This window comes from Equus przewalskii, chromosome 6 (assembly GCF_037783145.1).
Source record: "Equus przewalskii isolate Varuska chromosome 6, EquPr2, whole genome shotgun sequence".
Taxonomy (NCBI): Eukaryota; Metazoa; Chordata; class Mammalia; order Perissodactyla; family Equidae; genus Equus; species Equus przewalskii.
In genome coordinates, this window is record NC_091836.1 from 20,050,509 (window position 1) to 20,122,597 (window position 72,089).

Sequence of the window (72,089 nt, forward strand, 5' to 3'; positions counted from 1 at the left end):
TTTGTCATGAATTGAGAAAATATAATTTTGTAGTGAGTACAAACCTATATATTCACTGCAATTCCCATTTTGATAAAACAGTATCTGTGTTATATATATAGAGAGAGAGAGAGAGAGAGAAAGAGAGAGAGAGAGAGAGAGAGAGAGAGAGATACATATATGAAAAAGCCGTGAAAGAAAATGTCTAGAATCTTAACAAGTTTGCTGAAGCTTTTGTAACCTCTCCTTATTTGTTTTCCAAGTGATGAACAGTGAAATTTCTTTTTGAAATTTTAAGAAATTTCAAAGCAACCAAGGGCTATGTGCTTACCTCTGAGCTTAGAAGATGGGAAAAAACAGGTTGTTCAATTTCCATTCTTCTCCATTTGGTTGGGCAGGAGAATCCCAAGTAATCACGTGAATTGCAGCAACATTAAATTGGGAAGGACTGACTGAACCTCTGAAGACAGAGGCCAGCCTGGGCCAGGGAAGGGGAGACTCAGAGGGGTTTACATGAGAAGGTAGAGATTCCGATTTAGGAATCAGAATTTTAGAGCTGGAAGGGAATCTGGAGATCGCCGAATTCCTTGCTCCTCAAGGTGTGGTCTGTGGGTCACTCAGGAGCTTGTGAGATGCAAAATCTCCAGTCTTACCCCAGACCTCCTAAATCGGAATCTGTATCTTAACAAGATTCCCAGGCGATTCTTTTGCACATTGTAGCTTCAGAAACAAATTATATTCCTGTGATTTTTTAAATGAGGAATCTGAGACTTTTAAGAGGTGAAATGATATGTTCAAGGTCACAGGGATTTTAGTGGCAGAGACAGAAACAGTTCTCTTGACCTCGTTCCGTTGTTTTCTCATCACATCTTGCCACCCCTGCTATGTGATCCAGCTATTCCCCCTATTTGGTATACATTATCCCATCCCTCCCGCAAGTCTTTTCTACTCTAGTAATTTTTAGAGGTATGATGTTTTATTTATTAAGTCTATATTGCTGAGACAAATTATTCTTGCTGTATGGCAGTGGGTAAATTCAAGGTCAGTTTCAATTGCCAGCATTGGAATTGAATTCCAACTCCTGGAAATGTCCATTGAGACTGGTCGTTAGCTCCTTATAAATTTACTGTCATCAGATCCAAGTGAAATCACGGTCCAAAGGAAACTGAAAGCCTCGGAATTTATGACCACAGACTCCACACAAACACCTTCCCCAACTGCTCTTCTCTTTGTTCTCTGTTCTACCTTGGTTCTGCTCCCATTCTCTCTCTCTTTCATCAAAGCTTTAATTATGGTCCTGGATTTTGATCACAGATTTATTAAATGTTTTAAGTATATGTCCCTTGAATGATGGCTTCTCAGTAATGAGGTGCATTCAGAAGGAGAATAGCAGGTCAAGCATGGGTGTAATTTGGAAGAGCTTGACATCAGCCATTGCATCTCTGACAGGGTTAATCACTGCTCTGGTTTTTCAAGCCCTGGACTTGCTGGACTGTGCCTGCCAAGGTCAGCTGGGGTGCCCCAAATTAATTTTAAAAACATATGACGGCTTGGAGTTCACTGAGTTGTCAGCTCACAATATTAAAAAAAAAATTACTCATTTGATTTCCCCTCAAATTATGAACCAAGATATAAATTACCTTGAAATGGCTAGAAAATAACACGGCATTATATTAGAATTAGGGATTGCTGCATTTACAGACCAAGGCAAATTCTTAGAGAGAATCTATCTTTTTGAAGACAACATGTAGGACATGTTGGAAGAATTGCTGAGTATTGAGTTACTCCTATTCAGTAAAGATTTAAGAGGTACCTCTTCTGTGTAAGACACCATTTTAGACGTTGTTGTTGGGGAGTCAAAAAATGACTCCCTGATGGAGTTAGAGTGTAAGTACAAGAAAAAGAAAGTCAACATGTATCCTTCCAGGCAGAATATCAGAATCATAAGAGAAGTTCACATTCTATGGGAATTCACACAGAGACCATGTGTGTGTGGGGATCAGAAAAGGCCAGAATGGTAGCTGAGACGGGCTTTTAAATATAGAATTTTTAAAACCTTTCTACTTTATTTTATTTATAAACTTAACAAATTACAAATATAACATATGGGTTTTCTAATTAGTTAAGTCATTCAGAGGTATATAAAGAAGACGTTAATTGTCCACACTTTCCACTCCCTAATCCCACTTCCCTCAACCCTCAAGTAATTACTGTTAACAGTGTGGTACATCCTTACTCACCTAGACATGTGTACGCATAGATGGCTGTCTAAAACTTTGCTTTGTTGTTGTTACATGTATATATATATTTTTACAAAATAAGATATTGTATGCATTATTCTGCAATGTTTTTTAGTTTAATAAAATCTTGAATATTTTCTCAGCTTAATGCATATTAACACAATTCATTCCTTTAATAGAAACACGGGGTTTTATAGAATGACTGCTCAAGAATTTGATCCACTGTTTCCATAATGATAGACATTCAGGCTGTTTCCAGGATTTTTTTATTACACAGTAGGTCAAATTTTGAGAAGAAGAGAGGAAATCAAAGAGTCAAAGAGGCAAGAAATGTAACTTTGGATTAAAGCACCATAGCCCCAATAATTTCTCTCCACAGTTATTTCATTGTTAGCAGCTGTTAGCAGGGGAGCCTCTTCTTGCTTCCCTCTGGTGTCTGGGCTCTTCAGTTATCACTGATGATACTCATAGGCTGTGCTATATTTCATGCTATACCAGACGTCCAATTATTTCCTCTTTTAATAATGCCTTCCCTGTTCCCACACCCTGTTCAGAACCTGCCCATTACTCTTTCTCAGAGAGCAGAGATCAATGAGGCAAGTCACCTGTCTTTACGGTCACCACTGATGGAATTGTGGTGAAGGTGTGATTCATGCTGGGATAATCCAATTCGTCTTCTGAGATTTTAGAATTGGGACCTAGAGACACGGTGAGGACTCTGTGAGGTGCTTGAACTGAGAAGTGATGTACAGATGAAGTGGGGGCACTTATATGAGCCAAGTACTTGCCCAAACAGAGAAGGTCAAATGTATGGAGAGGGCAAAGAATGAAGCAGATGTGTAGAGAGAGTGAGGGAAGAAAGAGAGAACAAGAGAGAGTCTTTCTTTACTTCCTATTGACTCTTCAATTCCTGGTACCAGTCCCTTATGAGGACTGACCATACTTTCTGATCTTAGGTTCTCCAAGACACCTCTGTCTCCTTCTAATAAGTTCTTTTTGTCTGGACAAGTTTGAGTGAGGATGATTCTTTTTTCTTTAACTTGCAACCAAGTGATTCCCAGCTAAGACTTTGGCCAGGGATGGGGTTAAGGAAAGATATTATTCTCCACCAAATTTAAGCTAAAGGAGAGCTAACAGAGCTATCCTACTGGGAGATGTGATAGTCCACTTTCTTCCAGTGTGGAAAGAGATATACAGCCAGCCCTGATGGCCTAGTGGTTAAAGTTCAGCTCTCCCTGCTTCGTCGGCCCAGGTTCGCTTCCCAGTCACGGAACCACACTACTCATCTGTCGGTTGCCATGCTGTGGCAGCAGCCCACACAGACGAACTAGAACGACTTACAACTAGGATGTACAACCATGCACTGGGGCTTTGGGGAGGAGGAAAAGAAAAAAAGGGAAGATTGCAAACAGATGTTAGCCCAGGGCAAATCTTTCTCTGAAAAAAAAAACTATTTAAAGAAAAAAAGAGAGAGATAGATTGTGTGATTTATTAATACAGGATGTTATGTAAATATTAGTGATTATCTGTTTTCAATAAATAAAGTATTTGGAAAAAACCCCTGAAAATGTTCCACTGAGTGACCTTATTTGAGGCTGTACCTCTGGTGGGAATTGAGCCATCAGTGGAATCCCGGTTCCCAGTCTGGTATCAGGGAAAAAATATGGACTTAGGAATCAGAGATGGCTGGCTTGGGTTCTGCCACATCCTAATCGTGTGACCCTGAAAACTGGAACCTCATTTTCTCTTCTGTAAACTGTAGACAATATATAAGGTTATTAGGGGGGTTAAATGAAATGACGTAGGTAATGTCTGACATCATACCTGGCATTTGATAAGCACTCAACAGTATTAATTCCATCCATCTCTCGCTCCTCCCTATGCCCATAACTCTTACTCCGAACACAATTAAGGAATCAACTTCCTTTGATCCCCATCTTCTCTAAGGTTGAAGCTGCTCTGACCTCCTCCTGGTGCCATGGAGCAAGGAACAGAGAGAAGCCCACAAGAGAACACGGCGCCCCAGTCAGAGTAAGACACTAGGGGAAAGTGACATAGTCCTGGAGGGGTGAGAGGAGAGGGGAAGGGCTGCAAGTGCAGCAAAAATCTTTATACATATTGCTGACATTAAAAGCTATCAGAAAAAACAATTTTAGAATTTACCATTGAGCTGTTATTACTGCAAAGACCAACTCCACCAAATAATTACAATGCCGGTGTTTGGAGACGCAGCCATAAATAATGTCATATAGTTGATCTCTGAGCTGTTTGTTCATTAGCTAATGGCTGTTCCCTAAGCAGTTTTCTAAGCTGACAGCTATAGCTACTTATAATTTAATGATGATTAAATACAGCGATGTTGAAATTATATAAATATATTATAAACATTGATCACTCCTCTCTCTGAAGAGCTTACAAGCCAGAATGAGTATATTAAAAGATACACACACACACACACACACACATATATTTGAGGGATAATAAAGGAAAGCAATTTTTAAAAATGAAGCCATGAGTAAAATTACTGATTAACATTAAACAATTAGAACGTTCTTAGGATCACTGTTCTTTGTGGAGAACAGATGAAGGACTTTTTCTTTTAATTTCAAGAATGTCCATTCTAAAAAGAACAAAAAGCCTTTGAAAGGACTGATTCTGGCTGGGTTTGTGTAGGTAGGAGGTAAAAATAGACGGGAGCCCTCTACCACACTCACATGTCCTGCTGGAATGAGTCATCCCTTAACAATACAGTTGATTGACTGAGGTTGATTCTTTTATTAATGCAGACAACAGTTTTGTATACCTAGTATGTACCAGGCACTGAGAATACAAGAATAAGAAGCCATAAAGCACCTTGCCCATAGAAGTGCTCAGGCTAGTGGCGAAGACAAACATATAGCCAGATAAATCTCACTAAAATTTTGAGTTATAATGGAAATATAACTAGGCTCTGAGGGAGTCTATGAGGCAGAGCTGCTCAGTCTGCTTAGGAGAATTGGAAGACTTCATAAAGATGGTATGAGAGCTAACCATATCCTTCTACATGTCTGGAATTTCATATACATATAGATGTAAGTGTAAATGTTTACATATATGTGTGCATATATACATTTATATCCACACACACACAACATATATGACCATGATGCCCTTTTCCTGCCTCCAGTGCATGTACTAATACATACGAGAAATAGAGTCCTTTGGGGGAGAAATGAAAATAAGAACCTCAAGTATATCTACAATTGGGGTTCAGACATAGATTGTTTGGGAAACCACATATGTGTGGGTGGATTCTCCTGGATCTTAAGTTTAAAAGTAATAATTGGATCCTGGAGAGAGGAGTCACCAGAAGGAAAGGAATCAGGAGTGACCAACCAGACTATGTGATAACCCCGAGGGTCAGAGGGAAGTGAGTGGTGGTTCTATGTGGCTGCCTGGAAATGTGTCCCAGTCTGGTTGTTCTGGAGACATGTGGGCACACTGGGGAGAAAAAATGACATGTGTTTGGACAGAACAAGCTACCCTCCTGAATTATTAACACTTTGAGGCTCAAGAGACCTTGATTTTGGACCCACTTAATTTTTTGTAACAGAGGGAGAGAGCTTTCTACTTCTCATTTCACACCACACACACACGCACGTGCATACACACAAGAGTGAGCTGTCATGGAACTGTGAAATGTCCAGGAAAGATCAGCAGAAAGTTTCACTGTAGGGCTCCTTTAAAATACAAGGTTCCCTACTTCATCCAACTAAAGCTTCATTTATTCAACTATCTGATAAGCAGGTCTCATGTTCCTATTATGTGCCAGTGACACACAGAGTTTAAAACCTGTTGGCCACTCACTCTTTCCCTCCTTGGTCTAAGCAAAGGGCCTTTCTGAAGTGAGGGACACATGGAGGCTACACTAGCACAGTTGGGTTCCTTCATCATTCAATGAGATGGGAGCAGTCTTGGAATGCAGAAGAAAATTATTCCTGTGGAGGAAGTTGAAATTATTGTAAGTGGAGCTGGCCACTGGAAGAGAACCACTCCTTCTCATGCAACTGGGGCAATAAGACAGTTGGACCAGGCAGGAATAGGAGGAACTCTGAGGAAAGGTGTGTATAGGGCTGGTATAAGGCAGTGGTTTAAAGCAACACTTCTGATGTCAGACAGCTTGGGTCTGAATTCCAGCCCTTACCACTTACCTTGGGCTAGTTATTTGACTTAGCCAGGCATCATCTCTAAAATGGGGATATCAATTGTTGTACTTAAAGTGTTTTATAAGTATAAAATGAATATAGGCCCCCAGTTATCAGGGCAAATGTTTTCAGGGCAAAGAAACACATTTTTAAATCTCTACCCCCAAGTTTTTAATATGCAAATTTTCAAATTTCTGAGTGTTGTGCTGTGTTACCCAGATCCCCCAGTCAGAACTGAAGGGTTTATTCTCCAAGCTGCTGGGTGTCGTCACCACTGCCTTGGTCAAGGTCATGCCCCCTTCCCAGGGCAGCCCACACTCAATGAGTATTTGATACCCAGAGTAGGGGCAGAGGGAATAACGACCTTGCTCCCTCACCCTAACAGGGACCAACTGGGATGGGCCATCCCAGCTCCAAACCTCCCACAGGATCAGCCTGGCTGAGTCCTTGCATTTGCAACACTGTCCAACTTCTTCCTCCGCCCAGTCCTGTGTCCTCTCCTTCCCCTCACAGTACGAATCCTGAGAACATTCCCTAATCAACCTCCTGAACGCTAATCTCCATCTCAGAGTCGGCTTCCTGGAGAACTCTACTGGCAGCAATAGAGGAGTTGAAAGAACAAAGTGATAAAACCACATAGGCCCTCCCCTTAGACTAACAATTTTTAACATTTTGCCAGAGCTCTTGCTTCCTTCTCTCGCAATCTCCCTCCTTCCCCTCCTTCTCTCTTAATGAACCATTTTACAAGTAAGTTGCAAAGAGCGTGACGCTTAACCCTTCAAAACTTGGGCATGTGTTTCCTAAGAATAAGGACATTTTCCTCAAAATCACAATGTCATCCGTTATCATACGTAAGGAAACTAACAATAATTCTCATATATCCAGTCATATGTGAATATATATATATTCTCCCAATTGTCCAAAAAATGTTTGTTAGCTTTTTATTTTTGAACCAGAATTCAATCAAATTTCATAAACTATGTTTGGTTGTTATGAGTTTTTACTCTATTTTAATCTAGAATTCTTTTTAATGACCTTGAGTTTTTGAAGAGTCAGGCAGTTTTCTTATAGAATGTCCCACACTCTGGATTTTTCTGATTGCTTCCCATGTGTCCTTTAACTTTTTCTTATTTCTCGTGTATTTCCTATAATCAAACACCTTCTGGAGGCTTGATTAAATTCGGAGCAAACATTTTTGACAAGCACACTTCCTGGTGCCGCTTTATATTTCGTGTTGCATCCATCAGTAGGCTTGTCTTCTCAGGCTGCCCTCCTGTAAATGACGCCACGTTCAATCCCTCAGTTAAGGTAGTAGTTACCACATCATTCTGTCATAAATGTCTATTTTCCTTTCTGTAATTAGTCATTAAAATGTGGATTGATACTTGGGAACTGGCCAAATATTTCACTCTCCAACAATCTTCTATTTTAATGTCAATGGTCTTTGCCTGAAACAATGCTCATGCTGAGAATTGTAAAATAGTAATTTTCTAATTCTATTATTCATTCCACTTCTATTAGCCAGCATCCTTCTGTAAAGGAGGGCTTTCTGCCCCATCCTATAACCCTCTTTCTCTCCTTTTCTTTGTGTCGAATACCACTATGGACACGTGGATTTTGTTTTTTTTAATTTGATTTGACCAACGTGGGCCCCTTCAAGCTGGTTTCTTCATCTTTTTTGGCGTGAACCCGTTAGTCTTGGAGCACTTCCCTGTTTTGGGTACAAGATTTCATAGGCTCATGTGTCACCTTGTGCTTTCACTTCTAGCCCTTGCATCAGTCTTTTTTTAAAATGAGCTTTGATTCCTTATAGCAGGAAATGATATTTAGAATCCAAGATCCAGGTACTAGGTATGTTCACTGCTTCTGACAAGAAAGCACTTTTAAAAAATGAAAACTTATTCAGAAGCCCAAAAGTCAAAGCACAAAGAAGCGCAGCTTTTAATTTGGATTTGGGAGCTCAGAGCCCAGCTGCCCCCCTAGGAGCTCAGTGAGAAGGGATGACCAGCAAGGGACACCTTCTGCTTCTTAAACTGTAACCCTTTTGTCAGGAAAGGTATCAATGTCCCATAAGCTAAAAATGGGGATTCCACTGCTGAGCTCCAGGGATCAGAGAAAGTTTGCTTTCCTCTGAAATAGGAAGCGTTTATGGTCATCAAAATTGATGAACGGCAACTTGAACAGGAAAGAGATTTCAATTAGGGTTTCTGAATCTAGAAAATTCTTCTGAATTTGAAAAAGTAAAAGACATCAACCGTTGAGTTTTTCCTTTGTTTTAATGTTGATTTTTCTTTCTTTGGCCAAGGCAGGGGTATTGGTGTTTAGATACGCAGAAAAAGAGCTCAATATTGACTTTTACCCACGAATTATATTTCTCCTCAAGATACAAAAGGGAATATATTGTAACAGTGAGAAGAATCTTGTTCTTTTTCCTGATAATTGGGTCTCCTCAAATATGAGAAATTATACTCTGTTCTCTTCTGACAAGGAGCAGGACATGAGTACTCCCATTATTGTTTTACTTAGAAGCATTGAGGCATATGAATAGACTTTTTATTAGAGACAATTAAGCTGTGAGGCTATTATGGAGAAAGAGAAAGGCAGGAGAGCACAGAGTGTGCAGAAATGGCTCCCTTTGCACCCTTTGAATATTTTTCAGTGACATTCTAGAAAGTGCCCAGAGTCATCTGTGGGAAGAACTTGTCACTATTTTAAAGGCTGCTTGAAATACATTGGCTTATTTTATCTAGAAGGAGGAGAAGATTAGACGGAGGCTAAGACTGGGATTGGTAAAGACACACAGTCACTCATACTAGCCAGGACTGGGGATGTTTGACCATTTTTATAGCTGGACAATGTTCACGTTTTGTCTGTGTCAGACATGATTATGGAGTGTTCTTGTTTTTGTCTTGGTCCATGCTAGCCACAGAGTGGCCTTGGATGCTGTTGACATTCTGTGAGATTATTTATACTCAGCAGAAGAACACCACGGCCCGGCTGGGAGACTCAGGCTCGTCTGGATGCCAGCGCTGAGTCTTCTTTCTCATCTGGGAGCACTGGCTCACGTTCACCCATTGTAGCACAGGCAGGACCCATTGGCTCATCTCCTGCTGCAGCATCCATAGTTCTACAGCTTGCATCTTGGATGGGAAAGGAGGTGAATGCCCGTGGCTGCTGCACACTTCTCTCTCTTTCTGCTTCTTTATGCATGAACCAAATATAACCACTCTACATCTCCCAAATTTATATGTCCTAAGTTCAAGTGAGCACCAGAAATTAGCAAGAGTCTCTGATTCCTAACTCTAAACTCCCTGGAGAGAGAACATGATCGACTTGTTTAGGTCAGGTGACTATGCCTGTGCAGTAACTTTTGACTAGGAAGCAAGGATTATGCAAGAGAAATATCATTCTCCAGGCCCACTCTGCGAAGGAGAGCAATCCTTAGAGAAGGAGGTGCTATGCTGGTCATTGCCTAGTGCAAGGACGATTTACCGGGGATCCATATTAGGGACCTCAACCATGGGGAAGAATAATAATGAAGCTAATACCTTGCATGGCTTTAGTGTTTTACAGAAGCGAAGCATTTTCATCATCTGTTATAACCCTTCCTAGCACCCTGTGAAATACGTATTATCTATTTCCACTTAAAAGGGAGGAAGGTGAGGGTCAGAGGAATTTAGGGATTTTCTGAAGCCTGTACAACCTGTTTATCTAGATTTGAGACTAGAACTTCATGATTCCCAGGATGGCTCTCTCTTCATTAAAAAAGTGAGACTGTTTTTCCCAGACTCTGGGGCACATTGGTAAGGGATCAGTGGGAATTTGCTCAAGGTGAAATAACCAGCAAAAGGCTAAGTTAGCTTTCAATCTCGTTTGTCTGATTCTAAGCCCAGTACAGAGGTAATGGAATACCAGCAGAAGGGGAGGTGTGGAAAAACCGTTTAAAGAATGGAACTGTTTTCACTCTAGATGGGGAAAGAGATGATGGAAAAGTGAAGGAGATGTAAGACTTAATGCAGCTTTTCTGATACCTGAGGGTTTTTCTACAGCACAGGAACCCTCACTGAGGACAGAGAAACCAACACATAAACTCACACTGAAGGCTTGGGGTATCCGCAGAGGGATGGTGAGGAAGAGCCCAAGGCTGGTGGGGGTCAGTTCAGTGTCACGGCATCTGTGCAATCTTCTCTCCTATCATCTAGTCTTTTACATAGAGATTAAAGGGACTCTCTTACTTAAGGGGGTAGGGAGAGTAAAGGAAGTATGGCTGAAATTCCCTCCAGGCTTCCAGCTCTATGATCTATGACTTTAATAAGCTCCACAATGCCAAGAGATTCTATAAAATTGTCTCTGGAGCTGCACTCTCTCCAGTTCCCAGTGGTGGCAGCAATTTTGCATTGAATTATTTTGCATTTTATAGATTTATTTATTTATTTTTATTAAATTGGGCTATTCTTGGGGGAAATGCCCCAATAACTCAGCACATCCTGCAGAGCCTGACACGGCAGCCATTAGCATGGTGAATGTCACTGTGGTTCACAATGTCATTATCAACGCTCTAACCAGATGCAGGCTTTGACTTGGGCCCGTGGAGGATTTTTAAACTGCCTGCGTCATGTCCCAGCGGGTGTTCAGAGGAAGGAGAAGCCAGTTTGGCGATCCCTACGCTGATGGCAGGTGGAATTCAAAAGTGCATCAAAGCATTTAGAGAAGTTTGGTACAAGAGCCCCCAGGAAGATGAGGACAAATTTAGTGTGCTCAGGGCATTTTTTTCCTTCTCTTTATGCTGCCATTAAGAAAAAGGGGGGGCGGGGGAATTCATTATTTTTTGGTTTCTCACTCTGGGAGCTGGAGCTGATTTTAGAGGATTAGTAAATTAATCAGTTCAGTTCTGGCCTTTGTCGCAGGGCACAGATGTTCTCTCACTGCAGGGGGAGAGCCTGTGGCTTGGTGGGTGGGAGGGACTCAGGAAGGGACGTATTCCAGCCCTCAGACAAAGACCCACAGCCCCGTCTGTTGTTTGAAAGTGTTAGGGGAGGGTTTCCCACACCCAGGGTGTCTCTGGGGACAGTCCTTGCTGGGAAGGAAGGCAAGCACACTCCAGAGAGTCTGTGGTCTGTGTCTGCAGAGTCCATGACACAGCGCATGGTTAATAAATGAATGGATGACTCCACCTAAACGATGCCCCTTCTTACCCTATGACGTTCTCGTGCAAAATGTTTAAACATGTTAAATTTGTCTCTGGCACACCATCCTCCTCAGCATTCCCCCAGTGGCCCACTCCCACTATGGGATCACCCAAGCCCAGCCTCCCACCCCTGCCCACTCACTTCTTCACATCTGCCGCCACAGCGTTGTTGCCCCCCTGCTCCCATTTCCTCCCAGTTCCAGTCATTCTTTGTAGTGCCACTTGAACTCCACAGTGGGCTCAGAGAGGTAGGAACACAAGCCCTATCCTGGAAGCTCAGTCTGCTGTGGTTTGCAGACCCTTCAGTTTGTTCTTCTCTCCTATCACCAGTCCATGCACTTAGTCCCAATGTTGGAAGTCAAAGGCTAATTTTCCATAGTGTGAGGAAACTTCACATCCTCACACTACTGCAGAACCTTGTGACTGCCAGGCTATGGTTCACTGCCATCCCAGGCAACCAAAGGAACTTTAATCCTACAAAGCTCCCATCTGGACGTTTGCCCAACCTCTTTCCACCCTGGCTCGAAACCAACAAACGTGATAACTTTGCTGCAGGTCTCCTGGCCCAATCGTTTCCGTGGTGCCACCTCTGACTGATCGAGGACTTAGGGACAGACCCTGAGAAGGAGCTAGATCTCAGGTGAGCACCTACACTCACAGTCATTCAAGGAGCAATCGTATTTATTTCTGGAATCCTTTTCCACAGCCCTCACGAGAGCTGCTTCATAAATAGAACTGCAATTTTTCTCTCAAAGGAATTTAAAATTAAACATCTTTGTTCCCGAGTCTCATTTCTTGCCTCATGGTTGCAATGATATAGATGGAGGTTGTCACTTTCTCCATCCCAAGTTGGCTATAGAAACAACAGTTGTCTCATTAATTTTCCTTTTAGTACATAGAATAAAACATATCTGTTTCCATCAACATTTTAGGTTTTACGTCTCTGCAGACTTACAATGAGCCTATAAAAAGAACAGGCTTGGAGGCAGTATATATATGTGTGTCTTTAGTCTCTTGCTACAGCCGTAAAACTTATTCTGAAATCTTGGAAGGAAAGGCTTGGGCATTCAAAGCACAAAAAGACGACCTTGCATGGTTCTGTCCAGTAGCCCTGAAGATAATTTGGATTGTGTGTATTTAGTGGTACCCAGTGAAGGGGATGAAGGGTGTGGGACCAAATCGTGGAGACACCTCCAGAAGGCATCAAAGGGAGGATGATGGTGTTAAGCCTCTTGTCACTGTTACTGCCCCCATCATGGGAAATGTTTTTAGATCTGAACTTTAGGATTGCATCCTGGTGCCTCACTACTTTCCCATACTCTAACTTCTTCAAAGATGGTCAGGTACATAATATATCAACTGGGTGCTGAATTTATGAATAGAGAGTAGAAATTGTTTTAGTTGTAAAGCTAAGAAAATCTAAGAGTACACTCTAATCTCAGCCAGGTCCATTATAAGGGCGGCTCTTCTTTACTTCACCCATCTTGTTGGTTTCCATGCTTTTGTAATTCTAACCTACCAATCCTCTAAATTTACCACCTAAGATTTCCTCAAAATATAGGGGGCGCTCTATTTTCTTTGGTGACTTCCAAGTCTTTTTCTGTATTCTGGGTAGACAATATCTTCTCTTTAGCTAGAGTCCAGCAGTATTTATTATTTGTTTGAAAGCATGAAAACCCTGAAGTATAAAGCCTGGAGCCCGTATAGGCAAAGATGGCTCATAGACAGTCCCAGCGAAGCAAGAGTGAGGTGGGGCTTGAATGTCACACATTTCATCAGTACAGTGGCCCTGGGGCTGAACTCAGAGCATTTGTACCTTAAAAAACTGACCATTAATATTTAGTGAGCTGATAATTCAGGAAGGGATAGTGGAGAACCAGGGCAGTAAATTCTTCTCTAAGGCATATGAGAAGGATTTTTCTTAGTTGAGAGAATTTATGAGTACTGCAGGGGTGGGCAGTGTGGGAGTAGAGGGGATGAGGAGTGAAGGATTGAGCTCATGATTTGTTATGATACTTATTTTCAGGACTTAAATTGACTCCAGAGTGTTTTCAGCCCACTCTAGCGTTAAATATATATATATAAAATAAAATCATCCGTCCTGCTCGAAACCTATGAAAACAAAATACAATTTCATAAATTCCCCAGCCCTGGTTATATTTCAAGACTTGATTAATTTTTTATTGTTCATTGTTCTCTTTTTGAGTAAGCACTGCAAAGATTATCCATTGCAATATTTTCCTTCACAGTGCAAGATACCAGGTCTGCCTCTAATTTTGCAAAAATCTGGGAAAGTGAGTTGGTGGCCAAAGAAGAAACTGAGCACTAACCCCACCCAGTGGACCAGGCAGATTTTCTCTTGCTAACATAGTGCCAAACTGCTGAGCTCCTGGAGTCCTGCTTACAGACAGTGACATGGGGTGAACAATTTAGTCTAACATGGCATGATTCAGTAGTTAGCCATGAAACTCTGGAAGACGTAAGGGCTCCCCATCAGCCTGGATTCTCTGAAAAATATCTTTGTGTTGTCTGGTAAACACCAACTTTAGTCAAAACTTTCTGAGTAGCCAGTGTGTCCCAAATATGTTCAAGAGAATTCATGCCCCACAAGATGTCCTGAAACAAAGGGTTTCTGTACCATGAGGGTGGGAAATGCTGGATATGATAACCCTTCTGGGAGACTTTTGATGTGGGAGAACATACCAAAGACTCTGAGATGGCCTGCAAGAAAAAAGTTGGTCCAGTTTTATTTAACCCAGAATTTCCCAAAACAATTTGGCCACTAACTCTTATTAGCCATCTCCTGCCACTCTGCAACAAGCAGGCATCCTCTGGCCACACCTAACTTGGAATAGTTCTGAGAAGAAATCCTCATCTCTCAAGCTCTGTGCCATTGCTCACTTCCCTTGCTTGGCAAATGCGTCCCTCCCTCTGCTCTCACCCGCCTTGCTAATTCCCACTAGTTCTTTACGATTTAGTAGGAGGGGCACCCTCTCTGGGAAGTCTTCCCTGCTCCCTAGTGTGATGGAAATTCTCTGTTCTAGGATCTCAGAACACACTCTACATTCATCTCCTAGCACACAGAACACTCTAGTGTAATTAGATACCTTCCACTGAAGCCTCTTGACAGCAAGTCATATCTTATTCCTTTTTGTTTTCTGAGTCTAGCATAGCATCAGAGTCAAAGTACACAATAATGGAGTGCACAAATCAGAATTAACAAGATAATAATATGTGCGAAGCATTGGAGGCCACCTTCCCAGTGCCTTTTCTGCTTGGCAGGGCAGGGATTACACCACTCACCTGGGGATTCACCATCTTTCCATGGGGATCCCCAAATGCTTCCTTTCTAGCTGGGCAATGGAAGCATTTATGGCAAAGGCTCATGTCATCTCTTGCCGACTAAAGCTCCTGGGGTCAGAAACTCTTATCTTTTGACTCACTAACCAATTGCATCAGAATCTACATTTTTAAATAAGATCCTTATGTAATTTTCATGCAATTAAAGATGAGAAGCCCAGCTGTCAGGCACAAGGCTGGATAAGTCATGAGAACGGGTCTGCCTCCAAAGACTTCAATAGAAGGACCGTGCTGGTTGTTAAAAAGAAACACCTAAGAGAGATGGGGAAGTGAATTTGAAAGTAGTAAAAATAGTTAACATGCCTTGTTTTTATTCTGCCAGGCATTGCTGTGGATGATCCTCTATGTATCAACTAATTTAATTCTATCACCTCCCCAAATGTAAACAATGAAACATATAGGGAAATTACCTCATTATAAGCCTGACCCATTTTTAAAAAGCAATTTTTAATTTTAAAATAATTATAGACTCACAGAGAGTTGCCAAAACAGTACACAGAGGTCCCATGTACCCCTCACCCAACATCCCCTAGTGGCACCATTTTATATAACTTTAGTACGATATCGAAACCAGCAATTTGGGTACGATCTATACGTCTTATTCAGATTTCACTAATTTTCACGTGTGCTTTTGTGTGAGTGTGTATGTGTGTGTTTATGCCAGCTCTATCCAAGTTTTTCACACGTAGAGATTTGTGTGACCACCACCACACACATACAGAACTGTTCATCATCACAAAGGAACTCCCTTGTGCTGCTCTTTATGAGATTGACCCATTTTTGGAAGGGCAGTTGGCAGCTGCAGCAAATCGTCAAGTCAGCCATCAACACTCACTGTATCATCTCGAGGTGACCTGTAGTGTCGCGCAGCCATCAGTGGGGCTCCAGCACATAGTTAGCGCCGAGTCAGCGCTGCCTTCCAAAGTGCATCTACTGAACACGTCCACAGCTTCCCTGACATTACCGGGTGAAGGAAAGGGACAAATGTCAAAACCCAGGGTAGCACCTCTGGTAGTGCAGGAGGTAACCAGACTTCCTCCTTCAGACTCTTTCATCTAGGGACCCACGTGCCTCTAACATCCCAGATTCCAAAGAAAAGTGTCCCATCTCCATGAAAACATTTTCCTCTGTGAGCAATTTGTGAGGGGAATCCACTGTGTCCAGGAAATAATCCCACCCTGGATCCTACTGAATCACTTGTGACCACCCATTGTTGCTCAGGTAATTGACATCCTCACTTGTTGAGATCAGCAACTGAAGGATGGAGACGAAAAGGAGCCAGTCCCCTAGGCACTCAGCATCTGGGGGCTGAGAAGCGGGGGGAGGTATCACCCAGCAGGGTGCCCGGCACACGGGAAGCTAATAGTAATCACAGTAATAGCTTCTGTTAATTGATCACTTTCAGTATTGTGCTAAGCATCTTATTTCATTATCCCATTTAAGGCTGAAATCCAAGCTTTCTCGATCTAGAGTCTGTGTTCCTTAACCCCCTTCTCCACTACCACTCCAGTCACCCAATAATTGGAAATTCTTTATCCTCACAATTATCAAGTATATTGTATTAGCAATCCTAAAACATATCTTGATCTCTCTTTCCTTTCAAGTTCACCTTCCAGGCACATCCTATCATGCTCCACAACTCTTACCATTTCTGAATCCCAATTGTATTTATTCTTTTGGTCCCCATAGAACGTTAAGATCAGAGGTCAGCCTGGAGTATGTTTGGAAACAAGGCCGCTTTTGTTATGAGCTGCTGTGCAGTCCTTTAGACCCTTCTTGTGTTTACAGAGCATTTCCACATAGAGGATCTCACTGGATCCTAACAGAAGCCCAGCGATGTATGTGCGACAAGAGGACTCATATCCAAGGAAGTTCAGTGTCAACGGGAAGCTTCTGGCTCCAAATCTCATTTCTTTTTACTCCATCATGCTCACAAGTAATCAAATTTTCAGGTCAGCTTTAAAAAGGATAGGAAGGAAGAACAATAACAATACTGAGAATGCTATGCCTGCTGCTACTCCTACACATTACAAAATATAAACTCCACAGCCTTGAACTGAAAATAGTTCTTTTTAGTTACGTGAGCCACAAATTCCCTATACTGCTTACCTTAGTGAGTTGCATTTTCTGATACTTGCCATATAAACTGTCCTAGCTAAAAACAACATTAATGCATTTCACCTACATAACAACCTTAGGAGAGAGGTGGGGACAGATGCGTAAAGTGGTCATATAACTCTCCTCAACCCTTTCTTCCTACAGCATCACAGTTTATGAAGTGGTTCCTAATTGAATGATGTCTGGTTCCATGGATGATGCCATGTGAAGCACAATAATTTTCCCCATCTCTTAAGTGAAACGATCTATACAAGAGTACTTTGTAAACTGTCAAGTGCCCTATAAATCATCCATCATTTCTCCTTCATAGTCCATTGGTTCCCTTGACAGTGTAGGGAGTCCTCCAGGTCATACAGCAACTTTGCCATGGCTTCTCTGAGGCCTCTGTTCCTTGGACAACACCTACATTTCAGTTCAGTGTCCTTTCATTATCACTCTTCTACCTTGTCTTGGGCTCCAGCCGTGCTGAACTCTTGCTCTTCACCCATCTTGGTCGTAGCATAGGCTGGTATTTCTGCCCAGAGCATCTTCTATTACAGCACTCAACTTAGCCTGGAAAGCTATTCGTTCTTCAGCTCAAATGTTCCTTTCTCTAAAAAGCTTTCCCTGACCTCTCCAGACAGGATTACTCATGTCTTTCCTCTGTGCATCCATAGTATCTCATACCTCTAACACAATCCTAGTTAAATTGTTGTCGTCATTCATTCTTAAGTCTGTTTTGTTCATTAGCCCAAGAGACTTGGAGGGCAGGGACTGAGCTCTTGTCATCTTGGCATCCCCAGGCACAGCACACAAAGAATAGTTGAAGCGTGTATGTTGCATGAATGAATATCATGCCCAATGGCATTATCTCAACTTGCTCTCATGCTCTTTAAATTCCTCCTGAGCAATAGATACTGTAACCATATTCTGAACTCATGGGAGATCAAGTCATTTAAACCTAGGCTATGCTAGTCTTATGGCCTTCATCTCTAAAGGAAGGAGGAAACACTAATTGAGCACTGAATGTGCACAGTACTGGTGAACTCAGGAAATGTTCGTTTCATGAATGAATAATCCATACACCAGTTTTGGGAGGTAGATGATGGTAATACCACTTACAGATGACAAACAGAGGTTCAGAAAAGCTTAGTAACCTCCAAAGGTCAAAATAGTAGTAAGCGATAGAGCTGGATTTGAACTCAGAGCTGCCTGGTCCCAAAGCCTGTGTGCTTTTGCCAAGCCTGGAGAAAAATATGGCAGCATTTTTCTGCCAGCCCTTGATGCTGGGGTGGGAGGCTCTGGCCAGCAGCAGCAGCAGCCTCCACTCTATCCCTTGGCTTTTTCCTGTAGGGGCCTCTCAGTGGGCGCTGGGGACTCCTGAGGACAGGCAGATTTTCCCTGCAGAACCTCTGAACTCCTTCTTCTGTACCCTCTGGTCCAAGCTGACTTGCTTCTCCTTGCCTGCTCTCCCAAGTGCTCCTCAAAACTGCCCTGCCTTGGGCCTAGTCCTTCAGACTCTGCATTCTGAGAGTAATCAAAAGATTCTTCTCTGTTGACTGAATAGTAGATGTCCCCACTTTTCTCAAGGTGAAATACTTGTATTTAATAAGCCTCTTTTCCCTGGAACCTGAGAATTCACACAGAATAGACACAATGGTGGTAATTTCAGGCCTTGTGGTAGGTTGGGGTGGATGAAGAAAAGAGTCTAGGACAAGGGGACTTTAAAAACTCACCGCGTGTAACTTACCACATTAGTGACTCCTCGCACCTTTCTCTCTCTCTCTCTCTCTCTCTCTCTCTCTCCCTTTCACTCTACTTGGAGCCAGCAGCATTTTTCAGGGTCTTTGCTCTGTCACTACCAGCCCAGGGACCCAGGAGGTGGAAGGGGAGAGAATAAAGATGAGTTTATAAAAACAAGAGAAAGCTCTGCAAACATCCAAATCTCTGCAGTAGTAACTTGGAAATGAACAAGATCATATATAACCAAGGATAAATGTGTTTGAGAGGAGATGACCTGTGAGTGGGAATCCTTTGGGGTAAGGTCCTTAATCTAATAATACCAATGAGCTAGCACTTACCAAGTACCTACTGTGTTCCAGAAACTTCACAGCTTACTTAATCCTCACAGTGACCATCAGGTGAACACTATTAGTATACCCACTATATGGATGAGAACATTGAGGCCCAGAGAAGTTAAGTAGCTTTTTCTGGCACAGAAGTGATTTGTGACCTAGGGCACATCATTATCTAAAGTTGTATCTGGCCACCCTCCCAATCATATCACTTTGTTTTTATTTATAATTGCTCCGTTTAAAATAATCTTGTTTATCATTTGCTTTATCGAGCCCTCTCTGATCTTCCCACTCCACTACAAAATGCAAACTGGGTGATGACAGGCATCTTATCTGTCTTGTTCACTGATATGGCATTCCTAGAGCAATGATAGGTACACAGTAGGCTCAGGAAAGATTTAAATAGAAGAAATGATGGAGTTGGGATATGAAAACAAATTTGGGTTGCTCCAAGTTCTGTAACTACTGTTCGCTGCTCTGCATAATGCAGATAATGACACCCACCTTTCCTGGTAACGATGGTGTTCATAAGTGCCCGGCACATTGATGTTACCCACTAAATGGTGGCTAGTGTTATTGTCCCTTCTTCTTTGGACACGTGCTCTATTTGGCCATGCAGACTCTATGCAAAGCAATACCAGCACTGACTGACTTTATCTTAAATAGGTCATTCTGAAAGGAATTATCATAAGAATTGAAAACATCGGGTTTCTATCAAGCTCTAGGAATACCCAGAATTCTATAAACTTATTAGAGTTCAGGCCAAGTGTGGAGCCTGGGTCTGGATCTTGATGTTAGGGACCTGCCTGTTCTCAGTCAGCACACAGTGTGAATGTACGAATGGCGCCCAGGGGACAGCTGCAGCCAAGAGGCCTCGCTTACCATCCACCTGTCTTCTCCAGGTGGCCCGACTTGGAGCTCCCTGAGCCTGCTCTTCCTGAGCCCATGGGCACATTGGTCCCCAATACCCAGAGTCTGTATGCCAGATTCCCAAACTGTCAGGGTTAAGAGTCCTGTTTGTGTCCTGAGGTCACAAACTCAACCCAATGAAAAGAAAAAGTATTCTGTTTGCCAGCATCTTTTCTTTGCCCTGCACTCGACCGACTTTTAACTGAATTTTCTGACTTAGGAGTGAATTATGCTTGCTAACTTTGGCTTTGGAAGAGCTAGCTCTCTGGAAATTGGACCCTCCAGGAAGTGTTTTAACTCTTTGAGGCCACAGGAGACCTTTTAGGGTTCAGTAGCTATCCTGCTCATTCGGATGATGCAAGACCACCCAGGCCAAAGCCCGCGCTCTACTCTCAGCTCAGAAGTCTCTAGAAAGGGAGTAGGAAAGGAGCTCTCAGGGTAAGGGAGACAAGAGTGTGCACACACTATCTAGGTTATGACTTTGGGCAGTTAAGTCATGAAACTGTGTCTTAGGACATAGCTTCTTTTCTGGAGGAGCACCAGTCTAGCTGGCAGGTCAGTTTGAGAACAACCAAGGCAACAGACAAGACAAAGTGTGGGTACCACAAATCCATAGAGATAAGAGGACAGAGATGTCATTGTGAATTGGAATGACTGAGGAAGGCTTCATGGAAGGGGTAGATCTTAGAAGAAGCATTGGAGGTTGAATGAACTTTGGATAAATAAAGAGGAGTGACAACAGTTCAGATGGGAAAGCAAAGGCTCCAAGATTGAAGGGTGGGGTGGAGGAGGAGGTGGAAAACAGAGTATGTAATTGAGGAGGGCGGGGAGACTGGGCCAAAGCCAAAGTTTCCTGTGGAATAGTGATGAGAAACGGGGCTGGAGAAGGACACAGCTGTTTGGCATATGACTCAATAACATTTACTTAACCTAGTTGATTGCCCCTTGAAGGAGAGAGGGAATGTTTTGCATCCTGAAATCTTAGTTATTCATGTCACATACTTGGATTCAAGGAAGGAAGCACACTCTCCTTTGCCGGGCATTCATTTGCCAGCCCCTTAAATTCTGGTGTCTCCCAGGAATCAATCCTTCCTTGACTTCTCCTCTTTCTGAACATCCTCCCAAGGCAGTGGCATCCACTCCCATGCCTTCAATCACCACCCATATGCTACATCTCCCAAGTCTCTATCTTTGTCCCTGGTCTTTCTCTTGAGCGCCAGACTCTAAACTCACCTGTTTGCTAATTACCTCAATAACTCTTAAATTGACCATTATTTAATTTGTTAAAAGAGGGTCATCCAGCCACGACCTCCTTTTCTCCTACATTAAAGTCTCCTTTCTTAAAGGCTCCTCTTTCCCTTCCTTTTTTCTTTCCATTTTTCTTTCTTTCCTTCCTTCCTTCCTTCTTTTCTTCCTTTCTTCCCTCCTTCCATCCTACATAAAGCATTAATTGAATACTTGTGATGCACTAGACACCATGTGAAATGTCCTTTCATCTTTGAGGAGCTCATAGTATAGTGGACTAGGTAGATGAGCCTAATAATTCATTTTTATTCATTTAAAAATATTTATAAAAATCTATTTATAAAACACAGGGATAGGTGGAGGTAGACAAACAGTTCTTGGAGATCCCATAAAACTTTTACTCAGGATGGTAGGCCCAAGAAAGGCCTCCTTGATTAGATGAAATCCTAGCTGAGTCTCAGATCTGGAGAAATTAATTAGACCAAGAAGAGAAAACTGGAGAAACAGTATATGACAGAATATGATATGACACAAAGGAGAGAGAGTGAGAAAGAAATATTTGAAAAAGGGTGTCCATAATAATAAAAGTAACAGCTAACATTTATTTAACCTGCACTATAGGTCAGTTACCCTGTTAAGCACCTTACATGTTTTTTTTTTTCATTTGAGCATCATCATAATCTCAGAAATAGCTGGTAGTGGCTTACACATTTTGTGGTTGATGAAATTTGAGGCCCAGATGAACAAACTTAACCTTGAACTTCTGTGACTAAGTAGTTGAGCTGGAAACCTAAGCTTCTCTAACTCTGGAGTCTGGAAAATGGAGAGAAGCAGGGGGCCGGTTAGTAGAAGCAAGATTCTAAAGGGCCTTACACACCTCAGGAAAGGGTTTGAGTTTTGTCTTGAAAGAAATGAGAAGCTGTTCCAGGCTTCCAAGCAGAAAATCTACCTGAGGCAGATCGCCATGTAGCAAGGTCACTTGTGGAGAGGAGTCAAGGATGAATTTGGGGGCAGGGGCAAGACTGGAAGCAGATGGATCCATCATGGACTGTTGTCATGGCCCAGGTGAGCTTCATGATGCCCTGGAGAAAAAAGCACAATGGACAGAGCTTGTCACAATTTAGCTGTGGGGGCAGAGGGAGAGGTAATAACTGTGCTCAGAATATGAAGAGCAATTTACTTTTTTAAAGAAATAATTCATTTGTTAATTCTGTCAACAAATATTGTTGAGTATCTGCCTTGTACCATGGACCATTCTAGGTCCTGGGGATAAAATTTATCCACAAAGTATAGCCCCCGGCCTCCAGGAGTCCATACTCTCAAGATGGAGATAAACAAAAGTCTCCACAGGTAATAACTGTGAGAGATATGCACAAACATATCATACGTGGCCTTCTTGGAAGAGGAGATGCCCTGATCTCTCTCTTGACCTGTGGATTCACATCTCCAACTATCAACTGGTCACCTGTGCTGGCTGTCCCTCACACGTTGCTAACTCACTACGTCCAAAACTAAAATCAACTCCTACTCTCACCTTCAACATACGTTCCTCTTCTTGTGTACCATGTTTCACGTCCTGATCAACTTTTTCAGTCAATAAGTATATTTTTTGGGTACCCACAAAGTGCCAGATATTGTATCAGGCATGAAGCTGAGAGAATTCCTAAGGCAAGCTAATATTTTCACTTTGGTTTAAATGAAAAACAGAGGCTATGGGCATTTCAATGATGTTTTCAGAGACATTACAAGATTTAATCCAAATAACACTAAGAAAACCAGCTTCCACGTTTTCGCATTCTGTAGCACTTGTCAAAGCTGTTGTCCTCCCTGGGATCAAATAGAGGAACAGGACTCTGTGAGGACAGAGTGACACCGTTCTATCCCCAACGTCTAGCTCTAAATGGAGGAAACAGGTGAGGGGTGTCAGACAGGCCCCACTCTGCTGCCGCCATTCACTCTGGCTGGACTGTATATGATGAGAACAGCTTGTAATGTTCTTGTGATAAAGACTGAGAGATTTAATGGAACATTTCTACTGAGCACAGCTTGGAACATTTCACACAGTTCTATCATCCTCCAGGGGTGCTCAATCTTTGTGTAAAGGCACAGCTCTCAGCAGAAGCTTTGAGATTAACCAGAGGGAAAAAAGTAGAGGTAAAGAAGATTCTAGGGGTAATACAAAGGCCCAGAGAGAGGTGTCCCCCAAGGAACCTACCGCTGAGCCTTGTACCTAATATGTTCTCCATAAATCTTCACAAAATGAATGAAAAAGTGAATGAATCGATGGCAGGAGGATGACAGGAAGGCTGTTAGAAAGCTCTGGGGTAGAGAGAGGCTGCAGCACCCATTAGCTTTTCAGTAAGATGGTTTCAATTACACACTTCTTTATTTGGCTCACGGGTATTTTAAATGCCTGAAGATCCTGGGGAAGGAGAAAGAACAGAGGCCGACAAATCATAATTGGCCCCATTAGATTCTGAGATCAACACGCTGGGGAACTTCTTCCAAATTTGCTCCCCATGTGGCACCACGAGAGGGCTGAGCAATGGCAGATTTCTATAGAGAGTTCCTGTCATTGGTCTAAACTTTGGAGCTCATATTTCCTGTGTTGTGGTAGAGGAAAGAGGTGACAGGGAGGCAGTTTCCAAACATAAGATCCCACACAGATGTTCCAAACAGCACCTCCCCCCCCAAACGCCAGACCCCAAACTCCAAACCAGCTGCCCACAATGTATAATAGGCCTTGAAAAAGCAGTACTAGTTCAGTGAACGTTCCTGCCCACGTTAAGAAAAGAAACTCATTTCTACATCTACTAGATATGTAATCTCTATCAGACTCATCTAACCATTGAATTAAGCCCAACTGGAAATGTTTACTGATCTTTCAACATTTTTATATTTCTCTTCATTCTTTGGTTGAGTCTGTAGCCAAAAGTCAAAGTACAAACTTGCCCTTAGAAAGAGAATCCTTGATTCTAAAGCTCATTCTAAAAGAGAAAGCACTTTTCTCTCATGTGCAATCTTGTTCTCACAAGCTAGATAATTTAGATAAATCTCTGGGGTTTGGAAAAGTCTGAAGAACACTCTGTGGTCCAGGGCCATTCAACAAACTGAACTGTTCAACCTTGTCAAGTTTGCACAATTCTCACCACAAGCCTATTGGGAAAGTGGGAGCTTAACTTGCAGCTGAAAAGGTTCTGGGTCGTGGGCCCGGAGCTCAGCTATCCTTGTGGGGCGGGGTAGGGGAGGGTTAGAACAGGCTCTGAGGCATAAGTAGAGCCTGGAAAACATTTCAGTTGGAAAGATATGAGTGCTGACAGGAAGGTCACCGTGAAAGTTTACAGCTGAAGCAGATGGGGGGAAGCATAAGCACCTACATCTCACGCACGTTTCTGAGACTGCCGGTCATTTCACTGCTCCTGGGGAGCCCTATGTCTAGAGACTGTCTTTGTAGGGGGTCTGATTAGAATGGAGTCGCCTGTGTGGTCATTGGGATGAAGCATATGGCCGGCCATTTCCTCCTGGCCTGTCTCTCTGGACCTCTGCTGTCTCTAGGCCAGTTTTTTCCAAGTGGCCTTTTTGCCCTGCTGTTCAACAAGCAGCCCTGGGCAGAGGCTCTTTATAAGGGACTTTGATTGATCTGTTTTTAGTTTGATTGCTATTACTTAATTGATACTACATTTGCTCTTATTGAAGTTTGATAGAATTTTAATTCCTAAGATAGCGTTTTAGAATATAGAATATATCCAGAATACATGCATAAGAATGTTGATATAATTCTCATCAATATATTATTTCCATCTCATTGGACTCTAAAGAATTAGATAGTAAGAGTAATGTGTTTTGATTGAAAAAACACATTGCTTATTTTTACTTAAACTTACTATTACTTAAACCATCATTGAAGTTTGACGACCTCATGGAGACTTTTAAAACAGTAAAGACCATTTCCACATGTTAGGAGTTGTTATTAGAAATCTGTCAAAGTAATGGAGCATTTACCTCAATAATTTTGATTCGTTTTTAAAATAATACATATACACACAAAAAACCCTAAACAACAATAACAATCTCCCAAGCCGAATTTTGTAAGGTTTTATGCGATTAGCACTAACTTCATAGATCTCTTTAGGGAGCTGACATTTTGCAACCATTTGGTTCTTGTTTTGTAATCTCTTTTTCACCCTTTGTTATTTTGTTTAGGATATTCTTTGCTGTTTAGATGTTTCTAAACTGTATGCAGTCAAAAAAAATTTTCCCTTTGTGGCAAAATAATTATTAGTTTCCACTTATTGCTTCTAGTTGTTTTGCATCATCTGATTTTTTGGGCTGCAAAGTGTAACATTTTACCAGACATAGAAGTTTGTCACTTGATTTTTTAAAACTCTGTCCACTTAATACTACAGTAAATTAAAAAAAAACTTAAATCTACAAGAACATTTAGAAGGAGGAGGTGAGAAGGTTGGCAGAGAGAGAGCAAGAGCAAAGTCGTGGGAGCATGAACAGCCAAGAACATGTGGTAACTACAAATCATTCAGCATTGTCAGACATAAAGCATGAGGATGTGAGAGGGAGCTGGGGAGGTTAACGCTGCACAGTCCTGGTAGGTCACGCTAATTGAATTTGATTCTCTGTGTGATGGGGTGCTATTTAAGAGACTGAAGAAGATGTGTGTTTCAGAAAGATCATTCCGTCTAGAGAAGGAAAGCTAACTAGGAGGGGGCAGGCCTGCAGGATGGAAGACCTATTAGGAGGGTGGCGCTGTAACCCACATGCAAGAAAATCGTCTTTAACTGGGACATAGATAAAGAAGTAAGTGCGGAGTAGGGGACGGAATCCAGAAACATTTAGCAGGTATAGAAGAAAGAGCAGATTCTAGAAGCATTTAATAGGCGAAATCAATGGAACTTGGTGAGGAGTTGAGAATGTTGCGTGGCTTCCCTTGCAGGGAATTGAATGCATGAGGTTTCACAGAAATGGGGAGTTCCTGAGGACGAGGGGCAAGTTTCAAGAGGAAGATGGATGAGATATGTTTCAAACATGTTTGACAAAATAAGATTAATTTGGAGCACCTTCAGTTTACCTTGCAGAACTTTGGACTCAGCGCAGGCTCCACAGCACACTTTTGAATTCTGTTCCCTGAATCAAAGAACTGCTCTGTCTCCTGCTGGTGGCTTGGGCCAGGCCTCTCAACTACGGATATTATTTTGTCATAGGGAATTAATTTGGCAGTTGCAATCTCTGAGTATGTCTTGGCCCTGGATTGGTGATTTGTTGCAGCAAGGCCTTCCTTGCTCGGTGGTTCTCTTCAGGCCCCAGTGGAAATCCCTCCTACACAGATTGGGAGGCCCCACTCTCAAGGTGGTTGCCCAGGTAGTTCTGAGCTGCTTCTTTAAAAGGGAATTTGGAAAAGAAGAGAATGTATCCAACTGTTGTACTGGGATCCTGGTGGGCTCCCCTGGTTATTCATATGAAAATCATGCCAATGTCTCTTCAAGAGGCATTGACCAAACGCCTACCATGCAACAGGACCTGAGAATTCAGCAGTGGGTGAGACAAGCTTAGCCCCTGCCTTCCATAATCTCACAGGTTAGTAAGAATAAGAGACAAACAAGTTTGTTTAGAAGAATAAATTCTTCTCCCCTTTCTCTGCCCTTTCAGGGTTTGCTTTGGATAAGGTATGTTAAATCTCATGCCAAAAACCGGCTTTGTATATAAAGTCAACGAGAAGAGTGCTGTGCCTAAGAATCGGATCTAACCCAGGATAAAAAACAAAAAATAACCCCTTTAGTTAAAAAATTTCTATTTCTTCTTGGGGTTTCTGGAGCTAAAGGTGGTTGATTGGGGTTGGGGTTTCCATTGTTAGGTGGGAATTTGTAATGAGCCAGTAGGCTCTTGGGGAGTGGATGGTTTACAACAGGAAGTGGACCTCTGTTACTGCTCCTCAGAATGCTGTCTCCAAGTTGGGCTGGGAGTGGGGAGGAGTGTGTTCCAGGCAATGTTGTGTTTCTCTTTCCTAGACTATGCTCTCAAAATTACCAAGTATGTCAGCGTGTGTGAGTGTGTGTGGCTGGTGTCATTGTGTACGTTTCTCTCTGGAGATATCCACAGAAGACCAGAATATTGCAGGTAGAATGAGAGAGTATCTCTTCCCTTTGAAGTAGTGGAGAGACCTCAAAGAGGTCCTGTTGAAGTGCACATTCCCCGACTCCACACTCCCCAGCCCCAATTTCCATGGGCTATACCAGATGGATAACTCAGGCCATGAAACATATATTGTTGACATCTATTTGTCCTATGGATTGCCCCAGGGTAAGGGAAGGGACAGATTCTCCTTTCCAAGTGAGCTTAACTGATTTTTTTCAGGGGAATATGAAACAGTGTCGCATCAAGCTTCTTTTGCTCATCTATCAGCATCCCTGGAGAGCCAGATCTAAAATGTAATCTAAGACACATCAGCACCCCTCTTTTCTCTCCCAAAATACAGAGCAAACCACTTGCTATTCCTGGGGAAGTCACCTTTGTCACAATTTTCTGCTCCAAAGGATCCCCCACCCCACGTAATAACCACCAACAAAAATTTCATTCTAAGGGGAAGTAAACGAGGAGGAAGGAAAGGGAAAATTGGTCATAATCAAAGAGAAAGATGGGAGGAGACTTCTCCGGCAGGAGGACGTGGATTTTGGAGACAGTGCTAACTCAGCACAGACTGCTGATGGGAAACACCTGCTGGGAAGTCTGCTGCCTCCTCTGGAAGCCTGGAGTGGGGGGCTGTGCTGCCTTCAGGGGGCTGCTGGAGTCTCTGAGACAGAGCACCCACTGTAGAAGTTGGTGGGCCAGCTGTGTGATCTTAGGCAAGCTATTTTGCCTCACTCTGCCTCAGTTTTCTCAATTTACGAAATGGGGATAATAAAATTACCTGCCTCAGAGTTCTTAAGAAGACCATTGAACTGAGTTAATGTTGTAAAGTGTTTAGAACAAGCAGGGCCTGGCACAGAAAGTGCTGAAAGAATGTTTGTTTGAAAATGGGCTGAAGTCACTCTCAAGCAGCCACACACTCCCATAGAGGACAGCTGAGTTGGATGTTCAGAACCCCCAGACCCGACTGTGGCCAGGACTATCTGATGCCATGGGCCGTCAGGCAAGGTGTGATGAGGAGGAGGATGGTGAATGTCAGAATAAAAGATTTGTGTGCTCCTACTGCAGAGCATGATGTAGGAGTTAGAGGGCTGCACCACTTGTTACTCCATTTGCAAGGCTGAGCTTTGAAGACATAAACAGCCCTAGGCTGATACAGCCCTCCAGTTCCCAGAGCATCTCCCGGTCCCTGAGGTACTCCTATAGCAAGCTTAAGCCTCCATCTTTCCCTCCAGAGGAGGGAGGTTCTATTCTGTTTCAGCCCTATAAAGATTCCTCTGGTCTTGCAGCTTCTTTCCTTGCCAACCAGAGAGGTGCCAATAAATATTTGCTGAATAACTGGTTCCTGCTGTAAAAATCCTGGTTACTTGCTATCTCTTTGTTATATCTCTGTGGGATAGAAGCTGTTGCTCAGATGAAATAATTTTGAGTCCACCATCTTAGTTCCTCTTTCCACCTACACTACAGAGCCCTGTCTTCTGCCTGCAACTTTCTCTCACTGTCTCTATTCCCTTTGCTCTGCAGCAAGAGTGGCCAACACAAGGCATTGTTTCAGCAGCTCCCTCCTGCCACCTCCCCCACAGTATTACTAATGGATGGTGGTGCTCTTCTTTACTAAGCTCATTAAGTAGCCTCAGTAATCTTATTCAGCCACAGCCAATAGGTTCTTTCACTACACTTCTTCTGAAGTACTTTTGCCTCCCTCTCCACCTCATCATCACGTCCTATACCTGTACCTATTTTTAATGCTCCTCTTTATAATTTAGCAGTGACCATCACTGATATCCACTGAAACCTTTAAAGTGCTAATCCCACAACAGTTATATTAGAACAAAAATAGCTCTCATTCCCAGCCTGGACACGTGGCATAGAGTAGGTGATCTGTAAATGCTGATCAAATGACTGATAGGATCACAGCCACTCATTTTCAAATACTTATTGGAGAGTAGGATTATTTTGGTACTCAGACTCCATCTGTTCGAGAAGTTAAAAATAAAACGAGAATTCAATTAAAAGTATGAACACAACCCACCCAGAGTTGTGCCAGATCTTTTGATAATACCATACTTTCCAGCCTATCAGAAACCGTAGTGTGTGTGCCAATAAAGAAAAAACCTTAGAATGTCAAATTGCTTTAATTAAACAATAGATACATCAGTGTATATGCAAAATAGCAAAGATTTTCTTTTTAAAGGAACATATCTTGCCTTTAAGCTTCTTGCCCTTGTTTCTCTGCAGAGGGAAGATCTCCAAAGGATGTAAGAAACTTAGCCACCTGGTACCTTCTGCTCCATTTATCTCCTTTGAGGATATTCAAGGTCAGGGGTGGAGCCTCAGCCATCATTCTTCTTTCTATCTGTAGTACTTATCCCAAAGTTTGGCCCATCACAGAGCTCATTCCAGAGTCTGACTTGTTTTTTGTCTAGAAAGAAACCTCTAAGGGGTGTATGCTAAAGCTCAGTGTTCTCCTTCTAATCCCGATTTAGCTGAGGATTCAGAGGAAATGTTTTCCTTGCTAGATGGATAGCTTTCACAGGCTTCTGCTGAATCGTTTTTAACATATATTTAGTTCTGTTCAAAGCCTGTGACTAAAGGAGTCCATTAAATTAGTGGATCCATTAATCCCATTACTGTGTCACTTCTCATTTTTAAGATCCAGATTTTGAGAATTGACGATATAAACAAGATGACGATAGCTTCTAATTGTGGGGCTTATCTCTTTTTAGTTAACAGGCCCAGGACAGAAGTATTGCAAACAAGCCCCATCCCTGTTAAATGCCCCAAAAAGTCAGTAACCACCTGAGAGTGCTGGGGGAGAGGGGTGACAGAGAATGTTGAAGAGGAAAAGCAAACATCCCCAGAGAAGTTATCAGATGACCTCTGAAATAGCTTCTAATCCTGAAGTTTTAAGTGATTCTCTAAGTCATTCTTTCAAAGACTCAACACACCCAACAGCCATTTGTTGAGCATCTACTCTATGCCAGGAACGATGCTAGGCACAGTGCGTGTTGAGTAGAGTAAGACAACCTCCCTACTTCTAGACTAGTGGAAGAATCGTATGTGCAATAATAATGTTCAAAAATGAATTCAGCATCTCTCCCTCCAAATTTTTCTACCTCCATAGCATCTTTCTCAGTGATCACATTCAGTTAACCCCAACAAAAATGTGGAAAGCATCAGTGATGCTGTTTTTTCATCCTCGTTTGCCAATGGATCCCTAAGTCCTTTCAATTCCTCATCATTAATATCCTTCCTTCTTTCTTCTTCACATCCACTTCCTTGGTTTAGGCCTTCATTATTTCCTGCCTGAATTTCTGCAGCAATCTCCCGATTGGTCTACTGGCTTCAACTCTCTCTCTCCCTATAATCCTTCCTGTGCATAGGAGTGATCTTTTTAACACTCAAATCTGTCCCATCTCTGCTTAAAATCTTTCAATCATTTTCCGTAGTCTTCAGCATAAAGCCAAACAACTTAGCTTGCCACAGAGGTCCTTTGTGATCAGCTACTAGTGACTTCTCATTTCTTTCTTCTCCATTCCTGCTTCATTCCCTGCATCCTAGCCACGTGGACCTCCCTGCAGAGCTTAAGTACATGTGTTCTGCAGCCAGACCTTCTGAGTTTGACTCCCAGACCCACTTCTTCCTGGATGGGTGGCCCCTACTACTGCATGGCCCAACTTTGTGAATGGCCTCCCCAGGAAGTGCACAACATGGCTGCCCCTGTGTGACCCTGAGCAGCTTAAATTCTGGCTGCCTCAGTTTCCTCATCTATAAAATGGAGTAGTATTTGTGACTCCCTTGCAGAGGTTTCTGTGAGGATTAAATGAGTTAACACATATAAAGTGTTTCTGCTCAAGCATTACCTCTACTGGGAAGGTTAAACCACCAGACTAGGTTGAGTTTGCCCCTCCTCTAAGCCCTGCTTGCTGCATAGCTCCTCCAAGACATTTAGCACACTGCTTTGAAATTATTCTGGGACATTTTACCTCGGAAATTTTCAAACATATGAAAAGTTGAAAGAAGAGTACAATAAGCACCACCTAGATTCAATGAGTAGTAGTTAACATTTTGCCAATTTGCACTCTCCTCCCTCTCGCTCTCTATATATACACATATTTATACACATACATATGTATATGTATATGTGCACACATGCAGATATATTTTTACATCTTTTGATCAAACCATTTGAATGCAAGTTGGAGACATCAAGATATCTCACCTCTTCTATCCTAAAAATAATAAGGACAGTCTCAAATAAAAAGATTTTTTTGGTTGTTTCTGTTTTCCCCCTTTTTCTAATAGTAAGATTAATTATACTTATTCATAGTTAAAGAATGAAATAATAAAAAATTTATCCTACAGTAAACTCTTAATAAGAACAATCATGCAGCACCTTTTCAAGACCAAAAAGAGGTTTTTTCAGCTTCAGTCATGATGACATAGCCCTCACTTTTCTTTAGGACTAGCTTTCCATCTCAAAGAGGCCAGCTTCTAAACAATCAAAAGGCTTTTAACAATTCTGTGGTACCCTTATCTTACAACATATGCAAAAATCAACTCAAAATGGATTGAAGACTTGAACATAAGACCTGAAACCATAAAACTCCTAGAAGAAAACATAGAGTGTAGGCTCCTTGACATTGTCTTGGCAATGGTTTTTTAGATTTGACACCCAAAGCAAAGGCAATAAAAGTAAAAATAAGCAAATAGGACTACATTAAACTAAAAAGCTTCTTCCTAGCAAAGGAAATGGAAAAAAATATTTGTAAATCATGTATCTGATAAGGGGTTAATATCCAAAATATTTAAAGAACTCATACAACTCAATAGCAAAAAACAAAAAGCAAATAATGCAACTAAAGAGGGCAGAGAACTGAATAGATATCTGTCCAACGAAAATATACAAATGGCCAACAGGTACATGAAAAGGTGCCTAACGTCAATAATCATCAGGGAAATGCAGATCAAAAGCACAATGAGATATCACCTCATACTTGTTAGAATGGTTATTCTCAAAAAGATAAGAAATAACAAGAGTTGGTGAGGATGTGGAGAAAAGGGAACCTTTGTGCACTGTTGGTGGGAAGATAAATTGGTGCAACCATTATGGGAAACAATATGGAGGTTCCTCAAAAAATTAAAAATAGAACTATATGATCAGCACTTCCACTTCTGGGCATCCAAAGGAAACAAGATCACTATCTTGAAGAGATATCTGTACTGCCATGTTCACGGCAGCATTATTTACAATAGTCAAGATACGGAAATAACCTAAGTGTCCATTGATGGATGAATGGATAAAGAAGATGAGGTTTATATACACAATGGAATATTACTCAGCCATAAAAATGAAGGACATTCTGCCATTTGTGACAACATGGATGGACCTTGAGGGCATTACGCTAAGTGAAATAAATCAGACAGAGAAAGACAAATACTGTATGGTCTCACTTATATATGTAATATAAAAACACAGAGCTAGTAGAAACAGAGAACATATTGGTGACTGCCAGAGACAGGGGTGGAGGGTGGGCAAAGTGGAGGAAGGTGGTCAAAAAGTACAAACGTCCAATTATACAATAAATAAGTCCTGGGGATTAATGCACAGCACGGTGACTATAGTTAACAATACTGTATTGTATATTTGAAAGTTGCTAACAGAGTAGATCTTAAAAGTTTTCATCACAAGAAGAAAAACTGTAACTACATGAGGTGATGGATGTTAATTGAATTTATTGTGGTAATCATTTCGCAATGTACACTGAATATGCAATATATACGGAATATATTTGAATGTCTCAAATCCTTGTGTTGTACACTTTAAACTAATACAACGTTTTATGTCAATTATATCTCAAGACAAACTGGGAGAAAAAATGACAAGTGCAGAAACTGCTTACTGTTCTCCAATAGTCGTCCTCTCTTTGTTCTTCTTAGTAATAGAAATGCCATGTTTTAGGGATTAATGGCTACTCAGCTAGAGACTACATTCCCCAGCCTCCTTTGCAGTTATGTGTGGTGTCATAGTAAGTTCAGGCCAATTAGATATGAGAAAAAGACATTCCTGCAATTTCTGGGTTGTGACCTTAAACAGAAGCTTCTAGTTAGCTATGATAGTTATTATTATCCCTACTTCTGGGCACTCTGAGAGAAAAACTTTTATGTCTCTCTGACCCCCAGGCTGAGTGCATATAAACATATTATCATATCATTTATCACATTCTGTTAGAAGAAACTTCTTTATCTTCCAGCCTCACTGTGGAGCTCACTGAGCTCTTAGTCATATGTACCTCCCCAGCACTGAGCAACAGTCCTTGTTCCTGACACACCAGAGGGTTCCCAGAAATGTCTGCCGAATAAATGAAGGAATTAAGGAATACCCTGTACTACATCAGGTTTCTCATGTTGATTAGGGCCAACTTACAAGACGTCGCAAAGATCACAGAAAGCATCTCATTTGTTTTGCTAGAAACTCAAAATAGTTGACAGCAATTGATAATATTTCAATAATTAACCCCTCCTCTCATCCCACCCACCCTATACACATTAGAAAATGCACACCTGCATTCGTGTTTCTACCATCCATAAAATGTCCAAATATGTAGCCAACAATGGCAACCTTTTATTTTCAGTAAATACTTTTTAGTGCATTACTGCATTATTCGGCCAATGGTTAAATGTCAGTTTCAGAGAATTCAATAGCTGCTTTACGGGAAATTCAGCTTTAAAAAGAGGCTGATCAAATATGTTTCTTTAAGCAAAGTTGGTTAATGGCTGGAGGAGGGACCTTGGATTGTGGCATTGTCATGACAATAAAGTAACATTTTGGAGCAAAAACCCCATGAGTTCTGTGGTAAAAATATTTCTAGTTTGGTTGAATATTCACTTGGATACTAGAAAGACAAAAAGAAATTTCTCCCCTTCCTTCTCTGCTTTCTTCCAGTTGGTATATTATTTTCTAAAAAATTCTGCGTCTTCCAAGCGGACTTGATCTGCTGGTACAAACTGGACTGCACCGTCTGAGGTAAATGAAGTGACTGGCGTCCATCTTTCACACCTTGATAAAAAACAGACCAAATTTGATTTAAGTCAGAGAGAAAAGCAAAATTTCTATTCTCTTTTATTCCATAACACTGAAGTGCACATTCTTTAGACATAGAACTTTTAACCAATCCTAACAGAGATGAACAATTGTTAAGTGACTTAAAGAGCAGATGTTAAACTGGTCAGCGTTATTTGTCAACAAAGCAAATCAAAATACTCAACACCCAGCACAGAATCTTCAGGACAGAAGGTGATAAATCTCCATGAGCCAGTCAATAGATTACAGTATAGCTGTTATTTTAGGCTGTAAGGAACCATTATGACCATCTAGTAGATGCGGACACTGTGATGCAGAAAGATCACAAACAATCAACCAGAGAGTGGCCTCAGAGCTTGAAGCCAAGGCTTCTAAACCCAGGTTGTTTCTACTACATGAGGCTCTTTAGTAAATACTGGAGACTATTGCTTGAAACTAGCAACATCAGAAATAATAACAAGCAGCCAACTAAATGCCCTGGAAAATGAAAACTGTCATGGAAGGCAGTAATCTGATTTGTTTCCTTCACAGCTACCTTGCCCAAGCAGGAGAGAGCGGCTGCCATCTGGAGTAACACACGTTTTGCATTTAATGGGAATGAATAGTGCAAGCCAACCAGAGGGGTCTGTTTAGGTGAGTTCAGGTTTTCTTTGCTTTTTAATAGAATGCTATAAATTCTCGGTGTGTGTATATGAGTGAAACATTCGTATAGTGTCTCATGAAATTTTGCTTTCACAGCGAATTCGAATAGCCTGGGGAAAAAGGGTAGTCCTGTGGATTGAAAGCTGCCAAAAGAGATGACAAATTGAGTGTAGGGTGAGGTTTCCCAGGATCCAGTTCTCAAGATACTCACAAAGGGGGAGGAGGCAGTGCTGTCAAGAACTACATACGTGGTACCACACTGAGAGGTGACACAGACTGGCCCCGGGACAGAGAAATAGGTGTATCTGAAGGTAGACAGACATACCTAAAGGTGTTAGAAACAGCATAAATAAAAAAAAAATCTCCTTTGGAAAATAATTTACTTGTAAATGATGAAAGATGGATTTAATGATAAGAATAATAACAATAGTAACTATAAATAGAAGCTTTAATATGGCTTTTGGGAGCCCACCCATCTCTACATGCTCTCCCAGCCTTCTCTTTGCTCCAGTTAAGTCTCTTGTAGTTGTTTAAATATGCCCTGACGCTAGGCGTTTGCACATGGTCCTTCTTCTGCAAGGGACATGGGTCCCCATTTCCTCCTCCACTTTCACCCGACAAATACTTACTCCTTAGGTCTCAGGTGAAACAAGTGTTCCTCAGGAAACTTTCTCTGCTTCCCTGAGAAGAATTGATCCCCCTGTTTCATGTTCCCATGGCAGCTTATAGTTTTTTATAACAATCATGGTAATTTTAATGCTTGCTCAGTGCATCTTCTATGAGATTCTCAATTCCATGAGGCCAAGGACTCTGTAATCCCAGATCATGCACAGTGCCTGGCACAAGGGTGTTCAGTAAACACTTGTTGAACCAATTACTGTCAAACAAAATAACATCTGGATGATACTTCCTGGTGAATAAAATATGTTCACTTCACAGGGAAAGGGGGTATAAGTTAGTAGCACCCTGAAATTACCAGAAATTACATGCATCACATTCTCATTTGTCTCAGGATAATCCAGAGCATTGGAAGTTAAAGTTTCCTGATAATATTATTATAACACTTTTTGTATGTAATTATTTTTATTTTATAATAATCATTATAGCTCCCCTTTTTTTCCCCCTGAAGAATCATATCAAACAAAATTTTTTTTTTAAAGATTGGCACCTGAGCTAACAACTGTTGCCAATCTTTTTTTTTTTTTTTTCCTGCTGTATCTCCCCAAATCCCCTCTGGTACATAGTTGTATATCTTAGTTGCAGGTCCTTCTAGTTGTGGCATGTGGGATGCCACCTCAACGTGGCCTGACGAGCAGTGCCATGTCGGCGCCCAGGATCCAAACCAGCAACACCCTGGGCCGCCGCAGCAGAGCACGTGAACTTAACCACTCTGCCACGGGGCCGGCCCCTCATACAAAATTTTTAATGAACTGGTAGAAAGCAGCTAATTTGACTCTTTTTGTTTCGTCTCTTCATTCATTCATTGATCCCTTGGTTTATGCATTGATTCATATGTTCATTCACTTGATCTGTCATGAGAGGTGTGCAGGGTGCTCTGTTTGTCTTTGTCACCTCTAGCCTAGGTAAAAATGATGATGGAAGAGTTCAAGGCACAAGAAAGACTAAAGAAGTGAGAAATCTGCAACAGTCACATGTATAGGCAACTTACTGACTAAAAGTCTGGGAACTTGGACAGCAGCAGGCTTTGTGTCCTCCAAGCTTTTCCCAAAACTCAACCCATTCTAAGGCTGGTCCCAAGCAGGAGACTTCTCACTCTGGAGCCTCTCTGCTTGGAAAGGCTTTGACTCAGGCCTCTCAGGCGATTGTGTCCCCTGAGGTCCATCAGGTCAGACAGCAATCTCATAGCTAGGTTGGCACCTTCCAAGATGGAGTGTCCACAGCCTTAGAGAATGGAAGAATTGAAGGTGTGTGTATATGTAAAAATACAGGAAGCAAATAAATTCATCATCATTGTCTTGGGGAAATTGGATTTTTCGTGTGTGAATCTCTACTTTCTAAACTGTCATTAACATGATTATGTTTTTCTCGAAATTTTTAAAAATTAATGAAAAATGAAAAAGTCCCCACAGAAGCTCCACAGTGAATGCCTTATCCAGCTCAAAGCTCTTCAGTACTCTGCTAATGAGATCCAACAGGCCATGGAGGCAGAGAGGTGTCTAGTAGGAGTATATCGTTCCCAATGGAAATGCCTACAGGCCTTGTAATACCCAATGGCATCCATTGTTTGGTGGATGTTTTTTCAGCAGACTGGATTAGTAGGTGAGTACTACACGGAGTATGTTGCCTAGTAAAACATGGAGTATGTTACCTAGTCAAGGAAACCTTTCTTCTAGAGATATTTATTCTCTCCTCTCAAATCTAAATACTTTTGGCAAATGCACAGTTTTTCTTAAGGAAATGCCTCTTTCCCCTAGCTTCCATGGACAGTAGACTCTAAGGCATAGGAGGAAATTTTTTATATTCACTTAATCCACAATGTTGGTTTTAGCCAGTTCTATGCTTCTATCAATTCACACAGATAAGACTCTCCCTTCTTGTACATACCCCATCTGTTGATAAGGATAAACTGGTCGTTCTGATGTCTAAGAATGACCTGTGACCTTTATGGAGGTTTACCTTTATGTTAGATTATTATTTAACCTACGTTACTGAGTCCCACAAGGGCTGGTGAAGTGGGTAGGGGAAATTCAGGCAAAGGAAAGGCTAAAAGGAGGGACTTTTGAAGCTCCCTGGGTAGGTTAAAGGTCACACATGAACTTGTGAGGAAAACCATTTCTTAGCTGGACAGACTCCAGTCCCCCTTCCACCTTCAGACTGGCAGCTTTGTGGGGCTAGCACTAGGTAGCTTTATTCCTGTGTCCAGCGTAATCTTTGTAAGTTTTTCTTCCAGTAGGCTGCTCAAAAAGAATGCCAAATGAATCACTCTTTGGCCAGGATTTTTAATCTTTCTATGTCTCATACCTTTGGAAAGACAAAATAAATGTGTCACTGGATTGAGTTTAGCTTTTAAGAAGCAGTGAGGTGAAATGTCACTTGTGCATTAATCCAGGTCAATGAACTATTATATGGGAAATTGACCAAATGGCACCAAAGTCGTCAATGTGTTTAATGTAGCAAAAAGAACAAGTTCCTATTTGCTTTCAGCATTCAGCTAAGGTTATGTGTAGAAGAAATATGAGTGAGGTGGTTTCTGTATTTTGAGTGCTGTGGTAGATTGGCTACCCAAATGGCCCCTATTCTCTACCCACTTCCCATATCCATACCCCACGTGATAACGACTCTGCAGCAGCTCCCATGAATAGCTCCATGAGTCTATTTTCCTACTCTTTGAATATGGTCCAGCCAAGTGGCTCATTTTGGCCGATACAATGCAGCACAAGTAAAATTGTACCATTTCTGAGTTTAGGTTTCAAGTGACCCTATACACTTCTCTCTCTCTTGGTCTCCTGCTGTGGTATAAGAACAAGCTGGGTAAAGCTGTTGGAGGATGAGGGACCATATGAAGAGTAAAGCCGGTTGTCCCAAATGAGGCCAGTCTTGACCAGTCATCCTCCAGCTAATCCATCAGCTGACCACAGGTTCATAAAAGTCCAGTTGACATCGGTCTAGACCAGCACACAAATGCAGAATTGGCCTGCTGGTGCACAGACGTGTGAGAAATAACACTTTTGTTAGTGTATACCGCTGAGGTTTTGTGGTTTCGTTGTTACACAGCCATTATTATAGCAAGAGACAACTAATATGGTTCAATGTTTTATAGAAAGAGCGCTCATTTATAATCACCAGTCACCTTTCTCACTTAATCTGTGAGTTGGTTTTTTTCACGTATATGTGTGTATAGCAATATTAAGTTAGGTAGATAGGTAAAATGATAAAATTTAAGTTCTAAAGAGATTGATTTCTGTAAAGCTACATAGATTAATAGTGGGAATCAAACCAAGAGCTACTTATCCTCAGTTTAGTGCCCGGGGAAGACTGCACAGGAAAGAAAGGAAGATGAGGAAGAAGGAGGAGGAGGAGGAGGAAGAATAGAGGATAGCTGTGGGGTGGTGATGATGATTATTTCTAACAATTATTGAATACTTATTATATGTCAGACACTATGTTAAGAGCTTTATATGCAGTATCATTTAATCCTCATAATATTCCTGTGAAGTAGTTACAAGTTTTTTAATCTCCATTTTACAGATGAGAAAACAGACTCAGAGTGGTGAGGAACTTGCCCAGGGTCACACAGGTGACAAAGGGTAGAGCTGATATTCAAACTTCTGTGTGTCTGATTCCATAAATCCTAAATCTGTGCTGTAATGCCTTCTCTACGTGTTGGTATATATCGCAGATTTATCAAATATGCAAAGCAGAAAAATTAAAAGAAGCCAAAAATAAGCCCTAGGGAGGTATAATCAACAAATCATAACCAGGATGTGGTTGTTTAGTTCCATTCATCCCACAAAAAAATAGAATCTACTTCCCTACCCTTCACATGTGACTTATTTTTGGCCAATAGGGCATTAATAATTGTGACAGATGCACTCATGCAATGAGGCTTGTTTGCTTGTTGCTCTTGGAATCCTTTGACCATCTTCAAGTAAGCCTGGGATGGGAGGCCATGTAGAGAGAGGCCCCTGTCATCCTAGCTGTCCTAGGCAAAGCTTTCATGAACCAACCAGCCCCAGTTGACCCAGTTGATTACTAGCCCATGAGTAAACCCATTGAGACTAGCCAAGCCTGGCCCAGATAAGGAGACTATCTAAGGGAGCCCAATCTGCAGAACTGTGAGCTAAACAAATGGCTATTGTTTCAAGCCACTAAATTTTGTGATGGTTTGTTCCACAGCAATAGCTAACCAATACAGAGGGCACTTGAGCAGCATAGTCCCTGCATAGAAGCAGCATCATCAGCCATGTCAATCTTCAGGGATTGGTACATTAAGATCCAGAGCAGAGAGGAGCTTCAATGGTACAGTTCTCATGTAATACCCTCCACAGATGGCACTCAAGACAGTTTATGATGCTGCTGATTTCCTAGCTTTTTGAGAATGGGATTTGTTGTACTGCTGTGTTTTGCACAGTTAGATAAACCCTGCCCTATCAATACTTAATGCTTTGGCTGCTCTTCCCTCCTGCATCCTCTGATCAAGTCACAACATTGGCTTACCATTGCCTTTCCCCCAGCTCAGCCCATGGGAGCCGTTTGTGGCCAAACAAATGATTATTTCATCACCTCCACCCTGGGTCTGTAGAATACAATGCATTTGTCAAGATCATCTGAGGCCACATTTCAGAAAGCTTTTCTAGAAATTGTTAAAGGTTTTGATTTAATGGCTCCGCTAAGATACACTAGGGAGGGTGTTTTCATTTTCCATAATAACTGGCCATTGATACTTCTGGTAGGATGCCATAATTGAAATTATCTATACTTGAATCTATCTGTCCCAATCACCTGTAAATTCCTTGAAATCAAGGACTATACCTTATTTATCTTTGAAATCACCCTGCTTAGTGCAAAGCCTAAAACATACCAAGTTCTTGGTGTGTTATACGGAATAGATACATAAATCAGGGGATCAATGAACCGTGTGATTTGGACAGGCTCAGCGTCGTGCTCATTCATTAGATGTGAGAGTGTTGGATTCTTTTTTGAACAACAGATTTCTGCATTTTGAGCCCCTTTGAAACATTAGAGGTTTCCCTGGTTTCCTTTCACTGAAGAGATTTTGCCTTCTGGCTCATTTTGATTTGCAGAATCTTAATTTGCATGCAACAAAATCCAATGTAGAATTTTATTTACTTCATTATTTTTACAAAAATAAAGATTAAGGATTAAGGGAAAATAAATTAAGAGGAACGTCTGAAGACTTCCGGGCAAAGATAAAGGGACAGCTGTGGTTACTATGAGGAGTCTTTGCTTAGAGGTCACCTTCTCCAGGAAACCAATACTTACCACCTCACTTAAAACAGCAACTTTCCATGCCAATTCCTAGCAGTCCAAGTCCTGCTATTCTGCTCTGTTTTTTAAAAAGCTTTAATGCTTTCAAATGTACCATAATAATGCTTGGCAGATAGAAGGTGCTCAAAAATTACTTGTTCTGTAAATGCATATATCTGTAGCTATTGTGGTAGGCAGAATTGTAAGATGATCGCTAAGGTTCTCACCTCCTGGTATACATACTCTGTAAGCACCTCTACCTGAGTGTGGGCAGGACCTGTGACTATGATGGGACATCACTGCCTACTCCCACAGTTAGGTTATGCTATCTGGCAAAGGTGAAGGGACTTTAGAAATGTGGTTAAAGTCCCTAAATTAATCAAAAGAGATTACCCTGGGTGAGCCTGACCTAATTAGGAACTGAATTCTGCCAACACTCAGTGAGCTCAGAAGAGAAGCTGAGTCTAATATCAGATTGCAGCCTCAGCTGACACTTTGACTGTAGCCTTGTGAGACACTGAACAGAGGACCCACTTAAGCTGTACCTGAACTCCTGACCCACAGGAACTGTTAAATCATAAATGCATGTCATTTTAAGCTGTGAAATTTGTGGTAATTTGTTATACAGCAATAAAACACCCATATAGCTCTGAACTCGCCTAATGTTGAAGAGAGAGTGGAGAGGAGCCAAGCAACGCATGGTGCTTTTCTCCCTGGTAAGAAAGCTCCAGGTGGCCTCTGATATCTCCTCTAATAACATCACATTTCCTGGGTCCTGTCTGACAATGCCCTTTACCTCCACTCTACCTCTGCTGCCCTCTTGGACATCAGCATAGTCCTCTTCTAAAAATTTAAATTTACCACTCTAAAAATTTAAATTTGCATAGCAGGTGACTCTCAAGGGTTTTCCTGCCTTCAGAAATGTATGTAAATTTGATGGGAGCTCCGACATGGCTTTGTGGCTGAGTTTTCCTCCCTCCCCACCTTCCCTGAGAGTTTCCACCATATATCTTCATAGTTCCCTCAGTCTCTGTGCCTGTAGTTCTTACCATGATTGTTCATAACCGTGGCTACAAAATAGAATCCCTGAGGAACTTTTCAGAAATGCTGAGGCACAGGCTTTATCCCCAGAGATTCTGAATTCATTGGTCTGTGATGGGTCCATGCATAGACATATTCTTGAAAGCTTGCTGGGATGTTCTAAAGTGCACCCAAATAGAGAACCTCTGACTTTGGACATTTAAGTTTTCCCCTACTTTGGCCTTTACAAAAAATCAAACCTGCGAGGCATGCTATAATTTTGGCGGATTTACTATAGGTTTGCAGGGATCACAAGGAAGAAATTACATTGAGGACTGTGTAGCTGTTGACCAACTCATGAGCTTCAGCCTTACTTCTTTTCCCTTCAGACCTCCCCGTCCCTCTCAGCTGCATCCCCACATCCCATGCTCCCATGGTGGAACCCTCCACGTATGGTGAAGTCCTTTAAGTCTGACCCAGAAAGCCCCACCCCATCTCCAGATCGTTGGGTTCTGGGGAGTAGTCACATCAGGCTTTCTGAAGCTTCTTGGACATGCCTCTGTCTTGGTACATTTGGCAGTCATTCTATTCACAACCTCTAAGCTTTCTACTTCCCTCCCTTACTCCCTCCACTTAACCAAGTTTTTATCCTCATTGAGATCTCACCCTATTCTCCCAATTCATCAGCCTCCTCATGGGTTTACTTGACACGGAGTGATTGATTTCTTCAATCACATTCTCACTGGGACCTGCACTTCCCTCATCTTCTCATCTTCTTATCACCCAACAAGCCAGCTAGGGTTTATGGTGAAATTCAAACAGCGTGGACTGGTGGAATTCCAGTGGTCTGGTTGCCAGCTTCTACTGGCCATTTGCTCATATAGTACTATTAATAGTTAATACTGAACACTTACCTTATCAAGAACTTTGCATTCTGTAACTTAATACTCACAACAGGATATGATAAATATTATTATTAGTCCCATTTTGCAGGTGTCAAAAATGAGACCTACCAAACATCACACAGCTATTGATTGGGTCTGTCTGACTCCAGAGTCCCAACTCTGAGGTACTATAGTTTTCTGCTCCCATTGGGAAAGCTCTTGGCTTTACTGACACCATTTTCAGACTTACTAGTGTTAACGCAATTCTTCTCCCTCCCTTCCTGTCTCAAAGAAAAGGTCACCTCTCTTTCCCCCTGGTTAATTCCTCCCCTGATGGACTGTTGCTTAATTCTCCCAGCCCGTCTAGCATCATTCAAGTTCCGAAATCCCCTTGCTTTGTGTCTTTAATCTGTTCCTCACTACTAGTTATTTTTCCTCAACCTACAAATAGACCCCAAACTCAAGAACTCAGCTGGCTACTAGGCATAGATCCTCCTGAATGGGCAACTTACATGTAACTCATCCAAAATAGAACCCTCAGATGCTACTTCCCCACCCCACAGCTGCCTCTGCAAACCTATTCTACTTTTATATACTCATCTGAAAATATATAAACATACTTAACTTAAATACCTTTTCTCATAAGCAAAGGTTCATATATGTGTCTATTAATTCTCACTATTATTAACATCAAAATAACACTTTTTTATTAATGGAGAAGTAAACTCAAGCATCAAGCTGACGATATTAAAACACAAATTGTATTATGTTGACAACTAAACACTCTGTCATGACAATAATAAAATATAAAATTTTTGAGCTGCTAGAAACAGAAAGAGCTCGCACCTCAGCTCTCTACACCTTGCTAGTTCTTGGTTATTAGGAAAATTATCTCAAACTGGTAGCAATACTCATTATGTTTTTAAAAACCAACATTGTATGAAGGGAGATTTTTAAATATAAAAAATGTACTTTTATATAGTACATCAAGGCACATTGAGCAGAAATATATAAAATTGGTGCTTATCCCTTAGGCTATAAGCTCTGTGAGGGCAAGACTGTTACAGACTTTGCTCAGTACCACAGCCCCAGCATCTAATAGAGTGCCAGATGCATAATTAATATTTAATAAATATTCTCTAAATTAACAAATCAATGGGAGAACTTGATGTGATAGTTAGGGTAGAGTGACCTCTGTAACAAATAGACCCCAACTGATGTTTATTTTTCACTAATGTAACAATATCAAGCAGGCAAAAAGCCTCCGCTGAATAGTCCCTCAGGGATCCGGTCTACTGAAGGCTCTGTCACCTTCACCTTGTAGCTTTGATTAACGTCCCAGAAATTGTCTCCACTCCAACCAGCCAGGGGAGGAAACAGCATGGAAGAATGCCTCAGGCAGTTTATGGGTCAAGCTTGAAATCAGTGCACATCACTTCTGCTCCTGTTCTAGTGGCTAGAACTCAACCACAGGGCCACATCTTACTGTAAAGGAAGCTAGAACATGTCGTCCAGCCATCTTCCCAGAAAGAAGAGGTGATCGTGAATTTTGGCAACAGTTTCTGTCATGTGTGATGTCCTACACCTTTGAGCAGGCTGGAACCAGACCCCATCTTAACTTCTTGAAGCAAAATATCTTTGCCCACATAAAAAAAAAAAAAAAAAACAACAAACTTAGGTAGACACTCTCTCTTCTGCTTGTATAAGCAAAAACATGTAAAGAAAACACTTGTATAACAAGGAATAAGATTATTTTTCATATCAATTCATGGTGCTGCCATTTACTGTGCCTTTGAAACTAAAAGCTTGGTGCCATCATCAAGTCCTCCCTCTATCTTATCTTGACCTCCTTACATCTGATCTGTCATTCAGTGTATCTTATTCCACTTCAGCAAGAAAGCTCAAATCTAGCCTCTTCTCTCGAACTCTATCGTTTATCACTTCTTCCAGGACCAGACCATTACCTTTAAGTGATGCAATAGCTTATGAGATGCTCTTCTTGCCACCAGGGTCTCCCTAGTGCAACTGCTTAAACATTTTTCTTCCATCGAATTTATATTCCTAAAAACAAAGCTACTAGTTCCCATCCCAGGTTAATAAAAGAAAGCAAACAAACAAACAAATAACAAAACCTCTTCTTGGCCTTCCTGGAATTTACAGATAAAATCCAAGCCCCATAGCTTGACATCAGGGCTATCATCGAAGCGCCTTTCTAGACTCACTCCCTACTATCACTCTATCCTGTAACTTAAGTTCCTGCCATCATGGCCTTCTTGTCAGACTCTAGTCTATTTTAGGCCCATGACTATGTCATTTCAGTTTCTGACTCTATGCCTTCTTTGCACAAGCTTTGCACATAACTAAACCTTTCCCCTCTTTGCTTCCTAAATTATCTTCATTTTAAGAAACCAGTTGAAATATTACTTCTTCTATGAAGATTTTTCATAATCATTATAGGCAGAGTTGGCTGATCCATCCTCTGTGATCCACAGCACTTTGCCCAATACCCTGTAATGGCACCCATGATGTTGGATTGTACCATGGTCTGCCTACAGCTTTTTATTCCCGTAAGATTGTCGACTCAACCCAGCAATGACTGTCTTATTTGGTTTGGTATCTTGAACTCTTAAAATTGCTTCTGTTATGGGAGCCCACTTATTTTTTCAAAAGAATGAAAATTCAAAGTGAGATAACTGTCCAGGTAAAGCTTTTTCTTGGGAGTAGAGAACTATATCAAAATTGGGAGCAAGAATATGGATATAATTTTCTAGAACTTGAATGCATTCTTTTTCTTTGAGATTCTCAAGAAATCATCATCATCATCATCCAGCTGGATTTAACCCACATACATATCCCAGCACTCTCTTTGTTTGCTTTGCCTCAGGAATTCAGCAACCAGACATCTCAATTTTACAAAATTATTTTATTTCTCAAGAAGTTCACCAAGTGCTTGAAAACTTCCTGCTGGAGCAACATACGATTCATCTTTAGGCCTTTTAGCCAATTTGGTCACTATTTAAAGCCACAGATGAGTCTTACTGAGATTCCTATGAGCCAGACAAGGTCAAGATGCCACAGAGCTCAAGATTAATGTTGCTGCATCATAGCGGTACCTACCCCTGATGAGTAATAACAATTCTCAATGCTGATATGCTGCTCTGACTCACAAACACAAGCTCTGACCTGGGAATAGGAGTGAGTGAGACATGGAGGCTTGTTTCTCATAAACATTTCCTACTCTTTGTACATCCGACAAGTTGTTCAGTACACGTTCAGACTGTCTGAATGTCTGATCTCTGCTTTTCTTTCCCACTGGAGCACTTGAACTCTTCCCAGTCCATGGGGCCATCACCATTTCTGAAACCCAAGACTCTCCCAACCTACAAATTAGGATTTTGAAAGTTTTTAGGGAAGCACAATTGATATTCTTTTAGGAAGATCTTTTGGGAGCATTAGACTACCTTAAGCTTTACTTCCTTTCTACATGTGATGAAGCACGCATTGGCTCTCTGTTCATTCCACTTCTAAACCTAACATCTTCCAAACCCAACATCAGAGCTATAATTTATTTTTACAAATAAGTAAATTAAGGCTGAAAAGTCTCATTCCCAAGGCCACACAGCTAAGCGATAAGTAAGCAATTGAGACTGGAATTCAAACCTAGTTTTATAGAACTAACAATCCTTGGCATTCTCCAAGGGACTTATACTCTTTTGACATTGCCAGTTTGATGTCAGGAACATTTTGGTGGGGCTCACAGGCTGAAGAACAGGGCAAGACTTAGGCATAGGGTAGGCGATACATCAGGGATTGCTTTTGAGAATATTACGAAGTAATAAAAAGCAGCGTTTTGATAATTTGATATGCCATTTTAACTGGGCTTTGGCAAAATGTTCTGCTTTGTCTTGATAATTCTCTATCATCCAAATCATAGGGCATGCACAATACTGGCGCTGGAAGAAGCCATTTGGAAATGATTTATTTTAGCCCCTTCCTGCTACTGCTGAGAAGAACAGGGAAGGGATCTGCCAAAGGTCACAAGGGCAGTTAGTGAAAGAACTGAGAGCAAAGCCCAGCTTCCAGATGCACCCCCTCAGGACTCAACCCAGCCCTGCTTCACCCACAAAGCCCTGCCCAGCTCAGCCCACTCTGGTCTCTGCCTTCTGAACTGGCTCACTGTAAACCATCTCCCAAATCATGTTCTGGGATTCAGTTTCCATAGGACCCTTTTTCCTTGTTTATGTAAGAGTTGATATTAAAAGTCTTACAAAGGCATAAAATTTAACCACATTCAATTAACTGACTTTGTTAAAAGAATAAAATTAAATGAAGTTGGGGACATGATTGAAAAGAGTAAAAATGAAGCAAACTCAGAAAAACAGAGAAATGGAAAGTAAAAGTAACTTTAAATGTTCAATTAAAAGGTAGTAAAAAATTTAAAGGAATAATAAATGAGTAAAAAGTACTAAGGATAATGACTATTAAAACACTAAAAACTACTAAAAATATTAAAGAATATAAAATTATTTTTTGAAGAGTACAAACTGAGAACAAATACAGTAAGGCTATTAAAATCAGAAACTGAAGGAATAAACAAATATGGAAAATAGGTAGTTGGATAAATTCCTGAGCTGAACATCCTGGAATAAGAACAAATTTGGCCGACATGCTTTAGGCAAAGAGTTGAGGGTCACAGGAAAGAATCTGGTCTTACTATGTCCCTGGAATTCTGGAGGCTTCCAAAAATCCAGTGCAGATGGTAGCCTGCCTGACTCTGGAAGTCAGTTCTATGCAGTTAGAAACTTGGTGGTGCCTCTGCTTTACATGGTTCCCCAATTGCCTCAGGAATTGTTGGTCTGGTCCCCTAACTAACTGGGTAATGACTGTACATTGTAGATTTGAGTTAGGAAAGAGCTCTGAAGTCAGTTTGTCTAGGTTCTAATCCTAACTCCATCTCTTATTCCTTAACCTTGCCATGTCCCACGTCTCTTGAGTAAAACGGGCACAACAAGAGTGTCCAGCTCATTGGGGTGGTTGTGAAGACCAAATGAGATCATTTCAGTAAAACACTTAGTACAGTGCTTGACACATGGTTGGTGCCTGGCTTATTTTAGCTATTTAATGTGTAGATTGAATGAATGAGACTGAAAGATCCCTGCAGACAGGAACTCTATATATTTTGTTCACCATTATGAACACCAAGCACAAGTTGAACACATAGTGGGAGTTCAAATATTTATCAAATATTATTATAGTGATCTTTCCTTTATTTTTCATTTTCTTTTTTCTTTTCTGTCTCATTAACAACACACACACAACATTTATTTAACAACCATTATGTCATAGACGCTCGAGGGTTAGAAAAATGAATAAGAAAATCATGGATTTTAAACAGGAGTGTGACTTGGTCAGGTGTGTTTTAGGTCACCCTGGTGGCTATGTGCAGAGTAGGTTAGAAGCCAAGTGTGGGTTCAAGTGAATAACGAAGATGATCTTGACCAAAATACTGACTATGAACATAAAGAGGAAAAAATGGATCAAAAATGGACTTATGAGTTTGCGTGTGACGGACTTATGAGTTTGCGTGATGCAGTCCCAATGTTGGAGTAAATATGGGGAATGAGGGAGTGGGAGCCTCCTCCCAGTTACCCTACAGCTCACTTGCCACACAATCGACATACTTTGTGATAGCTCTTCCATTTCCCCAAACTTTTACCTAAACCTCCTATTACCATGTTCTTCCTTTTCATCAGCTATTATACTTAGTATTTCAGCAGGTATGAAATGGTTTTATTAAATTAAACGGAGTGGAATGGAAAACCAACCAGCCCAACATGCACAGAGCTTTTTTGTTTTCTATTTTCAAACAAAAGGTGAATCACATCTACTCTCTCAAAAACAACCAAGAAGGAAGGAAGGAGAAGAAGAAGGAAGAAAGGAGGGGAAGAAGGAAGGGAGGGAGGGAGGAAGGAAGACGGGGTGAATGGAGGGAAAGCAAAAGGAAGAAAGTGAACCTTAAAGTACCCTCTAAAATGGGTTTCATTCCATAAGCCACTGGCGACATGTCTATTTTCCTTTAAGAAGAAGTCACCTGGATTAATAAATCAAATACATATTTGACTCTGTTTTATTTGTCACTTGGTGCTTACAGTCAGCTAGCAAAAAGAACATTTGCAAAGAGGAAAAGTCAGAGTAAATTCCTCCCCTCTGACATAATGAAAAAAGAAAACGATATATGAAAAATGGAAAGTACATAAAGGAATGTACAGAGTTGTTATTTGTTTTAAATGTGCCTTTTCTTAAATAATTAATTTTCTGTTTGTTCGAAGCACTGGTTGAAAATTTACACAAAATATTACTTGTTTATCAGTGCGCAATTTACATTAAGGCAGCTGCCTCATATTAAGTAGTTTGAGCTGACATTCAACATACTAGAACTGTGTTCTTCCACTGTCCTTATTATATTTGTTCTCCGATTGGGAGTTTCAAGGAAGAGCTTATATTTTATGTAGAAAGAAAGAGTTATATTCCACATAAAGGCATATAAATCTGTATCTTCATGACTAAACTCTTGAAACATGTCCATGAAGAATCTCCCAAATTTGAATAGCCAATTCAAAGCCTTTTTTTGAAGCATGAGGGTTATAAATTATAATTTTTAATGAAATTTTATATTAAACAAATTTGAATTATAACACAATGGAGGCAGTAGAAAATTGATTTTTAAAAATCCTTACTTTGAATTGTAGTCAATTAGTGAACATGTGGATCAAATTCAATACATGTAAACCAGTTATAAGAGATGTAAAGAGATATATCTTCAATGTGTTGACAGCAAGTAGTTTTCCACTTCTGACCTCACACTTTGCTAAACTATTACTCAAAAATAAAAGCAAGACATTTTCATGCAAACAAAAAGAGAGAGTTCATCACTGAGAGAAATTTCTAAAGGCTGAAGCTTGGGAAGAAATCCCAACCTGAAGGATAGAGGTGAAATTCCAGGAAGAGTAGTAAGCAATGGAACGAGTAAAACTGTGAAAAAATCTCTACAGTATTGACTGTATAAAACAATAAAAATGACGGTAGCTAATTTGAGGGTATAAAAGTGATGTAATTAAAATTTTAGACAACAATGTAAGAGAGGGAAGTTACTGGAATTAGAATTTCAGAAGTCTTTGTATTTTTCTGGTAGGAGGGTAAACACTGTTAGTCAAGGGTAATTTCTTTTTTAAAGATTGGCACCTCAGCTAACATTTGTTGCCAATCTTTTTTTTTTCCTTCTTCTCCCAGGAGCCCCCCAGTACATAGTTGTATATTCCAGCTGCGAGTGCCTCTAGTTATGCTATGTGGGATGTGTACTCAGCGTGGCCTGATGAGCAGTGCCATGTCCGCACCCAGGATCTAAACCTGTGAAACCCTGGGCCACCAAAGCAGAGCACATGAACTTAACCGCTGGGCCACGGGGCCAGCCCCTAGTTAAGGGTAATTTTTAAGGAAATAAAATGTGTAACTTCCAAATCAGTAGAAGAAAAAATTAATTAAAAAAAAAGTCCATCAATCCAAATGAAATTAGAAGGGGAAAATATGCAAAGCAGGATAAATATAAACACAAAATAAGATGGTAGTGATGACTTCATATGTATGAGTAATGACAGTCAAATAAAACAAACCATTTTGAACAAACAAAGAAGGTCAGTTTGGAATTTTTAAAAATCCCTACATAATGTTTATAAGAAATGTGCTTAAAATATAAGGATACAGGCAGGCTAAAGTACAACAGAATAAGTTACACCAAAAAGCTATGAATCAAAAGAAGTGCCATAGCTACATTAACATCAGAAAAAATATATTCTAAGGCAAAAATAACTATAGAGGATGAAGAAAGTTCATGACCTAGTGATAAACGGGACAACTTGTCAGGAAGATATAGTAATGATAAACTTACATGCACCTAACAGCGTAGCCTTAAAATATATAAAACAAAAAGTAATTTTTAAAGCCTGATTGCTTAGAATATAAATTGCTGTGCATGTACTATTTACCCGGGTCTTAGAGATCTTCTATTCTCAGCAGAAACCTTTGCTGCAAATAGCAGGTGGTATTAAGTCTATAACGCCCTCACCAAACAGGTCTTAAAATATGAAATAATTTCAAAAAGTTACCTACACGTCAGTTAAGACAATTGGTCTCAGGCAGCAAAACAAGAACTAGCACAGAGAAGCTCTCATTTGACTCAGACTTGTTCCCAATCTTTCTCTCCCTCTTCTTTTGCCAACAGCCGAGGCTACCCACAGGTCCAGCCCCAACCACACTTCCAGCATCAATTCAGACTTCCAGCAGAAATTGATGGACCTCTCTGGTTGAACAGCACCTGCTAGCTCAACATTGTTATTCTTGCTACCAGTAAATTTGGCTTTTCCACTCCTGTTTAATTTAAACCCTTGACTTGCTCATACCAATCTCCTTCTCAAGGCCTTGGTCCCTGAATCACACTTTTACTACTCAACTGCTAGACTTCTGAGCTGGACCCTGAATTCTGGTTGGTGTGCTCCACCTGCCAGGTGAGACAGCCGACTATTACTTCAGCTTCACTACTGCCTGATCAATGAATAGTTATAATCATGTTCTTTAAGAACAGTACTTTTTGCACAGACAGAGCTATCTCGTTCAGCATTGCAGCTTGGTCAGATTCCCTGGCTTCTGTCCTGTTCCTGTGGGTATGAGTCTAGTGTCAGATGCCTGAAAGGTACCTGAGTGTACTTGCTAATTCCCATTCCTCATGGCTGAAGCACTAGGCCTCTTTCCCAGTTCCAGATTATTACTGACTCTGAGTTGCATCTCTTGCCTCCCTCACATCTATTGTCTGACCTAATGCTCAGTGGAAAGTCATTCACTGCCATTAAATTCCTAACACTTATGGAATGTGTACTCACGTCAAGCTTGACCTAGATGCCACTGGAGATAATAGATGAATAAAATCTCTTCCAATGCCAAGGCTCTAGAATAGGAGGGACATAAGTCTAGTATACAGAGAAGAACTTAGAGTGGCCCCAAATTTAGACACATGCTATAATATGAGAATTTTTGACACTAAGTGCAATAGTTTATTAGTCAGACTTCTTGGGTCGCAAGCAACAGACAAAACTCTGGCTAATTTAAGCAAAGAAAGGAATTTATTGGCAGAGGCCGGCCAGCTCAGAATCAAAGAACGAACTTTGAAAAGAACAGGAACTTATGTAGCACCAAGGGATCTTTGCAGCAGGAACTAAGTTCACTCTCTTCAGGAGACACGAATGGGCTAAATAATAATAGCATTTCGCTTTCCTCATGTTACTTTGCATAACATTCAAATTATACCTAGATAGACATTCTAATATCCCTACTTCTCGGCTAGGAGAGACATTTTGACAAGCCCATAGAAAAATGCATGAAGTAGGGCAGAGATGGTTCCTAAAGTAAGAGAGAGGTGCTATTACCAGTAGGAAAGAAGTAGCTGTGGAGTATCCTCAACGGATGTCAATTACAAAAAAAAAAGTAGCCTGGAAGATGTCCACTGGATGCTGACGTATTATACGTAGACCACAGGGTCCCAAAGACAGAATACCTCAAAGCAGAATTATCCTGAAATGTCTGTGCAAGAGATCCCTTTGATTGCATTATGAGGCAGAGTACATGTGCCAGGAGTGAGTTAAGAACAAAGGAAAGGGAGACTTAATGGAGGAAGCACTGGTGTTTCAATGGAGGAAACCAGGAAAAACCTCAAGGAGGAAATAGCATTTAATATGGGATGAGTAAGACTTAAAGGAGGAGGAAAGGGGACTGACTTCAGGAAGAGGACACAGCATTGGCAAAAGAGTAAAGATAAAAAGCAAGGGAGGGTTTTAGCAAGATTAAAGTCAGATTTTTAAAAGATTTAGAGTAGACATTTTTATAAGATTAATATGTAGATAACGTCAGAAAGTTAGGTTGGGCAGGATTACGGAGGAACAAGTTGAGGAATGAATTTCTCAGTCAGTTAAGAGGTGATGAGTCTTGATCTCTCATGACAGCGGTGGGCAACAGAGCGATTGAATAGCAGAGGGATAAATGGGAAGAATATTGCAAAGGTTAAATCAGCAAGCTTTAGAGATGGAGTGAGATGTAGCAAGTGATCAACCAAAGGTCAAAACTGACACGGAGGTTTCAGACCCGGGAGGAAGAGAAAGGCAGAAGAGGCAGGCATGGATCTGCTGAGCCTGTGATGAAGGTGGGTCATGAGGAGGAGAACTCAATTTTGGAGTTATCTGCCTAGAACTTGTACTAGGCAATAGTAGAGATGTACATGAAATGAGGGAGAGAGAATTGAAGGAGAAAAAAGAAGAGGGCCAATGAGAAAATGCAGTTGAAGTCCTACATTAAGAGGGTGTGAAGCTAAGGAGCCAGTGAAAGAAGGAGGGGAAAAGCAGGAGCAAAAGGAGAGGGAATGACTTTTCAGTAGCATCATGGAAGCCGAAGGAAGAGAGGATGGCAAGGGAGGCTGGGTTAATGATGTCAAATGGTGTTGATGTGGAAGAAGCCATTGGGTGACACCTTCAGGAAGTTGTTGGTGACTCCAGGTTAGTGCTGGAGGCAGAAACTAAATTGCAATGGTCAGGGAGGGATGGACAGAGATGATGTGGGAGATGCATAAATGGTGATTCAACAAGTTTGACAATGAGGGGAAAGAAAGAGGCAAGCTAATACTTTGAGAATGAAACAAAGTGGAATATTTTGGAATAAAAGAGAACTGGCTTGTTATAAGTTTATGGCAAAAGCCAGAAAAGATGGAGAGACTCAAGGAAGGAAGAGAGTGGGAATCAGGAGTGGGACAAGAGAGGAGATCAAGGCTATTGTTTGAGGGGTTAGCTCTGGCTGGGAGGAGGACTGGAATGCAGGTGGAGTCAGGGGATAGAGATTCAAGGGACTGGAGATGAGAGAGCTAGAGTTTTCTGGCTTTGATCTTCTCTGTAGGTTGGAGGTGAAGCATCTGCTGAGAGTAAGGCTAGGGGGTGTCTGAGATTTGAAACAACTACTGTGAATAACCTGTTACAATAACAACTGCCTTGGTGATGGAATACATTACTAGCTTTTCTTAACTCCTGAAATGCTCTGATTTTATGACCAAAATCATTGATTTGTTCACCAACTTAACCATCTACAAGCCATACTGGTCAGGGTTCTGTGGAACTCTATTTTTTCCTTTACTGGAAGAATACTATTGGCCCTAAGTGTTCCAATCTAATAGAGATAGGCAATGGAATTAATCAGTTCATTGTTTTATTGGTCATTTTATTTATCATTACAAAGCAACATTCCCAGTTGGGGCTTGATAACATCAAGGGTTGGTGACGGTGCTTGCAAGGGAGGGAGTGTACTCATGTCGTTGCTGGTCCCTATGACCAGGTCTCTGAACACACAGGACTAGGTGGACATCAGATGACAGTCTTCATGATGCAATCACTCAGACATTTATTACACGCCCAACTCCCTGTAGCTGCTGCAATGTTGTGACCCATGTACCATCTTACGGTGTTTTTATTTTTATTCATACATGTTTAATTTGTAAGGAATTCTGCTGTTGAAATATGGAAAGTTGAAGGGAAACATAAAGATGATAATAATTTTGCAAATTTTCCCAAGATACCCCCACTAGATCCACAGATAGCATTCAGAGTTCTCATATCGCATGTCAGATGTCCACTGTAGTTTACACTGTTTAAAGTGTAAAATATAGCCTTGATTATATGAGTAAAACCTATTGAGTAAAACCCATCCGCAGCTGCAGTGTGTTATTTGTGGAGAAGTGCTTGCAAATGAAAGCCCAAAACCTTCTCCTTCATCTTATAATTTAGAAACAAAACCTGAAAATTATGTATATCTAAAAAGGATACCAGTTGATTTTTTTAGATTCAAAAGAGAAGTTTCAAACATCAAGTTATGACAGCAAATGTTGATTATGAAAGATATGGAAGCAATTGCTGATTTTAGAACATATAGCTAGTCTCCAATCCATTTTAATATATTTTTTGTCCCAAAGTCAAATATGATATAAAGTTATGTTAAAATTTATTTGCAAAGTCAGACAATGCGTCACAGGGAAAGAAAACTGCACCAATATCCCTCATGGATATAAATACACACACACAAATTATTTGTTCATAAATCATTCTTTTTCATATAGAATTAAGTTAAAATAAATCAGAGTGTGTTATCACTTGATAAATGAAAATATTGTTGAAATTTTCTCTTAATTTAAGTAAATACTAGACTATTAAAAATGAAATACTGGCATAATATTTCAGGAAAGCAAAAAAAAATAATAATAATATAATGAATACCCATATTCTCAGTAGCTGGCTTATGAATGTATACCATAGATCTAAAATATGCCTATTTTTAATTTAAAACAACTTTTTAAATATATATACTGAAAAAAAGATAAAATAATTATTAAAGTTCCGAAGGAGGTTTGTAAGAGTTTACTATAAAAGGAGTTGACAAGTCAGAAAAAGTTGGAAAATGCTCCCTTGCAGTATTCGCTGAAGTCATAAAGTGTTTTTTAACTGTGGATGGAGTAACATCAAATTTCTTTCCAGATTCACTCATTCATAATCATCTAAGAAGCTCAACAAAAAGCAAAGAGTAGATGAGGCTTAAATATTGTTTTTTATTCTTCAGTGCAGAGCAAAGAGCGCAAATATCTCCTCCAGCGTTGTCTACATTCTGAGCCACTTTGTGTTGTTGGTACAGAGCCAGGAGCGGGTTGAGGCAGGAGGAAGCCATTACTGTGTGCCAGACCCCATACCAAACACACTGTGCCTGGGGAATTCTAGGTCTAGAACAAATAGCAGCACATGATAAGACCACAAATAAAAGCATGTTGTGTTCACCTCATCAAGATAAGTAAAGTTCGTCTTTTCTTCTCTTGTAGGAACAGCGTCAAACTCAGGCAGGAGCTTCTAGTACTTTCACAAGTCTCTTGTCTCATTCTTTCCCCAGTAAATCTGGGACCTTGGGCCTCAGTAGCTGCTGATCTCTCCACTCCTACAGAGAGGCGGGAAGACTCAACGGTCAAGGCAACTGGTGGACAAGGAAACTCATATTAAGAACATGCCAGGTCATGATTGCTGGGTTTCCAGGGCCCCTATATCAATTGTTGACCAAAACCCCAGGGTGTTTCTGAAATAATTTGCTTGCTTGATAATCTCCATGGTGAGTTCAGGCACCTTTCATCTGCCTTCCCATTCTTTGTCTTCATTGTGCTGCTCACGTGGAACTCTCACTCTTGTTTAACATTAACTCAAACAAATGCAAAATTCAAAGTATACCATTTTGTCACTTTAGGAAGAGAAAAAGGGAGAGAAAGGAATAAGAAGAGGAGAATAAGAAAAAGGAGTAAAAGGAAGAGAGGAAGTGAAAGGAGAACATAATCTCTCTGGGCTTCATTTTGCTGATCTGTTAAATCAGAGTATGGGACTAAGTAAATTCTCCTTAACATTCTCCGGATGTTAGAATTTGTAAGGAAAGCTCTGGACCCTCCTTTAAAGGTGCATGTGCAAACACAGCTGTATGTCCAAGGAGTTGATTAGATTGGATCTCTATGGTTCCTTCCAGCTCTGTGGGAGCAATCCCATTATAAACTGAAATCAAGCCTCTTTTATTGCCATCAAATTCTGGTTCTAATTCAAGGGAGTGGTGGAGAAATAATAATATTGGTAGTTGTTTGCTTAGCAACCTACAGGTGAAAATCCAAATGATGTCAAACGGTATTAAGTACATGATCATTATTCCAAGTATTTTAACATACCACAGGTACGCCTCACCTCCTCAGACATGAGCACTCCACAGAGTAGAAGTCTTCTAACGTGAGTGTTAAGCTGCTGCAGCAGTTCTTGGCCTGACTCCTCCTCCCCATCCCACCTCCTATCCCAACCCTCCCAACTCACCCCCCAAACTTTCAAAGAAATTGCTGGGAGTGTCTTTGTTCTAAAGAAAAAGACCGAATGGCAAGATGAAATGGGCAATGAAATTTTCCGGGTGTTTTTCCTATTCTATTTTCTACTCTATTCTTTTATAGTCTGAATGATAATCACAGAGGAAGTTCCCTTGGCAGTGTTGCGTTTCTATGGTGATAGGAGAGGTCAAGGTTAACAAATCCTGGTGCTGGGAACCGGCTGCTGCTGGGTGGATGCAAGGGAAGGGCTGGCAGTCAAAGTGTCACCAGGGGACCCATTTTCACTGCCTCCTCCTTTGAATAGGCCACAGAGCCTGACTTGTGCCTTTCTGAATGGACAAACCAGGGATGTCTTGAAAGTAATAATAGCTCCATCACTTCCCTCCATGCAGAAATGTGCTGTGCCCTTCCTCTCAAAGGCCAGGAACCGATGCCTCTCACTAGCAACAATCCACGGATTGTTGGAATATGTGTGTGCTCTTTGTATTGGCACCAGAAGCTCAGAGATGCCAAGTTTTAGAAACCAAATGTACTCTAGAAAAGCAATTTGATCTTTGAGAACAAGGCATCTTAAATAAGTTCCGACAGTGTCAGGGCAGGCTAAAAGATGAATTAACTAAAAGGAGAGTAGGGAGCATGCAGTTTAAATTAAATATCAGATGACCCAAATAATTCCCCTTAGAACATAACTCAGTTATTTTGCCTGAAACCAAATGTCCTGATTTTACTCTTAAATTCTCCTCTTATGCTTTTATGTGGGTTGATAATGTCACAAAAATTGTACAGCTTTCTTCAGACCAGAACTAAAGAGAAAGAATAATGGACTCAAGGTAAATTCGAAGGGTATTAAAGTGCTTGATTCAAAATCCGTGATTTCTTTGAGAGGAGACAGGGGATTCTATATACGATGAAAGATGTGAGTGCTCTTAGGATCCTAGATCGGGGATGGAACAGACTTTTGTGCATTACTGGGCTGTGGTAAAAGGGAGTGAGAAATTGGGCAGCTCTTCCTATTTTAAGTAGTGCTAATGGATGCTCAGGAGTTCTGCTACCAAGAAGACTTAAGCATACATAGTCTCCCATGAGCATCAATATGCTAATTATTCTCAAATCTCAAGCAGAGCTCCAGGTCCATACATCCAACTACCTATTAGATTTTCTGTTAGAATGTCCATCAGACACACTAAACACAACAGGAACAAAACTGAACTCTTTGTCTTCACTCCTTCATTTGCTCCACCTCTCCATCTCAGTGCCCTCTCTCAGTAAGTAACCATTAACCACCAGCCCAGCCAGAAATCTGGAATGATCCTTCCCTCCGCCTTCTCCCTTACCCTGGGCAACAAAGTCTTGTCTACACTCTCTTGTAAATACCTCTCAAATCCATGCCCTTCTTTCTGACTCCATTTCCACTCTCCTTGTTTAGGCTTCCACCACCTCTCCTGAAGATTATCACACGCTCCTGCACTGGGCTTCCTGCCTCCTACTTACCCACATCCACCAATCTATTCTCCGGTCTAGAGTAACCTTTCTGAGATTCAAATATGATCATGCTCATTTCTCTGCTTAAAAGCAGTCAATGGTTCTCTAATGCCCTCAGGATAAAACCCAGATACTGTTATGCGTATTACAAGACTTGGTAGGATTTGGATCCCACCTACCTACCTCCAGCTTCATCTGTAGCTACTCTACCTTTCCATCTGCCTCCTACTCCCTCCACTTGCCCTGCTGTCTGCACACACCATATATATACATTCCAGCTGCAATGAACTACTTGGTTTCCTAAATGCACACTCTGTCTCTTGACTCTAGGTCTTTGCCTAAAATTCTGCTCATACTCCTACACTCTCCTCCTCCCTGGCCACTTGTTTTGCTGGGCTAGGTCATCGTTATGCTTTAGATGTCAGCTGAGTAGTAATTTCTTCAAGGAATGTGTTCCCTGTCCTCCAAATTTACCCTGTATGGTCTCAACCCACTTTGTACTTCCTCCATCAAAGCATCTTCACACTATAACTATTATTATGTCATATTACATTATAATTCCTTATTTTTTTTTTTTTTGTATCTTTATTTTAGATGTAAGCTCCCTGAGGGCAGGGACTGTGTCTGTGTTGTTCACCAGGATATCCTCAGTGCCCCACACAGTGCTCAAAAATATTTATGGAATGTTCTTAAAGAATCTTCATCAATAAATAAGCCCCTAATGGAATAGTTTATGTGAGCTAAGTCCTCATTTTTTTTTTTTTTACTAGCTATGAATTTTCAGCATAGACTAACAAAGTCTTAGATACTTCATAATATATTTTTAGTATTTAGTATGTAGTGTGGTTAATGGTCTCCTTCCTCTCTTATACTTTGTAACTATAACTTACATTCACCTACCATAGATTCCCACCAGAATTATATTGGAAGAACATTTTGGCAATACCGCTTTTCTAAGAAAATTCTTGTGGATTAAAATTTGGCTCACGTAGAAACTAAGAAACTATCTCTTCCAAAAAAACATGGGTGGAGTACATTTTCCCAAACATTTTTAGCATTTTTTTTCCAAGACAGGGAATAATTTGGATGAAAGAGAAGACTGAAGATTATCTCCTTTGGAAATAACATATAGAGAAACAGGAGTTTGCCAATTGTCTAAATATTTCCACCATGATGTCTTGGGCCAGTTGGTGATCTCTGTAATTTCTAACAAATGTAAGATGTTTTTGTGGAATTACAGCATTTGCGAGGAACTTTGGCAGTTATCTGGCCCTTTCTGACAATTTCAATAAGGACATCCACCTGTTGCCAGTCACCTTTCTGAAGCCCAGCATTGATTATAATAGCTTTCCTTGCAAAAACCTTTTCTGGTTATTCCAATGATGACAAAAATAAAACTCAACCTTATTAGCATGGCTCATGAGACCCTATATAACCTGATTCTACCTCTCCTGAGAGTTCTATCTTTCCCATGTCCCTCCACGTATCTTACAGTCCTGTCACATGGTATATCTTAACATTCTCCAAACAGACCTACCTTTCCAAGCTTCCCTATTTTTGCCTATCTCTGTCTGCACCTGGATTCCCTTCTTTCTTAACCATCTTTGCCTAATATAATTTTACTCATCCTTCAATACTTAGCATTCTAGCATCCGTAATGCTGGAAGAGCTGATGCGGACTCCATTGCTTTAAATATCAGACCAAGGCAGTTGAAGTTTAACCCAAAGCAATGAGACTGGATGATTCTGAGTAGATGGATAGTACACACAAAATTATGTTTAGTGAGCAAGTTATAACAAACCAACAGTCCCAAGGACCAGAAAACGTTGATATACGTGAAGTGTACAATTACAAGGAAAAACCATCACTTCCAAGTTTCCTTGAGATAGATCCCAGATATGCCCATTCTTTCCTCCTTGACCGATATTCACTGCTCTTAACATAGTCTTCTGCCTCCCACACAGCTGGCCAACTGTAAACTTCTATTGGATACACTATCTAGACCATAGAAGTGTTCCTTACATCATCAGGCCCTTCTTGTGTCAGCTTTGATTTCTCAGGTTGCCACATTCATGACATCTGCCAAGATTTCCCAATTAGCTATCTGCAAACCAGCTTCATGCTGAAAATGAAAATCAGAACGAAGGCATGTTTACTCAATGCCACAGTGAGTCTAAAAAATCAAGCGATCTTTCCAGTTCGTCTATGTCATCTTTACTTAGAGTTTCTGTAAATGCCAAGAGAGTCAAAAGATAAAAATAAAGCTTGAAAAATTTCAGCTTGAAAATCACTTGTGCTTCCAATCATTGACATTACACCATGAGAAATGGAAGCCAGTGATTTCCAATTGACAACATAATCAAAAACTATTTAATGAGAAGGACATGAAGTGGGCACGTATGTTTTAAATGGATGCGAAAAGATCTGTTGCTTTGTAAAAGAAAAATAGACTTTTCAATTAACAGAACTGCTTTCAAGAGATCCAAATTGTTTCAGAGTTCAAGAAAATGTTTCCAAAAATAAGTTCATCCTAAATGGATATATTTGCTCACGCCATGTGGTTTGTAATTACTTCAGAATTTCCCATTGCTCTTCTTTGTCTTTTTTCACATATCAGAGTTATCTGTCATAAGGGGAAAGAGGCTTGTCTTCTATACAAGAGCTGAGAACTTTCTCCTTGTCTCTTTGCTTCAGTTTCTTTCACCTGAAAAACAAATTATTTTACTTCTTTATTAGTTTCCTTAGGTAAACATAATCTAAGAAAAAATAAAAACAGTGCTTAAATTTAACCTAACAGTTGCATAGTTACTGACTTCCCCACACCCCCTTCTCCCCCAAATAAAGGGTAATTCAATTGAATCTAGTTGGGGTTCGTGTGTGTGGACCCTGCATGAAAGGACTTCCCGAGATTGTGATTTTTTTTAAGTAGCTCACAATTTACACAGTACTTCACACTCACTCTTCTCCAGCCCCACAACGATTAGCAGGCATGCCTGCACATTTATTTTTTGATTTTCAAAGAATTTCATTTGCATTTCATTTTTATTTTTAAATGTTACAACTTCACATGACTTTTATTATTGTAAGCGACCCCAACATTCTCAGTAAGTCATATGTACAGGCTGAGATGTTAAAAGACAGTATTGTCTCACCCAGCAACTTCCTAGGAGATTTCTAAATGCAGTTCTCGGCTCTCTGGGGAGGTGTAGGTGATAGTCTGAGCGGTTGCAGGTGGATGCCACAAGATTTCTGCTCCTTGGTTTCTGGCCCTGCTAAGGCTTGCTTGAGACCTCCCTGATTAAAAACCAACTTCCTGCAAGCACTCAAAGGAGATTTCAATAGGTTAACACCCGCCGCTTGAAGGGAGAAGGCAAGGGACAAGAAGGTCAGGGCAGAAAGAAGGCTCGTCTTTGAGAACGTGGTTTGGCAGTTGGCAGGGGGCTTCCTGCTGCAGGGGGAGTCACGACCCGGACTCTGCTTCGTGTTAGGGAGTCATGTCCAAGGTTCGTCAAAATAAAGCCACACACAACACCCTAGTGCCAAATGCGCAGAGCTCTGGCCTGTTGCAAATGAAATCATTAGGGATTCCTTTGGAGAAAGAGTTATAGCCCTCGAGCTCTCCGTTGCTAAGCAAATGCAGATGTCTAATTGTTCATGTTCTTATCTCTCTAAGGCTCATCTTGGAGCATGCCACTTCTCTCTGCAAAATCCTTGAAGGATGCCACCCTCCTTGAATGAAGTCTAAAATCTTCAACCTCCCTTTTAAAGCTTTCCCTAATCTTGCTCTGCATACTCTCCAGTCTCGACTCAGAGCATGCCAAATGTGCCAGACATTCTAATAACCATGGGCCTTCACTCAAGCAGTGATCTCTGCCTGGAATGCACTTCCCTCCCCCAGAAAATCTCCAGTGGATAATCTACTTTTCCTGCAATGTCCAGCTCAATGCCAGGTTTCCCTCTCTTATAACTGGTCTCTTCCTCTCACTCTGAACTCTGTGATAGCATTTCTAATCTCATCATTTCCCGGGACAATTACAAATTCAGACTTTTATATCATACATCTGATTCTTCTCCGAGTTCCACAGCTCACTCTGATGTTAAGCAAAATATTACTAACCCTCCCTAAACCTCGATTTTCTCCTCTGATAGATGGGAATGATACTAAAACAGGGTAGTTGGGAGGATTAAATCAGAAAATATCAGGAGGAGAGCATTTAGAGTAGTGCCTGGCACCACATACAAGTCTGCAATGATTATTTTTTTCTCTGAATAGACTGTGCTTTTAGGGCCATATCTTCCTTGACATGGATCCTCAAAAGCACCGTAATTTCCACCTGGTAGGTGCTAAATAACTTTGTATTGAATGAAGATATTTATGAAGAGATTTATAGTGTTGTGCCATGAAAATTACATCAGAAAATGCAAGTATGTTAGGTCTCTGTGCAGAGGCCCCTCCTAAATTGGGTTTGGTTCAAGCCCACAGTTGCAGGCCTCCAGGCAGAGTTCCTGAGGGAATTGGGACCTGCTCCTTGTTTCTTTGCCAGCAAAGTGGGCAAACACCAGCTTGGTTACTGTTACAACTAAGAAAAAAAATGGGATTGCAGCCATCCCTGATGGTCCAGTGGTTCAAGTTCAGGTGCTGTCCTACCTTTGGTGGCCCAGGTTCGTTTCCTGGTCACAGAACCACACCACCTGTCTGTCAGTTGCCCTGCTGTGGTGGTGGCTCACATAGAAGAACTAGAAGGACTTACAACTAGGATATACAACCATGCACTGGGGCTTTGGAGTGGGGGGAAAGAGGAAGACTGGCAACAGATGTTAGCTCAGGGCGAATCTTTCCCAGAAAAAAAAAAGGGATTAACAAATCCCAAATAGCCCCCCTAATGATAATTATATTATGTTTCCCCTGAAGTTTGACAGGAAAAAAGTTGTAAAGAGATGATCTAGAATAGTGGTTCTCAAAATTTTCATCTCAGGATCTCTTTACATCCTTACAATTATCGAGGACCTCCAAAAGTTTTTGTTTATATAGATTGTATGAGCTATATTTTTTTATTAAGATTATGATAGTTAACAACCTTGTGAAATTTCAGTCGTACATTTTTGTTAGCTATATTTTATTATATTAGAAATTAACAGAAAAATTTTAAAATATTTATTAATTTATTTAAAAAATAGCAAAGTGCACACTACATGATAACATAAATATGTATTATGAAAATAATTACATTTTCTAAAACAGACCAACATGGTAGTGAGAAAAGTAGCTTTTTTTTTTCTTACACTTTGGAAAATTTCTTTAATGTCTGATTTTATAGAAAACAGCTGGATTCCTATATCTGGTTTGCTTTCAATTGGTTGTGAAATGTTAATACAAAGAAAACTGATCTCACAGTAGTTTGTGTAGTTGGAAAAGGGAGGACTCAAGAAGGGGTAGCTTCTTTTTTTTTTTTGGAGGAAGATTAGCCCTGAGCTAATATCTACTGCCAATCCTTGTCTTTTTGCTGAGGAAGACTGGCCCTGAGCTAACATCCGTGCCCATCTTCCTCAACTTATATGTGGGACGCCTACCACAGCATGGCTTGCTGAGCAGTGCCATGTCCACACCTGGGATCCAAACCTGCAAACCCGGGGCCACCAAAGCAGAACATGCAAATTGAACTGCTGAACCACTGGGCCAGCCCTGGGTAGCTTAAAGTTTAGTTGCAATGTGGAGTCTGAACCATGCCAATGAAACTTCCTTACCCTGTTATATTAAAATCTATTGGTCAATCTTGCATTTTAAATGGATCTTTTTACCACGCATGATTTTTTAACATTATGCATTGATCATTTGGAAAATATTGGTTTGCTGAGTTATGCAGACCTTCAAAATGTTAATATATTTCATTATACAATATATAAAATTTCCATTTGTTAATATCACTATCAGTCCCGTCAGAAAAGACTTTGGTCAAGCTTATTGTGGAAGACAAGAGTTTCTAATTTTGACTGAAAGTTCAAAATTTTATCATTGGCAGTGCATGCTATCAATTGTTTTCCTTGAAATGACAGGGTTACTTTGTTCGTTTTGAGAAAATAACCAAGTCTGAACAATCATAGTTTGTCTATCACTCATTCTTCCAAGTGGAAATGGTATTTCATGAAAAAGAGGCCAATTTTGCTCACTATGCAAACAATTACACAAGTGCTTTATCTTGAGACAAGTATTGTACTCTGGTGTGCAATGGAATTCCTTTATGTGTACTTCCCATTTCACAACGCAGAATAATAAAATGATGAGTGATCAAGTGTTAAATTATTTTTAAATAAATAATTTATTCTATTTTATTTTATTTTTTAAAGATTGGCACCTGAGCTGACAACGGTTGCCAATCTTCTTTTACTTTTTTTCTCTCTTCTTCTCCCCCAAACTCCCCGCCCCAGTACGTAGTTGTATATTCTAATTGTGAGTGCCTCTGGTTGTGCTACGTGGGATGCTGCCTCAGCATGGCCCGATGAGTGGTGCCATGTCAGGGCTCAGGATCTGAACCAGTGAAACCCTGGGCCGCCAAAGTGGAGCGCACAAACTTAACCTCTCGGCCACAGGTCCAGCCTCTATTAATTTATTAAAAACAATTATTTTATAATGTATTATTTTATAAATTATAATTTTATTATAAAATAATTAGCTAATTATTAATAATTTATTATCTAAAATTTAGTAATTTTCACTGCTTCATCAAGCTTATTCATAAGTCAAACTGGCATTTTCTTTTTACTGTGCGTGCGTGGCGGAGAAGAACACGTTGACTAGTACACTGCTGATGGTGTTCAGTAATGCGAGGGCCAGAAGCTAGGGAAGGCAGCCAAAACTGAAAAGCTATTTTAAAGGCACATTTGTAAGTAAAGATAAATTTCTTCCTACTACATTGGGCATAGCACAGACCCTTTTTCCCTCTCTTCCTTGAGTTTCTTCCCAGGAGGACATGTCTTGTCTCTTTAGGACAGGATTCAGACAAGAGTGACAGTTTCAAGTGTTATCTACAGAGTACTTCTGAAAGGCCTGTGCTTTCTGATATCTCCCTTTAAATATGGTCACTCCGAAAGGGACAAGAGCTGGGAATCAGAATGCATACTTTATCCTGAAGCAAGATCATTAAAACTTCTAAATAATTTCCAGAAGATTGAGTCTGTCAGCTCTAATGCTCCTTTTCAATCAAAATATTAGTTTACTAATTTAATTAATAAAATCTCTTTTTGCCTTCTTATTAATTCGTTATTTGCAATATGTGCTTTCTCAAGTTACATGGGGCTTGTCAGCCAGTGAGACATCTGATAATCTTGTGAAAGGGCTGAGAACAGCAAGAAATCAAAGGTCACTCTGTTCAAAAAGAGCAAAGACCCTCAGAAGGTGGCTTTCTTGGGCCACTTTTTAGCCTTCAGCCTTTGGCAACTCACCACCAATGTTCATGGGACTCAGGTTCACAGGGCTCATCAGCACACTGGAAAAGCAGGTTGAATAATGCAGACAGGCAGCTTGTTCCCAGTGGGCTAGGATTGGACAGATTCGAAAGTCACGCTTACTTGAAACATTGGAAGGACTCTTGAAGGAATCATATACAAATAAAATGGTGAGTGGATGATCTAAATAAATTTATCCTGACCCAAATTTCATCCTGAGCATACAGGATCTATCTATTCTAGAGAAGCCTAGGCCATCAGACCCATTCATTTTGTTCTAAGTTAAAAAGAGATATGTTGATGACTAACAGGAAGCAGTACATTTTCTTCTATTCAGGCAGGCCAAATAATATTTTCCATATCTTCTGCCCTTGAGCAACAAAAGAAGTCCTGAGCCTATCCTTTTATAGTGGAAATATCTTTGAATTGAGAGACAGGATGTGGGTTCTTTTCTTGACTTTAAACACTGCTGGGTGTGACCCGGGACAAGTTGCTCTGTCTTTAGAGTGTGAAACCATCACCAGACTGTTCAGCTCCCCTAATTCATGGAAAGAGCTTTACAGTCTCTTACTCATGCATTGTAAAGAATCAGAGTTTACCTGAGTAAGGTGGATTGTCCTTAAGCTCTCGGTAAATAAAAATGCTTTGAACATGGGCCATCTGCTTCCAATTTCCAGGCCTGTGTGAATTCTTAGGGGACTCAGGTTCTCCTGGCACCTCTGTCTCCTAGCCTCTTTGCTCCCTCATGTGCTGGTACTGTCCCTCACCTTAGCAGCGATAGGAATCTTTGCTTTACATACACACATGCACACACACACACACACACGCACACACACACCATACCTGACTTCCTATTATATATTTAAGTGTTTAGTAAAATTTAGTGAAGATAATGAAGGTGCCAGGGATAGGTCAGAGCCCAGATTACAGACTTTTTGTTGGTTCCTCTTCTAAAGAGACCTGGGTTAGAATTCTGGTCTATAACTTATTAGTTGCACAATCCTGGGAAATTTGCTTAATCTTTCTGAGCATTCATCTCTTACTTAAAAGATATTACCCCCATTATAGAATTACTGTAAGAATAAATGAGATAATGCACGTACAACTCAAGTTTCTGAAAGACTTCCAGCTTTCCAAGGTCATCCTCTAAAAATAGATATAAATAAGAACAATGTTGGAACTTCCACATCTGGGAATATGGAGTAGACTAAATATTCCTGCCACCTACTACAGCTGAAAACCCTGGGCACTCTGTGTAAAACAAACATAAGAAGACTCTGAAATGTAAAGAGAAGAAAGCTGAACAGCTAGGAATCTTGGGATATGAGGGTAGACACCGTGGTGAATTCCCTGGGTTTTCTTTTTGCCCCATGTATCTTAGATTGGGAACTGAAGAAACTGGCAACTGGGAAATGGCAACAGGCAAAGAAACTAATAGCCCCAACAAAAGCTTTTTCCCCCAGCCAAAGGACCAGGAAAAAGGCAGCTGAATAAGACAGAAAATTTTTAGACAATAACTGCTTGATTCCAGCTAAACACTACCTCCACACATGCCAGCAAAGGATGAGTGGAAAGGCTAGACTTCTACCTGCAAGGCTGTCATGAGGCACCCCAATACCCGCTCCAGGGTAATATCAGAAAAGGTCAAGTGGGGAGCCAGGACTTTTATCATCACCCAACAATAATGAGGCTACTTGCATCACAGTGTTTGTGGAGCTAACATGGAAAATTGGAACTTCTACTCCCATCAAGCAGTAATGAGGTGGTACCCACCCCTTTCTTTGCAAGAGCAGTGTCAGAAAGAGCTTTGCCAGAGCAGCTAAAACAGAAGGCTTAAATAAGATCCATAGTCTGATGACATAATATGAAAATGTCCAGATTTCAAACAAATATCACTTATCATACCAAGAACCAAGAATATCTCAAACTGATGAGAAAAAACAATCAATAAATGCCAACCTTGAGATGACAGAGATTTCATAATGATCTGAGAAAGATTTTAAAGGAGCTTTTATAAAAATAGTTCTATGAGCAATTATGAACACTCGAAAAAAATGAAAAATGCAGAAAACCTCAGCAAATAAATTGAAAGTTTCATCAAGGTAATAAAAGATATAAAGAAGAACCAAATGGAAATTTTAGAATTGAAATATATAATAACTATAGTAAAACATTCAGTGGATGGGTTCAACTTTAGAATGGAGGAGACAGGAAAGATATAAGTGACCTAGAAGATATAACAGGAGAAATGATCCAATCTGACCTACAAAAAGAAAATAGACTAAAAAAAAGTGAACAGAGCTTCAGGGACTTGTGGGACTATAATGAAAGATCAAATATTCATGTCATTGGAGCCACAGAAAAGGACGAGAAAGACAGTATGGCTGAAAAAGCACTCAAAGAAATAATGACTGAAATCTTCCCAAATTTGACAAGAGATAGAAATGTACAAATTGAAGAAGCTGGGAAAACCCAAAATAGGATAAACCTAAAGAAATCCATGCCAAGATACACCATAATTACACTCGGAAAACTAAAGATAAAGGAAAAAGTCTCAAAAGCAGTGAGAAAAAGACAAAATCTTACCTCTACAGGAAAGACAATATGAATGTTAGTGGATTTCTCATCAGAAACTATGGAGGTCAAAAGAAAGTAGTGCAATATATTTTTCCAAGTGCTAAACAACAAAAACAACAAAACTATCCATCTTGAATTCTGTACCCACCAAAAATATGCTTCAAGAATGATGGGAAATTCTAGAGATTCTCAGATGAAGGAAAGCAAAGAAAATTTGTTGCCAGCAGACCTACCCTAAAAGAATAGCTAAGGGAAATTCTCTGAAAGAAAGGAAACAATAAAGAAGGAAACTTGGAATATCAGGAAGGAAGAAAAATCATGGTAAAAAAGAAACATGAATTAATACAATAGACTTTCCCTATTCTCTTGAATTTTCTAAATTATGTTAGATGATAGAAACAAATATTTTAACACTGTCTGATGTGGTTCTAAATGTAAGAGACAATTATATTATAAATGAGGAAGGATAAATGGACATAAAGGAAGAAAAGTTTTTTACTCTACATTCAAACTGGTAAGATGACAACACTAGTAGACTCTGATAAGTTCTGCAGATTAATTTGATAACTATACTAACAACTAAAAAAGATATACAAAGAGATATAATCAAAAATACTATATATAAATCAAATTCTAAAAAAATGTTAAAGTAATCAACAGGAAGCATGAAAAAGAAAATAGAGAAACAAAAACAGATGGAACAAACACAAGAAATAAAATGGCAGATTTAAGCCCTAATGTATCAATGTTTACATTAAATGCAAATGGCCTAAATACACTGATTAAAAGACAAAGATTGGTAGAGTGGGTTAAAAAAACACAACCCAACAATATGTTGTCTACAAGAAATTCATTTCAAATACAATGATACCGGCAGGTTGAAAGTAAAAGTATAGAAAAAATATGCCATGAAAACATTAATCAAAGCAAAGCAGGAGTGGTAATATTAATATCAGATAAAATATACTTTCAAGCAAAGAAATTACCAGAGATGGAGAGGGACATTATATAATGATAAAACAACCAGCCACCAAGAAGACACAGTAATCCTAAATGTGTATGTGCTAATTAACAGAGCTACAAAATATGTGACGCAAAACTGATGGAATTGGGGGCTGGCCCCGTGGCTGAGTGGTTAAGTTTGCATGCTCCGCTGCAGGCGGCCCAGTGTTTCGTTGGTTTGAATCCTGGGTGTGGACATGGCACTGCTCATCAAACCACGCTGAAGCAACTTCCTACATGCCACAACTAAAAGGACCCACAACGAAGAATATTCAACTTTGTACCGGGGGGGATGGTGGTTGGGGAGAAAAAGGAAAACAATAAAATCTTTAAAAAAAAAACTGGTGGCATTGAAAGGAGAAATAGACAAAGCTATGATTGTAGTTGGAGGCTTCAACACCCTTCTCTCAAAGATTGATAGAACAAATTGACAGAAAATGAACAAGGATATAAAAAAAAACTTAACACCGCTAACCAATAGTATCTAATCAACAACATTCATAGAATACTCCATTCAACAACAGCAGACTATACATTCTTTACAAGTTTCCTTGAAACTTACACTAAAGTAGACATTATCCTGGGCCATAAAACAAATATAATACAATTAAAATCAAACAGAGCATTCTCTGTCCACAAAAGAATCAAACTAGAAATCAATAACAGAAAGGAAACATACAAATTTCTAAACACTTGGAAACTAAACAACACATTTCTAAATAATCCACGGTCAAAGAAGAAGTCTCAAGAGAAATAAGAAAAGAAATGAATAAAAATAAAAATTAAATATATCAAAATTTGTGGGACACAGATAAAGAGTGCTAAGAGGAAAATTTATAGCACTAAATGTATCTAAAAAGGAAAATTCTCAAATCGATAATCTAAACTCTTACCTCAAGAATCTAGAAAAAAGATCAAAATAAATCAAAGTTATGTGAAAGAAAGAAATAATAATTATAAGAGTGGAAATCCATGAAATTGAAGACAGAAAAACAATAAAGAAAGTCAATGGAAAAGAAGAGATAGTTCTTTGAAAATTTCAATGAAATTGAAAGACTTTCAGAAGACTGACAAATAAAGAAAGAAAAAAGATACAAATTACCAAAATCAGGAATGAAGCAAAGCATATCACCATATATATGTCAACAAAAAGATAAAAAGAGAGTACTGTGAACAATTTTAACAAGTAAATCTGACAACTTAGATGAAATGGACTAATTTCTCAAAAAATACAAACTACCACAATTTACCCAATATGAAATAGATCATTTGAATGTCCCTATAACTATCAAGGAAATTGAATTTTAAAATTCCCAAAAAGGAAATCTTCTGGGACAGATGATTTTACTGGAAAATTCTATGAAACATTTAAAGAAGAATTAACACCAATTCTACAAAATCTCTTGCAGGAAATAGAAGAGAAGGAAACATTCCTCCAATTTAGTTTATGAAACTAGTCTTACTCCAATACCAAAATCAAACACATACAGTAGAGATAAAAGGAAAACTACAAACTAATATTCCTCAGAAGTATAGATTCAAATATCCTTCACAAAATATTAGCAAATAGAATTCAACGATACATAAAAGAATTTTATACTATGACCAAGTAGGATTTATTCCAGAGAAGCAAGGCTGGCTCAATACTGGAAATTAATCAACGTAATCCACCATATTAATGGAATAAAGAAGAAAAATTATGTGTTCTTATCAATTGATGCAGAAAAATAATTTGACAAAATTAAACACCCATGAGTGATAAAAAAAAAAAAAACTCTCAGAAAAATAAGAACAGAAGGGCACTTCCTCAACTTGATTTATATCTGCAGAAAACTACAACTGATGTTATTATTAAAGGTGAAAGAATAAATTTGTTCCCCTTAATATGAGGTACAAGGAAAGTATGCCCTCTCTCAACACTTTCATGCAACATAATGCTGGAAGTTCTAGCCAGTGCAATAAGGCAAGAAAAGGAAATAAAAGACGTACCGATCAGAAAGGAAGAAATCAAACAAAACTGCCCCTATCTGCAGATGACATGACTGTCTCTATAGAAAATCCAAAGGAAATTACAAAACAATTCCTAAAACTAATAAGTTCATCAAGGTCACAGAATACAAGATAAATTTGCAAAACTCATGTGTATTTCTACATACTAGCCATGAACACATGGACACCAAAGTTAAAAATACAATACTGTTTTGAATTGCTTTTTAAAAGCTGAAATATTTAAGTGCAAATCTAATAAAAAGTGTCCTGGACCTATATGCCAAAAACTGCATAACACTGATGAAAGATACCAAAGAGGATCTAAATAAATGGAGAGACATACTGTGTTCTTGGATTGGACATAGTAAAGGTGTGAATTATCCCTAAATTGACATATATAGATGGTTAATGCAATTACTTCAAAATCCCAGCAAGATTTACATTTAGCATATATACATATAATATATTAATATATATAGAGAGAGAGAATATCATTCTACAATTTATATGGAAAAGCAAAGGAAATAGAATAGCTAATAGAATAGCTAAAACAATTTTGAAAAGAAGAATAAAGTGGGAGGAATCAGTCTGCCATATTTCAAGATTTATTTTACACTACAGTAACAAAG